This window comes from Miscanthus floridulus, chromosome 1 (genome assembly GCF_019320115.1).
Source record: "Miscanthus floridulus cultivar M001 chromosome 1, ASM1932011v1, whole genome shotgun sequence".
NCBI classification, from domain to species: Eukaryota; Viridiplantae; Streptophyta; class Magnoliopsida; order Poales; family Poaceae; genus Miscanthus; species Miscanthus floridulus.
Window position 1 is genome coordinate 43,406,327 of NC_089580.1, and position 70,620 is coordinate 43,476,946.

The 70,620-nt window shown below is 43.1% G+C and overlaps 5 protein-coding genes across 8 annotated transcripts; 3 read left to right on the forward strand and 2 right to left on the reverse strand.

Annotated features, from left to right (window-relative positions):
* Positions 1-7,221: 7,221 nt before the first annotated feature.
* On the forward strand, positions 7,222-10,270 carry LOC136481651 (electron transfer flavoprotein subunit alpha, mitochondrial-like). The gene is made up of 8 exons (XM_066478985.1): positions 7,222-7,436; positions 7,711-7,893; positions 8,074-8,285; positions 8,787-8,947; positions 9,223-9,372; positions 9,502-9,554; positions 9,788-9,928; positions 10,023-10,270. The coding sequence occupies exons 1-8, from the start codon at positions 7,350-7,352 to the stop codon at positions 10,098-10,100; spliced, it is 1,065 nt and encodes a 354-aa protein (XP_066335082.1). The 5' UTR covers positions 7,222-7,349; the 3' UTR covers positions 10,101-10,270.
* A 484-nt stretch (positions 10,271-10,754) lies between these two features.
* On the reverse strand, positions 10,755-17,311 carry LOC136502556 (acyl-CoA-binding domain-containing protein 6-like). Of its 2 annotated transcripts, XM_066497839.1 has the most exons (18): positions 16,935-17,311; positions 16,668-16,738; positions 16,009-16,072; positions 15,830-15,901; positions 15,470-15,670; positions 15,311-15,388; positions 14,602-14,712; positions 14,447-14,513; positions 14,286-14,347; positions 13,856-13,995; positions 12,948-13,074; positions 12,753-12,867; positions 12,426-12,514; positions 12,266-12,349; positions 12,034-12,192; positions 11,638-11,793; positions 11,186-11,245; positions 10,755-11,014 (listed from the first exon to the last, which is right to left on the reverse strand). In XM_066497839.1, the coding sequence occupies exons 1-18, from the start codon at positions 17,079-17,081 to the stop codon at positions 10,838-10,840; spliced, it is 1,980 nt and encodes a 659-aa protein (XP_066353936.1). In that variant the 5' UTR covers positions 17,082-17,311; the 3' UTR covers positions 10,755-10,837. The 2 variants fall into 2 exon arrangements, with proteins under 2 accessions (XP_066353936.1, XP_066353995.1); XM_066497898.1 differs by lacking the exons at positions 16,668-16,738; positions 16,935-17,311 and adding an exon at positions 16,560-16,618.
* Positions 17,312-18,947: 1,636 nt separating this feature from the next.
* LOC136502708 (protein GLUTELIN PRECURSOR ACCUMULATION 3-like) lies at positions 18,948-25,870 on the forward strand. 2 transcript variants are annotated; one of them, XM_066497987.1, is made up of 17 exons: positions 18,948-19,259; positions 19,367-19,464; positions 19,690-19,828; positions 19,922-19,950; positions 20,054-20,150; positions 20,229-20,284; positions 20,380-20,487; positions 20,763-20,819; positions 21,296-21,387; positions 22,084-22,168; positions 23,136-23,288; positions 23,907-24,001; positions 24,084-24,260; positions 24,347-24,450; positions 24,989-25,058; positions 25,194-25,286; positions 25,400-25,870. In XM_066497987.1, exons 1-16 carry the CDS (start codon positions 19,177-19,179, stop codon positions 25,251-25,253), a joined length of 1,503 nt encoding a protein of 500 aa, XP_066354084.1. In that variant the 5' UTR covers positions 18,948-19,176; the 3' UTR covers positions 25,254-25,286; positions 25,400-25,870. The 2 variants fall into 2 exon arrangements, with proteins under 2 accessions (XP_066354084.1, XP_066354135.1); XM_066498038.1 differs by lacking the exon at positions 18,948-19,259 and having other exon boundaries at positions 19,367-19,460.
* A 4,907-nt stretch (positions 25,871-30,777) lies between these two features.
* On the forward strand, positions 30,778-31,233 carry LOC136455702 (ferredoxin-3, chloroplastic). Its single transcript, XM_066455572.1, has one exon. The coding sequence runs from the start codon at positions 30,778-30,780 to the stop codon at positions 31,231-31,233; it is 456 nt and encodes a 151-aa protein (XP_066311669.1).
* An 865-nt stretch (positions 31,234-32,098) lies between these two features.
* On the reverse strand, positions 32,099-35,567 carry LOC136502849 (actin-3). Of its 2 annotated transcripts, none has more exons than XM_066498130.1 (5): positions 35,361-35,567; positions 33,943-34,006; positions 33,454-33,847; positions 32,727-33,340; positions 32,099-32,452 (listed from the first exon to the last, which is right to left on the reverse strand). In XM_066498130.1, the coding sequence occupies exons 2-5, from the start codon at positions 34,000-34,002 to the stop codon at positions 32,387-32,389; spliced, it is 1,134 nt and encodes a 377-aa protein (XP_066354227.1). In that variant the 5' UTR covers positions 34,003-34,006; positions 35,361-35,567; the 3' UTR covers positions 32,099-32,386. The 2 variants fall into 2 exon arrangements, with proteins under 2 accessions (XP_066354227.1, XP_066354277.1); XM_066498180.1 differs by having other exon boundaries at positions 33,943-34,019.
* Between the last annotated feature and the right edge of the window lie 35,053 nt (positions 35,568-70,620).

Below are 70,620 nucleotides of genomic sequence, written 5' to 3' on the forward strand. Positions count from 1 at the left end.
GCACTGCAAATCATACATATCATGCATCATCAAGCATTCTAATCATACATGCCTAATCATGTAAATAACAATTGAAACACTGTTTCGAAACATCTGAAACACGTTGTGAAACCTGAATGTTGCATACCTTTGTTAGACTTGTTTAGCCCTGATTTTGCTTGCTAGGTTAGTAAAACATGGTTGGCTACTATTGTAAATCATCTAGGATTGTTTAGTTCAAATTCTTGGAGCAAGGCTGTATTCAAATTAATTCGAAATTTGGCTTCAAAAATAAATTCCCAAAAATTAGGATTTTGAGTTAAACTTGAACTTTGAATTTACAATTCAAAATCTAGAAAGAATTTGGCTTTGGTCATAAAAGCAAAGTTGTAGAGAATTAAATTCTAAGCAACTTTCATTTTTGGTACATTTTCAAAAGATGTCATTTTCTTGCTCAAAATAATATTTGAAAGATGGCATTTAAAAATTTCATGAAAATATAAATGAAAAAGGGTTTTTCTCATTCGCGGGCTGCCGCCTCGCTTTCCGCCCAGCCGCACAGGCGGCCCGACCTGCCTCCGCGCCGCGCCTTTGCTCCCGCAGCGCTTCGCCCTGGCCCAGCAACCGCCTCGCCGGCCCAGGCCCACGCCGCGCCTCCCGCTCGCCCACACTCGCGCGCCTGCGTCCTGACGCCGGTAGAAGCCGACCGCCACGTGGCGCCACCCGTCGTCGGGCTCCTGACCGCGCGGCCACGCGCCGCGGCAACTCTGGCACTGCTGGCCATGACTTGAATCCCCATGCGCCCACCGCATTCCAGCGCTCCTCATTTCTCCTCTCCCGCGCTGCCTCTCTGCCTCTCACCGCGTGCCCGCCATAGCCACCGCGCGCCACGCCTCGCCGGAGCTCGCTTGCCCGGCCGTCCTAGCTCGCCATTGAACCCTCCATCTCGCCCGCATCTCTGACTCATCATCGCGCACCTCGTGCTCGCCTCGGTAAGCCGTGAGAAGCTCCCTCTCCCTGGGAATCTCTCGCCGGAGTTGTGGCCGAGCTCACCGGAGCGCTCCGCTCCATGGACCTCGCCCTCTGTCCTTCTTCTAGCTACCTTTTCGCGCTGCACGATCCACCGCACGAGCTCGGTGAAGCTCCCGCACCACCTTTCGCGCCCCTTCCCGGCCGGAGATGGCCGGCCGTCGGGAGCAGCGCCGCCGCTCCGCCATGCGCGCCGTCGAGCCCTATCCCGAGCTCCTCCTGTGCCTACTCTTGGTGCACCGTGTTTGCCTCATCGCGGGTGAGCTACTGGTGGTGACCACACCGCCGGCTAGCTCGCCGTCGGCGAGAGCTGGCCGGTCAGCGCCGCCCCTGTCTCGGTCTGACCGACAGGTGGGGGCCGTTGACCGTGGGGGCCCGCTCGTCAGCGCCCTGGATCGAATCTGGGTGCACAGCACCGGGTGCACCCAGTATTTTTGTCAGCTGATTTTTAAAAAGAGTTTAAGAAATGATTTTTCAGATTTCTATGAAATGCTTTGGAAAATGGTTGTATGCTCAAATTTGCTCCAAATTTGTTGAAACAAATTTTGCTAGGTTCCTTATCACCAGATCTACTTGGGAAAATTATTGCATGTCATTTTTGAGATACTTTTCTGTAGAACTTTATTTAATCATGTATATTGCTGATAACTTGAAAAATATGTAGAAAAATCTATAGGCTTCAGAAAAATATGATTCCAAGTTTGTTAATCTTCTTGTGTCATGTACTTCTTAGGAAAAATATGTGTCATGCATGTGCTGTGGGAAAATTTTGAGGTGTAGTTCAAGTACCTTTAATGGCTGATTTTTGTTATTTTTGCTAGAGAGCAAACTTTGTATAAAACATGCATGTGATAATTTTTGTACAGTCATTATATGCTATGAAGAACCTAGGAAAAATATTAATTCTGTTGTTTGACACTTTTCACTAGTTCAAAGTATTTTCATAGTACAAAATCATGCCATAGCTTGTTATTTTTGTGTACGCTAATCCACTCATTCAAACATCATAAAAATCTGTTAGTAAACTACTTAGGATAGTACTATGCTGTAGTAATTTTCTAAGATTTTTCTAAGCAAGAAAAATGGAGGTTGCTATTCAAACTTATTATTAATTAGGTTTTAATTAAGTGTTGCTTTTTATGGGATTTAAGAAATTAGTAAAGCTTTGGTGTATCTTTGAAGCATTTAATAAAATATGTTGACTTAACATATTAGTAGTAGAAGAGAATGCAGTAGATGACATGTGCTTGTAGTATATTTTCTTGGATGATGTTGACTACCTTGCATTTAAACATATCCATTGCATTCATCTCATTCGATGCACCGTTTGCATAAGCACTTACGCACATTGCATCATACAGGATCGCAAACCGAGAACCTAGTCGTCATACCCGAGGAGCCCGAGGAGCAGCTCGAGGTGCAGCAACAGGAAGTGCCCGAAGCCGACGAGGAGGACGTTGAGGAACTTCCGGAGTGCCCCGATCACCGCCCGAGCTCCTTCGAGAGAGGCAAGCCTTAGAGCATTTTTCTCCCGGTTTGTAATTATTTAATTAAATACTTTACTTTAAATTGATGCATTACGTTCAGGAGTTGTTTGCAACCGTTGCTGCATTATACCTTGTTTACCTTTGTTATACTATATCCTTGTCACCCTGGTATCCGCAGTCGAGTCAATGCTTAGCTGGCTTAGACCGGTAGAAGTCAGGGTGATTTCCTGTCACCTGCGAGCTATAGGTGGTTACCTGGATCTGCTTGGAAGACTATGAAGTCATGGTATAACTAAGTGTTAAATGAAGTTGAGACCGGACGGAGACTTGCAGAGTTTTGGACTGTAGTGCTTTCCGTCTGTGTCGATTAAGGACCGACCGTTGTTGGGCCTCGAGTCATGTTGAACGCATGCCTTACATTTAGCTGGACCGGATAAAGTACCTTCCGACCACGAAGCTGGGAGATTTTTCGGGCCGAGTAGATTGCCCGCAGCGCACTTGTGCCGGAGCAGGTGTGGTAGGACACGGGGGCGAGATGATAAGACCAAAGTGCAGTCGGTCGGCCCCCGGGTACATGTGGTTCCTGGCAAACTCGAGATTCCTGGAAAGTTGACTCGGTGATCAATATCTCACTTTAGCGGGTGAGTGAGGTTTGTGTAAGGAATAAATCACCAGCTGGTTAGGAATCGATTCGAATCGCCATCGCTCTTGGATAGTGAGCACTTGACTTGAGTTACTTGATCGTAGTAAATGTTATGGAACACTTGGACAGTTATAATGAATATGACAGTATGGAATTTGTTTAATGATCATTGGTTATCATTATCTGCTTAATCACATGTTTACTCTAGTATAGGTGCAAATCTAGTCGACAGGTTAATAATAATTAACTTGGCAATAATGCTTCTCGAAAAGTTCTTGAAAGGCTAAAAATGCTTCTTTTTACAAATGAGTCAGCTACCCTACTATAAAACCCTTCATAATCCTTGGTGTCACTTATTTTCGGTTATGTCGGGTAAGTCTAGCTGAGTACCTTCTCGTACTCAGGGTTTTATTCCCACTTGTTGCAGATGGGCAGATGTATTACGGCTACTGTATCAACTGCCTGTATCCTACGATGGGTGATGCTTAGGACCATGGGCATGGTCATTCCTTACGTCTCATCTGATGCTTTTGTTGGAGATGATCATTCACTGGCACTATATTTGAACTCCGCGTGTGTGTGGTTTGAACAAATGACTTCCGCTACTTTTATTCGAACTGGTTTTGTAATAACTATGTTGAAACTCTGATGTATCCGTGATGCAAACTTTTATGTAATATGTGATGGTGACCGCTAAACTTATTACGATCTTGGCTGGAATGGAAGTTGGTTTGAAATCCTTCGCGATTTCACGGACTACCGGGTTATACGGGCTTAAGTTTGCTAAATCGTCTGCTCTGGCGGATGATTTTTTTACTTAATTTCGTATAATTGGTCGGTTCTGTTACATGCGCGTGCCATGTACTTCTAAGCTGAAAATTGTAGCCTTTGCTGCTTTACAAGTTATCTGTGGGGGGTGCAGCCAGCACGCACAATACATGGGCAGCTATCAAGCATGAGGTAAGTAGCTCATACATGCACATTCCATGTCCTTATCTTACACTTAACATACCAGATAGACCTAACAAAATCAAATCCGTAACCAGATATGCAGCTTGATCTCCATGGACAATGGCCTTTCTGACTATGAACCAAAATACTAAGAAGCTCATCAGCGCCATCTCAATCCAGATGTTTAGTTACTCCTGCAACCACTTTGTGTAGAAAATATGTATAATTATGTCCAACCCAGCATTGCTACTAATCAAGTCGCCTAGTATACAAGGCCACTTTGTGCTATACACTGTCATGCAATGTATAAAGTACCATGAGATCAGAATATTGCTAGGATTATGTATTATGTAATAATAATATATAGCTATCCTGCTTGTAATACGCTATCAAATATGTGTCATGCATGTGCTCTAGGTAAAAAATACGAATATTTCAGGCTTCCTATATGACATACTTACATTTAACTCATTGCATGTATTTCTGCCTAAGTCCCATCGCGCGCAATGTACTAGTGTGCCTTCAAGCGAGTTTGAAGCCCGCGTGCGTGGGTTGGAGGGCGCGGGGGTGAGAAGCCTGGCATCGCACATCAAACATCCGTCGTCGGATACATTCTGATGTTTTATTAGCTCTTGATTTCAATAGAGACAAATTCCGGTGTGTATTTTTCTAGGTGCACAATAGTTGTAGGCTCTTAGCAGGGGATGTTTTTCTGGAGAAACCTAGTATAATTTTGATTGGTCCATTATAATAGGGATCTATAACCTATTATTTTCTATTATTTTTGTTTCTTTTTTTAATAGAAATATATTTTTTTTTGTTTCTTGTGCATGAGCTATATGTAATAAATATATCTTCCGTTTCTTTTTTTTTCTTCGCCTCTATATAGAATCTATCTATAATAACCCTTTTCTGTACTCGTATTTAAAAAAAAATCAGGCACTGATGCTGTGGTGCACTGCTGGCCTGCTGCCCCCTCCTGTTTTTGTCTTGTACCATAGCGGCAGGAATCATAGGAGTACTCGCTCGCAGCCATGTTCCCTTGTCGAGGCGAATTATTGGAGGCCCCGGCCCGCGTGCCGTGGCGGTGGTGTCCACCATGCAGGTGGCCAGCTGGCGAGTGACGTCCACACAGTCCAGCGCAGGCGCGGTTGTGCACGTCGCCGTCGTGGGCCCCGCACCCTGACTCGGCCACGCACTCACTCCCTTGCGCCTTGTGGGCCCCGCCAATCACTCTCGCACGGTCGCTGGCTCGCTGCTAGGCCCGCCACTGCTAGACCGTATCGACTACTCGTATCAACAAACAAAACAAGGCCGCGTTTAGATGGGCACCGAATCGGCGCCGCCGTTTTTCCTGTAGCCACAGTAGCTACAATGTTGTTTCGTTTTTATTTGGTAATAATTGTCCAAATGTTGACTAATTAGGCTCAAAACGTTCGTCTTGCAAAGTACAACCGAACTGTGCAATTAGTTTTTGATTTCGTCAACATTTAGTACTCCATACATATACCGCAAGTTTGATGTGACGGGGAATCTTCTTTTTGCATAGTGTCAAATTCAGGAGTTTGGGGCAACTAAACATGGCCCAAGTGCTTCTCAGAGAGAATATATATATATATATATATATATATATACTTCCCTCCGTTTGCGTTTATTTGTCAGCAGCCTTTTACTGTAGCAAATTTGACCATATATTTTTTCTTATAAAAAAATCTTAGATACTTCAATGTATATAATACTAATGAAGTATGTTCAATAAAGAATCATATATGTGAAAACTTGATGTATCTAAAAATCTTTTGCAGAAAAAAACGTATGGTCAAAATTGCTACAGTAAAAATTCGGTGACAAGTAAACGAAAACGGAGGTAGTATATATATATATATATATATATATATATATATATATATATATATATATATATATATATATACACACACACTTATTATTAGTAAATAAAAATATTTTTGTATAAAGAAATGTTTCTAGATAGTGGCTTTGTTTTTTCTAAATATATATTGCAGACATAATGCTAGATGCATACTGATATCTATTACTTGAGATACGAGAAAGCTAAAAGGATTTGGAATTAACAGATTCCTTGTAGAGAATGTTTCTGTTCCTGCTGAGCTAAGGTTGCGTTCCTTGTAGAGAATGTTTTGTTTGGTGTAGCCGTCGCATGCAGGTAACCGGTGAGCGAGCGATCACCTTCATCATAAACTGTAGGCTAAGCTGCTGAGGGTACGACACGGAAACGGATTCACGGTGGGATAAACCTCCTCCAATCATAAACACGATCATATATTCTCCCTGTTTCAAAATATAAAATGCATTCATTATACCATCATTAATCTTCTCTGACTTTAACCAGTTCTTTTTTTATATATATAGAAAAGTACCTTAGCTGTTGGAGTATATAAGAGCAACTCTAACCACCACCCTGTTCGTTTGGGCTTGTTTGGCTGATAAGTCATGGCTGAAAGTACTGTTGGCTGATTCGGTGTGAGAGAAAAATACTGTTTGTTGGCTGATAAGCCATGGCTTATAAGCCAAATACGATTAAGCGAATAGGTTAGAAGACCTTATTTGAGCCCTCACACATTTTGAGGATTTAAACACATGAAAAAGCTCTTTAATCGAGCTTCTATTTAGCCCCCAATAAATGAGGGGTTCTCATCATCTCTCATGAAATCCCAGAGAGCCATCTACTTCTCTTTGCTCTCTTCACACGAAGCTCACAACTGGAGCCGATTAGTAGAGCCTATGATAAAATAGTGTAAAGTAAAAAGACTAGGAGATTGGTTAGAATGCTGAGAAGTGGAGGCTGAAACATGGATGATGAGCTCCCATTTAAGAGAACGGGGAGGTGGGAAAAATTTTAGGGTTTAGTTTCGAGCAACCGAGATGGAACAGTAGTGGGCCTAGATTAGAGTATTTTTGTCCTTGGATTAACCAATTTGATCCACGAGGCCCACTAACCAATCCGGCCCATAGGGAGCGGAAGTAGGCCATCCGAGTCATCGACTCATCGTTCCTCGCCTCGAGGGCCTAGGCAAACTGCTGGGCTTTGTGATAAGCACAAGGACGTGGGCACACACGTGCAGCTGCCTCTCCCAAGTCCCAACCCAACGACCCATCCCAGTTCCGTGACGTCTCTTCCCTTCACATCCATCTCCGCAGGCGCAGAGCCGAGAGCCCTCCCGTTCTACTTCACTTCACTCCGCCGCCCGGATTCAGAGCAAGAGGAGGCAGAGGCAGGCATGGCGGCGATGCTTGTGGGCGCGCTGCGGAGGGGCAGTGGATGCCGCGGCGGCTCGCGCCTCCTCGCTCAGTCGCTTCGCAGATTCGTGAGTTCCCTCCCTCTCCTCGCATTCGGTTCAGTTCTCGCCCCACTCAGCCGGGAGGATGGTATGCGCTCGCGCCGCGCTAATCTATCGCACGAGCCTGCTTCTCATCGCGGTGTCGGAATCGGTTCCCCGGTGGTAGTTCCGGATCAAGCGACTTGAGGGCGGGCAGACCGCGAGGGCGAGTTCACAATTCACATCGGTTCAGGTTTTCGAGTTTGCTCTCTGTAGGTGGTTTTGTGCTTATCTATCAGCTGTGTCTGTGTCCGTCGTCTAGGTGAGCACGCTGATCGTAGCGGAGCACGAAGGTGGGTTCGTCAATCCGTCGTCGCTGAGCGCATTGGCCGCCGCGGAGGCCATTGCCAAGGACAATAAAGTTTCTGTCCTGTTGGGTGGTTCCGGGCCGGCGCTTCACAAGGCTGCCGACCATGCCGCGTCCAGCCATCCACTGGTGTCTGAGGTACTGTGCTGCCGTTTGGCCCCCCTGTTCACTCCACTGATCACGTGTTTGTGGCTTTGTGCCACAGTGCCAGTTTCCTGCCTTTCAGCTCAACCCGAAGGACGAGGTGAACCAAACTAGAAGACAGATCGTTCTTCGGGACGATTCTCTGCTTATCAAGTTGGTTTTGTATCACTGCAGGTGCTCGTGGCGGATTCGGAAGCCTTGGCGCATCCTCTGGCTGAACCGTGGGCTGAGCTGCTCCGTTCCGTTCAGCGGAAAGGAGGTTATTCTCATGTTATAGCTTCATCCACGTCGTTCGGGAAGAATTTGCTTCCACGTGCTGCGGCCCTTCTTGATGTCTCCCCTGTTACTGATGTCACTGCTGTAAAGGAGCCACACGTCTTTGTGAGGTCTGGTATTCTGCTGTTTGCTGCGATCTTTAGCATTTTATTTAGTATATATGGGCCCATTTTTTGTAACTTGGAAAACAGTCAATGCACCTCAATTTATAAGTTCCTATTTGTTCTGATCATCTGTTGTCACCTGAACAACTGCTAATATTAGGGATCTCCAGATCTCCCAGTATCAAAGTGTGGCAGAATATCAAATGCCCCTCTATTTGCTAGTTTATGCTTGACCTGAAGTGATAGCTTACTCTTACTGAGATCTGTTGCACTGTTTGTTGGTTTTATTAATTATCATCCTCCTTGCTCACTTCCCCGCCTAATGTGTATTAGTTTATGGGTGTTAAAATGCATGAGCCTAAAGACTGCATTCCATAGAATGGTCACATTTGGCCATTCACATAAGTCCATCACTGCCTTTTGTGATGTTTCCTTTTGTTGGGGATTCATGCTTTAGCGTAGAATTCACTGTTAAATGGCATCCAATTGATGTATGTATGACTTCAGGCCCATTTATGCTGGGAATGCACTTTGTACTGTGAAATATACCGGAGAGGAACCTTGCATGATGAGTATTAGATCAACTTCATTTTCCCCAACTACTGAGGCTCTGTCTGAAACAAAGGTTGCACCTATCACCCAGGTTGATCTCTCTTTCCTCAATGAAGGTTTGTTTAGTTCCTTCACCATATTCTTCTGTTAAGAATCAGCGATCTTTCTGAATTACTCTTATTTGTTTTGTGTTGCTCTAATAATGTTCTGACTTATACAAGTCTCGTACTAATTGAGGATCACTAGATTGATTTTCCTCTCCACATAACTTTAAAAAAGTTGAAACAGGCTGCAGGAAAAAAAATACCCCGCTTTTGATAACTTAGTCCTGTATACTTGATTTAATATATTTTTTTTCACATCTGAATAGTACCTTTTCTTTGAATCTTAGGGAAATCTTCATGGGTGAATCTGACATCCCAAGACACAGAGCGGCCTGATCTTGCAAATGCACATGTAGTAGTCACCGGAGGCAGAGGTTTAAAAAGTGCTGAAAATTTTAAATTGTTGGAGCAGCTTGCTGAGAAACTTGGTGCAGCAGGTTTGACCTTCTATCTGTTTTTTTTTTCTTCCGTGTCCATACAATTATTTTTATCTTGGTGCCCTGAAATCTTGCAAAATTCATTCCCTGCAGACTGTTTTTCTGATTGATTATTTCTCTTTTCTGTAGTGGGTGCGACTAGGGCTGCTGTTGATGCAGGTTATGTTCCAAATGACCTTCAGGTAAGACTGGTAGTCTACTGTGAGTTCTGTTTGATCCGGCTAATCTATAGTTGTAATGCCTTGTACTGCTATTAAGCTAGCCTTATTACCATCATGCTCAACATTTTTTCGCGATCGGGCCATTGCTCAACATCATGTCAGCTTCTCCAGTTCATTGCTGTTTTCTTCTTCTGAACAACTATAAAGTTCATTGCCGGCTCATTTTATTCATGCAATGTGTTTTCTGTCCGCAGGTTGGTCAGACAGGGAAAATTGTCGCACCAGAGCTTTATATGGCTTTTGGAGTATCTGGAGCAATACAACACTTGGCAGGAATGAGAGATTCGAAGGTTATTGTGGCTGTTAATAAAGATGCTGATGCCCCCATATTTCAGGTTCCTCCTCGCATTTAATAAGTTACGTATTGTCCACCAGTATTAGCTAGAAGTCCTCAAAATTCTAAGCCAACCGGCCATTGGTATTCTCCAGGTTGCAGATTACGGACTGGTTGCTGATCTGTTCGAGGTTCTGGATGAGTTATTGAAGAAGATCCCAGAGAAGAAATAAGGGGCCGTTATAGTTTAACTCTTGCGTTCATTTGCCCATGTGGCGCTAATAAGATGAAGTCATCTCACGATGTCAATCCCACAATATTAGGGATGTTCTATGTTCTGGCCAAGGCCTGAAGGGGTACACTCGCTGCCCTATTTCGAAGTAAAATGGCTGCTTACCAACTACTCCCACTTCTATTTTAAATTATAGAACTTTTTGTTTTTTCTAGATACATAATTTTTTATATGTACTTAAATATATACTATGTCTAGATACATAATAAAAGCAATGTAAAAAAGAACATCTTATAATTTAAAACAGAGAAAATAGGTTGGTATCACACCATCAAAATATCCTGATCTGCAGATACGAGGGAGAAATTTAGAAGCCGACGCAGTATGTTCTCGATATTTGCAGTTCGTACGTCAACAACAGTTTGACGAAAACAAGCCAACCATTATCATGAACAGCCCCTTCTGAAACAATCTATATTGACAACCATCACAACGTCAAATTGATGTCCATACATGATGTGTACACAGTAAATTGTTAAAACCTAATGATACATTTTGTGTGATTGTGAGGGGACAAGCTAACGAATTTCTATGAGAACACCATATAATGATCGCCAGAGCACCTTATTCTTTGTGTGGTCAAATTGAACACGAATACCATAAGTGACAAAAAATTGTAGAGAATGTCAATGATATATAATGTTACAAGTAAAATATATGAATCACGGCCTGTACGAACTAAACTGCTGGCGGTGGGCTTCCAGCGAGCCAACCCCACATGCCACCAGAACTTTGCCTCTGATTTGCGTCCAGTGCTGCTTGCTCTGAAGCGGCTTTCTGTCGCCGAAGCAGCTCGACCTCCTTTTCCAACGCATCCATACTCTGAAGCTTTTGTCGAAGTTCCGCAACATCAACCTGAGGAGGCGTTTTGGAAATTAAGTATGATCAGAAGTATAAGACAATGACGGCCAGGGCATAAGATATTTGTTGACGATCCACTGGAGAAATGTTGGCCTAATTTTGTGTTTGGAATAATGTACAACGTGTTATTTGTAATGACCGGTGAAATAAAATGCCAGCATGTACCTCAAGTTTGAAACATCTTGACTGCTCAGAAGCAAGTTGACCACGGACAGCTTGAAGTTCCTATACAAGGTAAATGGAAAAGGTATATAGATCAAATATCTGCTGAGAAATAATATTTGAATTTGAACAGTGCACAACAGTTTAGCTTCCAGATAACTTTGGTCAGATTGTGTTCAATATGCCAGTATGTCACAGTAAAATGGTATCGCACATGATGCTAACATCATTTAGCAATGAATAATCCATATAAACATTCAACAAAGCGAACGCTTGATCTAAACATTAGCAGAATGTAGTTTAAAAGTAGCATCAGACCTCAGTATAGTTCTAAAGATATATAGCGGGTGTAGTATTTTAAAGAGAAGGTTAATTAGAAGCTTAAATGAATGTGCATGATAAAAGAAAATAAGAAAAAAAAATAGTAAAAACAAGGTAAGCGAAAGATGACTCACCTTTGTCACCTCTGCATTTCTGGTCTCTGCTTGAGCAATGTCTTCTTTAAGTTGCACAGTTTGCAGCTGTTCCCTGCTAAGTGTTGCTTCTAGTTCCTCTTTCTGAGCTTTAAGATCTGCTAAAAGCTGTTCACCTGCTTCATCATTTCTGTTATTCTGGAATTCAGCACAGCACAAGGCAAAAGAAAGATCTTGTGAGTATCCTGCAACTTGGATCATCATCATTGGTAACAGCAACCACCATCATGAACTTTGTAACAGGCAAATTCTATTTGTTAATACTTGTAGCACCATTAGCTGCATTGCCTTCCTTGCAGAATTTCGATTGGTAACAAATATGGACACATGTCATATACTTCTAGTCAACAAGGAAAATTATCCTGGGTAGGAAATTACCAGGTCTGAATCGGCACTGTCCATGGCAATCTCCCGTATCTTCCCATCTTGAGAAATTTCAGCCTCAGGTTCTATGACCCTAGATGTAGTATCTGAGACAGTTTCTTCTTTTATGGTTGATTGCGAATCTGATTTGAGGCTGAGTTTAAGAGTGTAAACCTGTTCATTGTAGAGAAAAGATGTTGGTAGAAGTTAATTCCATGAATGAAAATAAGATTTGAATGCCAATTACCTCGTTGCTGTATCGCCCATTGTATCCTCCAAAAGAGATGAGATAATCATAACCATTGTAATTGCTATGCACTAAAGTCATGCCCTAGAAATGCAAAATTTCAAATATTAGCAGCCAAGGAAAATCATCTTAGCCACTGAATGCCGCTCAAGAGATATACCTCACTGGCAAGGGGAACACGTCCTTCCACGGTGCTAACAACTGACCATGTCAGAGTTGACATGTTAAGCACAAGTGTTTCAGAAACACCTGTACAGGCAAGTGTATGAGTTATGCTCGACATAAAAATGCACCGAAAAAGATCATGGGCCACTGTTTGGGTATGTTGAGATTGGGTGGAATCCCAAGACATCCATACAAGGTCTCCATGGTACAAGCTCTCAGGTGGCAAAATGTACTAGTAACATGTTCACACAAATTGAACTCCAGAATGACCACACAGTAGTTATCAGCAAGCATGTTAACATAATAAGTTAAGACATCTTACCACTTTTATTATTGCCACCCCCAACTATGTACCAGTTCTCACCAACAGTTGCACCTGCATGGCCAGCTCTTGGGCTTGGAGTCAGGCCTTGTTGTTTGGGTCTTGACCATTCCATCTGTAATTTCCAACAATAAAATTTAGTAGTCAAAGATAGCACAAAAAACCTTGGAGTTCCAGGAAGGAAAAAGTTTGTACCGTCTGCAAATCAAGGACATGTAGGTCATTGAAACATGTTGCATGAGACCCCCCACCAAAAATTAAAAGATAGCGGTCAGCATGGCAAGCAGCAGCATGATCTGACCTTGGAGAAGGAGGGGTGCCTCTAAAACACAAAACCAACATTGCGATGAGTTAAATTCAAAATATAAAGGGGCAGACCCAGTGCCGGAGGCTCCCACATGAGTGGGGTCTGGGGAAGGGAAAAAGCGAGGCAAGCCTTCCTCCCGCAAAATCTACGGAGAGACTGCTTCGAACCTGTGACCTGGTGACTCAGTGAGACAGCTCTCACCACTGCATCAGGCCTGCCCTTCAGTTAAATTCAAAATATAGTAATACAATGTTCAGCTTAAAAAACAATCACACCATGATTTCAGAACATGTGCATGAACTGATCTAATGAGATTATCCCACAATCCATGTATACATGTTACTCCAATAGAGTTCGATCAAATTTTTTACATGGGGAACACACATTACACCTCCGTAATGGAAGTTTAGAAACATTATGCTAGTAAAAGCTAGTTAATACTTCCATCGGTCAGGAATCGATTGAGTCAAACTGCAAAACTCTATAGCAGCATAGTGGTGGAAACTATGTTGAAGAGAAATTAATGAGAAGTGTTAACCTAAGATTTCCTAGTCCTAGATGGTCAGAAAAGCATCTCATTAACCAACGAAAGCCTCTTAACTCTACCATATATGTGTGACAGTTAACATGCATCCCAATTATGTTGGGGACCAGTGTGCCAATCAAATCCAGAAACTTTTGGAAGTCATATTTTAAGCACACATAGCAAAGATACATGAAGCTAACAGCATTTTTCTTTTTCTTCTCACTAGGTGAACAACTGTGCATTAAGGGCCATCAAGGTTGCTGTACTTACATTGCATCTACATCATCCCATGTCATGGTTTCAAGATCAAGGATGTGCAAGTCATTCAAGAGACACCGTTTTGCATCTTCACCACCAAACAAAACTAGAGTTGTTCCAACAAGAGTCACTGTTTGACCTCCACGAGAAAACTGCAGCAGATGAAACTTACATAAGCCAATGCACTTTCCTGCATATAACTGGGTAACTAATACCAAAGCAATTGAGCAATGTGGTACAATTTCTTTATTAGTCATTTCAAAATACAGACTCTAAGCTAAAATCAAGTACAGATAAAACTATAGAAGAAACCATCTGAACAAGTGCACCAAAACAAAGATGTACATGCTCAAACATAAGAATAGCGGAACAAAAGAAATCATAACTAGAACTGACCCTGTTGGTTCAGAGTTACAATAACCGATTGAAGAAAAATGATTACCGGTGGTTTCCCGTAAGTCTTGACAACCGACCAGGTACAAGTATGCGGATCAAATTCCTTCACTAGAATGAAACCACCAGAAACACCAGCAGAACAAATTAATGTATGACATAATAAATAGAAAAGGTACCAAAATAGATTAAAACTGATTTTTATCAAACCTGTAATGCCTTCAGATGGGTCTTTTGTATGCCCAGCAATAGATAAAAACTTGTTGCCCCATGAAATCTACAAATTGGTACAGAATAAAAAGGCAACTGTCATTAACTACTGGCTTCAAGATAAATGACTGTACAACAGTTGTGCGGAAGTTTACCAAAGAATGACCAGCACATGGAGCAATTTGTGTGGTTTTAGTGGAATCAGCAGATTCTGCTTGCAATTTGGCATCAACCTTGGACCAGGTCAAACTCTTCAGATCCAAAGCCTATTTTGGTATAAATTATGAAAAAGAAAATTCATTCATTAGATCAACAATACTTAATGCTGACCTGCTTTCAGATGATATTTGAATTGCCAGTGCATTTAAACGAATTTGTTTTCCCTCCCCTTGAAACTTCTCTTTCTCACTCCTAATATTATCTTAACAATTTTGGCTAAGAAAATGTTACCCTATTAGCTTGATAATTAAAATGCAGGAAATATCCAAAAATATATAGATTTGTTTGCAATATTCTGGGGAAATAGCAGTTCTCTCTTTGCATAGTGACAATACTCAGTTTCATAAGAGTCCAATAGCCCAAGTTTGGCATAAGGAAGCACATTGAAGACTCAAATTGTGGCAAGGAACACACTTTGACACCACACCAATATCAGGAAAAGGTCAAGGTTAGGGATCATGAACACAAATGGACGATTAACCCATACAGTGTATGCAATAAGGCAGTCTGTTCAAAGATGGTTTGATCAAAAGCAGTAGAACAGCATATGCTTACAGAGTCACATGCTTCCAAGTCATAGCTAACACTAACAACTTAGGATGCATACATATGGTGTTAGGGATTGTTTTATTCAACTTCACGTACCTGAAGGTCACTAAGGTAACGTCCATTATGGTTTCCACCAAATATATACATCTTATTTTGCAACACAGTTGCTCCATGCTACAGAAACCAAAATTCTCATTAGTACTACAAAAGTAAATAGAGAAAAATGATGGAAGACGAATGAAGTATCTGGTGCACCTCATAACGAGGCTTCGGACGGAGACCACTGACAGATAATGGAGTCCACTCATCATGAGAACTAACAGTACTAAGGCCTTCCAGAATAACATCTTTGTCCTGAGTCTCCACAGAACTTCCATTTTCAGAAATGATTTTTGGTTCTGGAATTGATGTTCCATTTGTTGAAGTCGGTACACTCTGTGGCTCGTCTTTTGGTTTCTAACAAAAAGAAACACAGATGGATAATTTGATAAACCTGCTAAGACAAAAACCTAGAGAACTAGAAATTGGGATGTTGCACTAAATGATAAGACCAATAGTATCAAGTTCTCTAGGTTTTTGTCCACAGAAAAAAGAAGGAAGAATAGCGTGACTTACATGCATCTGAATATCTACAACAGGCTCAGGGTTGAACTCAGGGACCCTAGAGTACCATCCAGGATCTTCTTCCTGCCAGAATACCAATACATCTATCAAATCCATTTGCACAGCCCCAACTTGCTTAGGACTAAAAGTTTTTATTGTTATTGCACACAATATCATGTAATCTTTCATACCTCTAAAATTTTGACAAAAAGACGCATCGCCTCCGCTGAAGGCATGCTTCCAAGCCCATGCCAGCTAAAAACACAAAATGATATAATCGATAAGTATCGTTTTCAGAACACGCACTTCAATGTACAGTATTTTCTGGGTATTTCCCACTATCAACTCTCCAGGCTGACTCTAAAAAAAAAGGGTGTACCGAGTGCAGAGAGCTCCCGCTCTGTGCGGGGTCTGGGGAAGGGTGTTAGTGGCAAGCCTTACCCTCGCCTGTGCAATGCGAGGAGACCGCGACTCGAACCCGGAACCTTCCGATCACAGGCGGTAAGACTCTACCACTTGCACCAGGCCCGCCCTTCAACTCTCCAGGCTGACTCTCCATAATCTAAATTACATGAGTATCGTGGTTATTGTAGCATAAGCATCTCATTTTCTAACTTCTGGCTGGGGACGAAATCACATTTCAAATTTGGGCTAATCAATAAAATAAGCCAACAGTACATGAGAATGAACTACTCAACTCTCTGGTAACATGTAGACACAATTCAAGTTTTAAGAGGATCACTGAGGTTTCACTTTTTCATCATTGATAAAGAAGAAACTGCACATAAGTTGGATTTGTACTGTCACTGTGGCAACGTGAAGTTTGAGTGCAGTTTCCAGTGGTACTAACCTCGTCCATTTGCTCTGCTCCACGGGGTTCCACGCTCTTGGCTTGGGCACATTGCATGGCCCAACCGTGGCCTGCATCAAAACGAAACCCAAAATCACCAACCGAATGATCGTCAACCAAAGCAACTCTCTCCCAGGGATGAAGAAGAGCAACCCAATTTAATCACAAATAACACAAATTCAGCCTATCTCACGCTAGATCCACGCAATTTCACCCCCACACCCGAATTAATCGCCAAAATGATCAAAACAACGTCCGACGCGTCACCTGCTGGTGCAGGCCGTAGAGGAGGAGGGCGACGTCGTTCTGGAAGCGAGAAATAGCTGCGGAGGAGGTGGCCCCGCCGGCTCCGAACCCAGCGTAGGCCGCGGCGGCGTAGAAGCGGTCGGGGTAGGCGAGTCCGGAGCTCGCCATGGCTGGCGCCGCGCCCTAGATCTCCGCCCGGATCTCGCCTGCGCACCGGGCAACCGGCGCGAGACGGCGGGTAGGGATTACTCCTCCGGACCGCAGCTCTTCTTCGCCGTCGTGTCGGAAATGGAAATCTGCAGGGTGAACTCGCGCCGAGATCTGGAGGGAGGGACGGGGACTCAGGGAGACGGCGAGCCGACGCTGGCTCGTCCCTTCGCGGGCGACGCTTTTAACGCCCCCGCCGAGGTGGCCGTAGAATGGAAGGGAGACACGGAGGCAGATGTTGGGAGCAGCCACGTGTCAGTGACAGGTGGGCCTGAGTGGGGCCCAGTGACGTGGTAATGGAGTCGCGCGTGTGTCTCCGGCCCGGTCGTGGTCGTTTTCTTTGCTCAAGAGGAATAAAAGATTGTAATTTTTTTTTAGTTAGTGAAAAAGTTTCACTTCAGGGTCACCGTTGTAATATTTACTGTCGTCAGACTATGCTCTAACGGTATTAGACTGAATATGTGAAAAGTTAAAAATATTTTTAAATCTAAATATATCATTAATTTTGTTTTCAGTATTTTAATGACTTTAAATGAAAAAAAACTCAAAATTAGAAAGTCGTAGATCTGGTCGAGATCTACAATTTTCATATAAAAATATCTTTAATAAATTTCAAAAAAAAAAGATATGATTTTGATATAATTAAAATAACTTTAAAAAATCATATCTTTTTTCAGTACTAAATGACGATAATTTTTATATGAAAATTATAGATCTCGTCGGATCTACAACTTTTTAGTTTTGAGTTTTTTCATTTGAAGTTGTTAAGATACTAAAAAAAATTAATGGCATTTTTAGATCTAAGAGTATTTTTAATTTTTCACATCTACAGATTTTTTTTATACCGTTAGGGTAGTCCCAATGAAAGAAACTAGTAGTTTCTATAACATAGGATACCGCACCAAAAAAGTACTGCTTTCCAACCTATGGTTTCTATGAGTAATAATTATTTTCTCTTTCTCTCTCCTAACTCTATCTTCTTCCTCCAATGGGAGTGCGGCACGAGCCCGTTAGAAACTGGTGGTTTCTCCCCAATGGCAATTTCATGGTTTTTTGGTGCACTGGGTCAAAAAAAGACCTGATTTCTTTATGAGGAAACCATTTCTATGATTTTTGCTCTCTTTCTTCATTAATTACGTTGACATGTCAACATTTTACATACATGACAAGTCATTTAATGAGAATAGAAACCATCATCGATACACCGTTGTAACTGCCCTTAGAGTCCAATCTAACGCCGGTGACACACAGGAGAAAAAAATTATAGCAATAGCATTTAAGTCCACCGAATTTTTTCGTGACCGAAACTGTGATGTTTTTTAATGGCTCACAGCAAGGGCATGTTTGGTTGGCAAATTTTTTGGCAAAATGCTACTGTAGTATTTTCGTTGTTATTTGGTAATTAGTGTCCAATCATAGTCTAATTAGGCTTAAAAGATTCGTCTCGTGGATTTCGTCTAAACTGTGTAATTAGTTTTATTTTTTATTTATATTTAATGCTTAATGTATGCGTCCAAAGATTCGATGTGATGGGGAATCTTGAAAAAATTTGGCAAAATGAAGTGGGGCCCTGTTTAGTTCCCCTCCAAAACGCCAAATTTTTCAAGATTCCCCGTCACATCGAATCTTTGGACGCATGCATGAAGTATTAAATATAAATAAAAAATAAAACTAATTACACAATTTAGACGAAATCCACTAATTGTTAAATAACAACGAAAACGCTACAGTAGCATTTTGCCAAAATTTTTAGCAACCAAACTGGCCCTGGAACTAAACTGGCTCTAAATTCTCTGTTTGGGCAAGGCCGTGGCCGTGGCCGTGGGTGTTTCCATCGTCCTGCTCTGACTTCTCTGCTTCGTCCGATCCCCTCCCCCACCTGCCAGACTCCCCGCCGTCCGTGCACCGCTCGCCGCCCCCGGCCGCCCATCCAGTCGTCGCCTCGTCGGTGCAGCCGTGCAGCACCCATCCTCCCGGTTGGAGCCGTGTCCAGTTCCTTTGCGAAACGAGGCGCGTATACTGGGAGCTGGAGCGAGGAGAGGAGACGAGGGAAAGGATGCAGCAGCTGCAACCGAAGCAGATGCACTGGGTGAGGGCCGACTCCTCCGACTTCGGGGGCGACCGCCCCGCCCCCCGCAGGTATCCATCCAGCACCTCCTCTTCCTCGCCGCCGCCGTCTCGATTCGCCCCCTGGAGTCTCACCCTACCCCTCTATAACAACCTCACGATTTTGCTATTTCGTGCAGCGGGCACACTGCGGTGAGCATTGGCAAGTCCAAGGTGGTCGTCTTCGGCGGTTTCGCCGACAAGCGCTTCCTCGCTGACGTATCCGTCTACGACGTCGGTAATCGAATCCCTCTCCAATTCTCCGACCGTTCGCTTGTTGTGCCAATTTACCTGCCCCACCTCTGTGGGCAATTTTGCACACGCTGCAACTCATCTTAAGGGTTATTAGATTGAGCGACGTAGATTGCATTTACATGCTTGCGATTTTTATGGATGGAGCATGTGCATTGGAAGGAAGGAAGAGCTTGGCCTTACAAACTTCTGAATGCAATTTATGTTGCAGAGAATGAGCTATGGTACACACCTGAGTGCACTGGTAATGGGTCGGATGGGCAGGCCGGCCCAAGCCCAAGGGCTTTTCACATAGCTGTTGTCATTGACTGCAACATGTTCATCATCGGTGGCCGTTCTGGGGGCAAGCGGTATGCAGTCCACATAGCTTGCCCAGCAGAATTTGGAAGCTTAGCATAAATAATTTCCTATATGTTACTAACGATGTGGTCTTTATCTTACAGTTTAGGTGATTTCTGGATGCTAGACACCGGTAAGCCTCTATGTTTCATCAATTGTCAAGATCCCCTTCTCTGGTTCTGTCTGCACTTATTCTAGAGGTTGCTGCTACATTCATGATACTGTTGTACATTTAGATTTATGGCAATGGTCGGAAATGACTGGCTTTGGTGATTTGCCGTCACCACGAGAGTTTGCTGCTGCTTCAGCCATAGGAAACAGAAAGATTGTTATGTAAGCATTATTTGATATGCACACCCCTGTCATACTTTCTGTACCATTACTTTTGAAGAACATTCTATTTTTATTCAGGTATGGTGGATGGGATGGCAAAAAGTGGCTTTCAGATGTATACATCATGGACACAAGTAGCAAACTGCTTCTTTATCCAATCACTGAATTTTTTCTTGAAGATGGCAAGGAAAACATAGAGTGCTGATTTCTTGCATTCTCTATTGTATAGTGTCACTTGAGTGGACAGAATTAGCTGTTAACGGATCTGTGCCACCTCCAAGATGTGGGCATTCCGCAACCATGATTGAGAAGAGGCTGCTTATATTTGGTGGCAGAGGTGATTGTTATTTCTTGATTTTATTTGTGGGTTCCTCAAAGAATGTGTTTTATGATTCATTTTGTGAAAGTAAATTTTGTTGATCATTTTATTTTTTTTGGAAATCTAAAAGCACTAACTAATTATTTTCATGACAATTGTCTTGTGGAAACCAAGCTATTTTCCTTATGAGAATATGTAGTGTGAATTACTTTCTAATGACCAGTCAGTTAATTTGTAATCTTTTGGCCATCAACAACCGCATTTCCAATTACTTCAAATCTTCTTTGCCACAGGTGGAGCAGGGCCAATAATGGGTGATTTATGGGCTTTAAAGGGTATTACTGAAGAAGGTATCTCCTATTTATTCATATAAAATCTGTTTGAGTTTAAGAAAGATACATCCTAAGCCCCATAGTGTTATGTGCAACATATGCTTGGTCAGTTGATAATGGCGCCAGTCGAACTAACAGTGCACGTTGAAATAGCCTGTTTGAATGATTGTGGATCATGAATTCATGATTAGATGTGGTTTGATGCCTTCTTTTTTTAAAAAAATATCGTAATACTTAGGAACAAATCCATGGTGCATACCCTGCATCTTTCTTGTCCTGTTTGATTGTTCATGCCTTATTGGAAGTCATGTAGTTTAAGATGGCCCATCAGTATTATTTAACCTCTGAGGACAGCTAAAATCACCCATTCTATTTGATATATGTTAATACTAGTTGAAAAGTATTATTGTCAACTTTCTTCTGATTTAACTATCTAATCATTCATTTGTATTTTAGTTCAGTTAGTCAGAACCTAATTTTGTCTACTTTGGAAGACAATGAGACGCCAGGTTGGACACAGTTGAAACTTCCAGGGCAATCTCCCTCACCACGATGCGGTCATTCAGTAACTTCTGGTGGACCTTATGTATGTAATTTGATCCCGCCATACTTGCATTTCCTTTTTTGGTCTCTCAGTGCACTAGTATGAAGTATTCAGTAGCTGGTATCTCATATAACATAGTATTTGTAAACTTGGGCCCCGTTGGATGTCCATACTAGATATTAACTAATTATCATTGCTATATTGTACAAATCATATGCGCCATTGATGTATATTTAGAACTCATTTATGCATTTTGATCTCCTATGGACCAGTAGGAACTTTGTTTGGGTTCCAATCCTCTTTCTGATGAGGCCAGGGGTCTATTTCCTGCTATGATTAAATATTAATGCAATAACAGATAGGCTCCTGGGTATGCCTTCGATGACTATGCTAAAAATATTTGTATTCTGCAGAGTTTCATCCTTAGTTTTAAGATCTGAGGTATCAGTATGTGCAACACATCATTTATTAACTTAGGTTGGTGATGGAAGTAAATTTTAGGCACAGCTTTAGCAGAGTTTCTTTGTCATTAACTACATAAATGAAAGGGTGTAATCATTTATTTAAAAAATAATTGTGTTTATTGTGTACTGGGAGTCTTTGCAACCTCAAATTGTTCACGATTCAGGTCTCGAGTTAATCAGCTAGATTATGTTGGACTTCTTCTAAAATTTTTCCATGTAAAGGGTCTTGATTGCATGATCGGTTAACTGAAGATGTATAGATCTTTCTTGTCAGCTCTTGCTGTTTGGAGGACATGGAACTGGCGGTTGGCTAAGTAGATATGACGTGTACTACAATGAATGCACTATTTTAGACAGGGGTAAGATGTGATTGTAATTCCCTTTTTTATTTGCATAGGGATTTACTGAACTGGAACGAGTGTCTTTCTTGTGGGTGTAACACTGCATCTTTTAAAAGGTTTTTGTTTAAGTCCAACAGTTTTTATTTCTTCAGTACAAAAAATGTTTCCCTGCTAACATAAGATGTGGTTCCACAAGTAAACTTGTATGACTAACCTTAAGAAGGAAATTGTGATGCTGGCTGATTCTGTGCTGCTTGGGGCATGTTTGTAGTTGCTTTACACTGAGTAGTGCAATATAATTAGTTGATAGAGTCTTTAGTGAACCAGTAAGATTCTTCCAAAAGTAACTGCTATATCCTATAAATTTAATCGCTTTTGAAAAGCCATGTCAGGCCTATGCAAACCCATTTTTCTCGTGATTAAGATAATGTAGTGTCAACTATGGATCACATACTAACATCAATCAAGAACACTACCAAAGTTACTGTGGTTTGGGTCTTAGCTTAATGCATCTTAAGTAAGTTTGATTACATCCTAACACTAACCAAGAAGACTAGAAAAGCTAGTCCTGTAAATATGGCTTAAGCAGTCATCATTGATCAAGATATAAAATCAATGTCAGATAAGTCTGTGCATTCATTGCTTGGGTTATTTTTGTAGGTAGTTGGAAGGTGTTAAATATGATTGTCAGCCACATCCATTATAACCAGCGTTGGAATTAGTTGATGATGCAGCTAGTAGGTGTTGATATTATACTTGCTGCACATAATATAGCCTCAGAAAGCCAATCTTGTAACTCCGACTGATCTTACCACTGTCAACTCAATGGTGACTAACTAGGTTATCGTGGATATACTGAACACAATGCTGACAGCTAGTACCATCTCCATGATTCATTGCTTTGTTTTAATGCTGACCTACCTTTCATGCCACTTGCTCAATCAGCACATGTATCTTTGTTGGCTGATACTTCAATCCTTCTCAGTGTCTGTTCAATGGAAGCACCTACCAACAAGCAATGAACCACCTCCTCCTCGGGCATATCATTCCATGACTTCCATAGGGTCTCGATTTCTTTTATTTGGTGGCTTTGATGGAAAGAATACATTTGGTGATTTGTGGTGGCTTGTTCCTGAAGGTACAGTCATCTCATGCTTATCTGAAAAGGAACACTTCATTCCTATATGCTTGGTATCTTGAGGGCTGTGTAGAGTGTACTGGGATATAAAACTCTGCACATAAATTCTTCAATTCATAGTCCTGCAGTCGTACCCTTTAAACTTCCATGCATGGTTCAGTAGTAACAAGTAAGGAGTTTTGTCGATTTCCAAGATCACAAGAAAAAGGAACTCATTTGACTAATTGCTTCTATAATTTGCTGCTTAACTGGATGTATATTAGGAAGGGCGGGCCTGGTGCAAGCGGTAGAGTCTTACCGCCTGTGACCGGAAGGTCTTGGGTTCGAGTCGCGGTCTCCTCACATTGCACAGGCGAGGGTAAGGCTTGCCACTGACACCCTTCCCCAGACCCCGCACAGATCGGGAGTTCTCTGCACTGGGTACGCCCTTTTAACTGGATGTATATTAGAAAACTGTACCACTGATGCAGGTTCATTTACCAAATAGTATGAAATGAGTTGTTTTTTTTTAAAGTAAACTTTCCCCTAATGCTCTTGATTTTTTTTTTCTTTCTCTGTGATGCTTGACGAAGAAAGATCATTTTTCCTTTTTTAAATTGCACCGTATTTTATGTACAGATGATCCTATTGCGAAACGAGACTTAGCTCCTAACATCGATTCAAACAGCAAACCTAGCGCTGTGACTGGTGATAACCAGCAATCCAACCTAAAGGTACATGCTTGCATGTGTGAGGTTTCACTTTGAAAATTTCAGGTGATAGAAAATTCTATAATTTATAAAATATGTTTTGCAGGAGTCACAAGCTCTGGAGAATCCAATAACAGAATTGGCCAAACGACTGGGAATTCCACTTTTTGAGGATGTTTCAGCAAGTTTTGTTGACGAAGTCAATGATAAAGAACTTGTGGAATTGTCATCTAGGCTTGCTGGTCAATTGCTTCCAGCTAGTGACCAGGTTGCATCAATTCAGGTGCTTACGCAGTAATGCCTCACTATTAATATAACTCACCTGTATTTGCTTCTGAGAGAATTTTGGAATTTTTGTATGATGTCAAGGTACTTCGTGATCATTGGAAAAGTTCTCCAGCAAGCTCACTACAACTGCAGGAACTAGGACCTTTGCTGAGGGACTATCAACGCCTCATCCTGCGACGCTATTCGTATGGTTTCACTCTTCAGTCTTCCCTCTGCATCTGTTATTTGCATACTTAATCATCCACTCTTTCTCAAATCTAGAAGTCGCCTGTTAAAAATCGAATGATTTGTAACAGTTTCTCTTCTGGTCCATGGATTATTCTCTTTTGCAATGGCCTCAATTGCTCGAAATGAATGCATATTTGATGTTTCGGAGGAATAGGAGTAATTGTGAATTTTTACACTACAAAATCTTGTGAGTTTGTCATGTCAATTATACTTTATCATGGCCATGGAACTTACATATCCATGGTTTTGGCCTGTTTGATATCAATAGGCACAGGACAGTTCAAAAATAAACTGTGGTATCTTCTGTCAGGTTCTTTGTGGTCGTTAGTTAGAAATTGAGCATGTGCAGATAACTTGGTCATGGCCAGAGGTTGATATGCCTAAAAATGACCATTCTTCATTATCCAATCATCAACTTCTCCATTAAAGCAAAGTATTTGTAAGCAATATTTCTGCGTCGATCGTGATTTCATTTTCTTTTTGCAACAAGTGCAGGGGAAATCCATTGCCAGCTTTTCATGAAATGGAAGCTCTCCGTTTTTTCCATTTGAAAAGTGCTTCACAGGTATGCATAGTAGCGCATACAATCTAGTGATCCACCACAAACGACCAGCAGTCGATTGAGTACACAATACAATCTCTTCTTTTTCATTCTCCTACTTATCAGTTATCGCTATGTTGTATCTGTGATATACCGCAGTTGCGCATGGATGACATTCCCGTCTTGTTGAGCGAGTATGGAAGGCTGCTTTCCACATGAGATGGCATCTTGCAAGTTGTGCCCTTTTGCTTGGTAGGTGCTTTTGAACATAACCGTTGTGTTAGACTGTTAGGACATCATTTTCTGTTTGCAGTGCCAAACTGTTTCAGCTTTTGGTCTCACATCAACTTTACTCTTTGCTTCAGGTTCTAACAGAACATTTGCTTCATGCAATTTGTGGAGAACTTGCGTGCCTGACAAAAGCACACCCGTGGAGCCATTCCTTTCCATCAGTTAGTCTGTTAGTGCAAGTCATAGTCGCATCAGTGATAGCGCACTGAACTGAATTCCTTTTTCTTTCGAGGACGAGGACTGGGATGCGCACATATTTCGTGCAGCCTGGCTGGGCGCTGAATGGCCATCAACACGTGGTTAGGCCTAGGCGAGGAGCTGAGGCGGCGTGGCAAGCCGCCCATGTCGCGTGGAATTCCAAGAAAACGGGGTTTGTGTGAAGCTGGAGTGTGGAGTCTGGAGGTCAGCTGCACATGTTTTCAGTTTTCATTCTCCTGCGCTCCATCTGACCAAAAGGACGCTGCATTGCATGTTACTATACTACCTTTGTTTAAAAATAATGCACATCTCGCTCTTCAGATGTCAATCAATTTCAACTTTAATTAGATTTATAAAAAAGTATGGTATCACAAAAATAGTTTTATTATAAAAATATATATTGTATGATTAATCTAATGATATTTTTAGTATCATAATAAATATTAATACTTCTTTGTATATATTTGATCACATTTAAGATTAGTTGACTTTTAAAAGAAAACGAGATGCATATATTTTTTTTAATAAAGAAAGAAAGAAACGAAGGGCGGCCACTGGCCGCTCCTGCTCAGCAAGTACAAGTAGAGCCGCCGGTCGCACATTTGAACGCATGTGCTCGTAGCCTTTGTCCTTGGCGTGTACAGAAAAAAAACGGCGGAAAACGCCGTCTTCAGCTTTCCAAACGACACTACTGGACTTTCGTACAAGAACAGCTAGATTCATGCAAGAATCCCGTAAGAAAGAAAGAAAGCATCATAGGGTGTCGCACGATCACGCGTTCCGGCTCTCCCCGTGCGTGCCTGGCATTTCTTATGCCTTTGGTAACATAATAAAAAATTCAGTTGAACTACCATAAATTACGTTCTTCCTAATATAGGTGGTGAATATAGATTCAGTTGAACTAGCTCGGCCGGACCAGGGACACGAGTACTGTTTCGTCAGGCCCAAGTGAGAGTGGCCCAGTCCTCCCTGTCCCAGGCCCAAGTGGAGCCGGAGTCCGTCCGGGCAGTTCCAGAACCTTCCTCCTCCTCCTCAGGGTCAGATGGGATCGTGAGTCGCGAGCCGAAACTGGAAACCACCACCAACCCCACCCGGCGGCGGCGGGCGGGCGGGGCGCGCACCCGGGATTTCCATTCCAGTCCAACCCGAGCCCGACCACGCCGCGCAGCCTGCCACCCAGCGGAGCGGCCCCCATTAAAAACGAGAGGCTTTTACCTGTATACCTTTAAAAAAGATGCCACACTTCTACGTACCCTTCAAAAGTTGGTCGTCACCTACGTGCCATCGCTCGAACTTTTCTTTTCCCTCATGCCATTCCGTCGGCATTTGCTCCTAACGGTGGGTAACGGCTCTGGAGAATGACTCAATTGCCCTTGGGCTTGTATGGGTGTCTGAACTTTTTCGTTTCCCCTGTGCCATTGCCAGGCCAATTTTTATTTCCTCTGTGCCATTACTGTTCATCGGAGCCCGGCCAAACTATACTGATACTGTTGACACGTTTGGTGTGGCTGGCCTCCACCTCGATCGATCGATCGTATTCGTCCGCACGCACGCGCACGGGTCGGCGGGAGACGCCGCATCGGGATCTATAGTTTGATTAATTATTTTTCTAGATATATGTACGGCATGGAGTACATACGTACTAATAATGTAGATTATACGGCCGGGAGTAATATTCTTACGACGTATAGTTTGAGACGGAGGAAGTATGTATCCTGTTGAGTTGTCTGCCTCCATCAGCGATGCAAAGACCGTACTCGATCCGAACAGTTGTCTCGTGGCAGATTTTACACACACACACACACACACACATATATATATATATATATATATATATATATATATATATATATATATATCTCCGCGTGCACGCCAGGGGGAGCGTCGACAGCGACGCCACGTAGTCCTCCAGTGCCTTGTCGGGGTCGGCCGTGATGGCGGCGCGGTCCAGGTCCGGGACGATGATGTGGTCGTCCAGGTTCACCGTCGTGCAGACCCACCGCGGCTCTGCCCCGTCCATCACCTGCATGTTCCAACGTGCATGTAAGTATTAGTTCTAATTCTAAAGTAACACCAACTTGTATATTGCAAAAGAAAAAAAAGAAAGAAAAACGTATATACTCGGATGCTGTAGAAGCGGGGGTGGCGCGCGAGGGTGACAGCCTGTGGGAGCTAGCCAGCTAGTAGTAGCACACAAACCGCCATGACAGCCTGTGGGCAGCCGCTGTACAGGATGTCGCAGTACTTGCCGTACCGCAGGAACGGGAGGCTTTTACCTGTGTACCCATACGTCAGTAAAACAGCTAGCATGCATGTCGTGCACTGTTGCACTTTGCACTGTCGAAATTAATTGAACATGTAAACAGACGAATCGACCTCGCAAAAAAAAGCATACACCGTACCAGTGCACCAACAGTATACAGGTTAATAAACAACAGTAGTACGTTCAATCAAAGTACTGTGCTCAGTAGTACGTGTACGTGCATGCATGGCCCCTGCAGTTCATTTCTTGAAAATATGTGTACGTGCGTCGGGCAATGATCCAGCGCCTATCCCCTCCAGTAGTCCTCATTGCAATGGCCCCTCCAGCGCACGTTCAATCAAAGGACCGACATGCTTGAAAATATGGCCCCTCCAGCGCTGGTGAGCTATTTTTGAAAATTTCACGTATCTGATGTGTATTTGTAATTTCCATGGTTATCAAGTGTATTTTATTATGTACTCCTACAAATAAAAATATATTATTGAAAGAAAAAGAATACAAAAAATTTTGTGGCCTGCGCCGGAAAAACAAGCCCTGCCCGCCGTAAAAACGAAACCCAAAACGACGTGCGCTGGCCCCAACTCCGTCCGCTGGCCCACAGGTCACAGGCCCCCCCGACCAAACCACCCGAGCCGGCGCCAGCCTAGCCCACGCTGTTGGCCTCCTCTCCCAGTCGCTGCAATGATCCAGGGGCAAGGATGGTATTTTTCTAGTCCGGTCCCACATGTCAGAGCCGCCAAACGGTCAACACATAACAGAATGCCGACGGAATGGCGTGAGGGAAAAGAAAAGTTCGAGCGAGGGCATATAGGTGACGACCAACTTTTAAGGGGTACGTAGAAGTGTGGCATCTTTTTTAAGGGTACACAGGTAAAAGCCTCTAAAAACGAGGGCCTGGCCGCCGCCTCGGCCGCCCACTCCCACGACGCCTCTCCTCTCCCCAGTCTCCACGCCGCGAGGGTGACGGAAAGCGACGCGGCGCGAGCGAGGGAGGAGGGCCAAGGGGAAGAGGGGAGGCACCGCACCACGACCCTCGCTAGCCGCCGTTTCCGATCTCCGCGAGGTACCTGCCTCTACCTCCTCGCTCTCCCCCGAACGCCTCGGGGGTTTTGTAGGGTGGTAGGGTCTCTCTCCGCTCTCCGGCGTCCCCCGTACGCCTCGGGGGTTTTGTAGGGAGGTAGGATCTCTCTCCGCTCTCCGGCGTCCCACCCTAGGTTGATGGGATCTCGCGTTCTGTTCTCCAACTTTTGGGTTTCGTTAATTCCTAAGAAGAAAAATTACTGCTACGGGGGGCTGTTCCGTGGGTCGCTTGAACCGCATCAGTTATTTCCGCATGTAATTCCTTCGCATCTTGAGAAGAAAGTAGATACTAGAGAACTTTGAGACTTTCTATCCTGGGGTGGATTTGGGGGTTTATGGGAGGGGGCCGTTAAGGGGCTGTGCATGTCCAGTGAACCTCTCCTGGTTTGGCAGTACTTGTCCTGGGAACTTTTTTTTTACAATAAATCATCGAGCGGATTGTTCTGTGAAGTTTCGGCAGAAGAAATAAATTTAAAATAACCGATGTGTGGTTTACTGATTCCCCTGGAGCTTCAAGTGAAGGGCGGGGAGCATTAGCGATGCCTGCCTTTTTCATACCGCTCCGTAGATCAACCTACCCCTTCTCATGGAGGGGATGGATTGCATGTGCCCATTCTCCTCCTTGGTAGCGATGCCACTGGGATACATCAGCAGGTGCCTGTTTGTGTGTCTGTGTTAGTAGTATTATTACCTATGCATATTGAACAAAGGGAAGAGTCGGCTTATGACGTGTTTGAGATTTTGTACCAGGAGATGGATTTGGTATTTATGGGTGCACGTTAATCTGTGCGCGTGTTCAGTGAACCTCTGGTAGTTCTTGTCCAGGGGATTTTTACAATAAATCATCTATTGGATTGTTCTGTGAAGTTTGGCAGAAATATATTAAAAGAACCTATGTGTGGCTTACTGATTTCCATGGAGCTTCAAGTGAAGGGCGGGGAGCACTAGCAATGCCTGCCTTTTTCATTCCGCTCCGCAGATTAAAGTTACCCCTTCTCATGGAGGGATGGATGGCATGTGCCCATTCTCCTCCTTGGTAAAGATACCATTGGGATATATCAGTATCCCCTGTGTGTGTCCATGAATTGTGTTAGTAGTATTACCTGTGCGTAGTGAAACAAAGGGAGCCGGCTTATGAGGTGTTGAGATTTTTGACCAAGAGCTAGATTTGGGATTTATGGGAGCCTTTCAATGAACCTCTTCTACTTTTGTACTTCTTGCCCAGGGAATTTTTACAATAAATCATCAAGCAAATTGTTCTATAAAGTTCCACAGAAAAATATAAAATAAAAAGAACCTATGTGAGCTTCAAGTGAAGGGCATGGAGCATTAGCTATGCCTGCCTTTTTCATACCGCTCCACAGATTAACCCTGCCCCTTTAAATGGAGGGAATGGATGGCATGTGCCCGTTCTCCTCCTTGGTAAAGATACCATTGGGATACATCAGCAGCCCCTGTGTGCCTCAATGAACTGGATTAGTAGTATTACTATGTGTAGTGAACAAAGGGATTGGCTTATGAAGCATGGCAGAGGAAGCATGACTTTATCTCATATCTTTGTGTGGATAATTAAACAGAAATTGGTCGTTGCTCTGTAAATCTAGGTAATTTTTGTGTCAATGTCTGAAATTTGTTTTAAAAAATGGTATTTTGGTTCTGATTATCTTGATTCAAGCATGGCCCTGTGTGACTTTCAGTGTCAATGATTTGTTACACCGCTGCAAGCTTTTACTGTTAGTGTCTGGCAAGATACTTTTTTATATGTAGATGCCTGAGAATATCTTCCTGGTCTCAATTGTTGCTTTGTGTTTGATAAGGAAAGTGTGCGATAGTTCCGTAGTTGCTTAAGTTAGGCCAAGGTGGCTTTGTTAACTGACTATGTTCCTCCCCTTGAATTTGAAGGCTGCCAAGATGTCGACCAGCACATTTGCTACTTCCTGCACGCTGTTGGGCAATGTTAGAACACAGGCCTCCCAAACAGCGGTGAAGAGCCCTTCATCTCTAAGCTTCTTCAGCCAAGTTATGAAGGTTCCAAGCCTGAAGACCTCCAAGAAACTCGATGTCTCTGCGATGGCTGTCTACAAGGTGAAGCTTGTCACGCCTGAAGGTCAAGAGCACGAGTTTGATGCTCCAGACGACACATACATCCTTGATGCGGCCGAGACTGCCGGTGTGGAGTTGCCATACTCATGCCGTGCTGGGGCTTGCTCCACCTGTGCTGGCAAAATCGAGTCTGGTGCGGTTGACCAGTCAGATGGATCCTTCCTTGATGACGGGCAGCAGGAGGAGGGCTATGTGCTGACATGTGTCTCCTACCCAAAGTCCGACTGTGTCATCCACACCCACAAGGAAGGTGACCTGTACTAGGGCTAGGGCTTTTCAATTTGGCAAGGGACCAATTGCTCTCAAGTGTGTTGTCAAGCAAGCTCCATCTGCCCAACCAGTTGTGCGAACTGTTTGGCATCAAACTTTTGTGGTTGCTGTCTTCTATGTTCTGCTAGTTTATGTTCGGGGTTGGTGCATTAAGATTGGGAACCCATGGGAATACTAGCTAATCAATAAAAAACTGATGTGATGCCATAATAGTATAATTTAATGGCCTTTTGTTATGTTTGGAAAAGTGTTGAAGTTATTGATTCTGAATGTCACTGCGGCATGCTGGCACACGTTTAGTTCCAAACACTTGTGTCATGTGATACCTGTTTGCCAGGTTCTAGTGTGTTGTTGCTTGGTCCGGATGCACGCGCAACTGCGTACGGATGAGAACAAAAATGCATGACATGCTGAACCACAACGACCGAAGTTCAGTTTTGCGTGAAGACATGCTTTCTGTGCCAAGAATCTTGAATTTCTCATTGAGCGGGGGATGCTGAAGGCAACAGCTCGCTCGTGTCATCTCTGATAGCGAATGCTTTGGTAGGTGGCTGATAGCAGTGGCAGATTTGAACTGGTGGACTGCTTGCGTTTGGCTCTTGTCCTGTCTAGCCCAGTTGTCCTGCCTTGGAGTTGCACTAACGACGACAATTCACATACCTAATTTTCCTTAACTCTCAAATTTGATTCATTTCATGTGCCGTTATATTTTCCCAGATTTGATTAATTTTCTGTGCCGTTATATTTGAAGATATCATAGTTATACGGCCACAAATAGGTAACTAGAATTTAAGAGAACATAAAAAACTGTGAACTTAATACCATATCGAGTCTTTTGCCCACAGGGAAAACAACCAAATAGCCAATAGTGTATGCAGATATTGATAGATACATAGGTAATGTTACGCACAGATGACAGAACAGCTGTAGCCAAAACCAACACATTGCTCGCACACTAGTATCGACATATCACTGGAAGCAGCACCATCTGGATCACTAAAGCAGGGCATCTGAAAGGCAAATGCTTAGTTGGATGTACTCTTTCCCTCATGCAATCATGCTCGCAGAAACTATATGTACTTCACAAAGACACTCAATAATGCAGATCTCAACAGCTTGACACACTACGAAAGGCGCGGCTGAAAGCTCAGAAGCATTTTCGGTGGACGATAGCAGGGCCAGATTCATCATACTCTTCCTTGGATATCCACATCTGCAACAGGAAAATGATTGGAGTAAGAAGCCTATACTGTGAGAAACAATACTTCAAAATTGAACGGAAATTAGTTCGTATTCATAACTATGGCGACAATCAAAATCACCGGAACATTGCCATTCACAATTTACTGATTTAGATCTGTTCACATGCACTTGTCAATTTGGTTGATTGTTGGTTTCACTTAAAAAAGGAAGATGATCAAAAGGCACCTAAGAAACCATCTCCATGAATGCTATGACAGCAAGGAAAGGGCCATGTTAGTAAGTACCTGCTGGAATGTGCTGAGCGAGGCAAGGATTGAACCACCAATCCAAACACTGTATTTTCTCTCTGGAGGCGCCACTACCTTGATTTTCATACTGCTCGGTGCAAGGGCAGTAATCTCCTTGCTCATCCTGTCAGCAATGCCAGGGAACATGGTTGTTCCTCCGCTGAGAACGATGTTGCCATACAGATCCTTCCTGATATCAACATCACATTTCATGATAGAGTTGTAGGTGGTCTCATGGATGCCAGGAGCTTCCATCCCAATCAGCGACGGCTGGAAAAGCACTTCTGGGCATCTGAACCTTTCCGCACCAATTGTGATGACCTGCCCATCAGGCAACTCGTAGCTCTTCTCGACAGAGGAGCTGCTCTTAGCAGTCTCGAGCTCCTGCTCGTAATCAAGGGCAACAAAGGCCAGCTTCTCCTTTATATCTCTTACAATTTCCCGTTCTGCTGTTGTAGTGAAGGAATAACCCCTTTCTGTGAGGATCTTCATTAGGCAGTCAGTCAGATCACGACCAGCAAGATCCAACCTAAGAATAGCATGAGGCAGCGCGTATCCCTCATAGATTGGCACAGTGTGGGTCACACCATCACCAGAATCAAGCACAATACCTGCACAAGAGTACAAGACATAGGTAGTAGAATGGGGTCAGATCGTCAATGACGAGAATCAAAGATGCAGTCCTAGAAAAACTCATCAGTTAAAGGTGAAAATGAACACGTGCCTGTTGTGCGACCGCTGGCATATAGGGAAAGAACAGCTTGGATAGCAACATACATTGCCGGTGCATTGAATGTCTCAAACATAATTTGGGTCATCTTCTCTCTGTTTGCCTTTGGGTTTAGTGGTGCTTCTGTCAGCAGAACTGGATGCTCTTCAGGAGCAACACGCAGTTCATTGTAGAAGGTGTGGTGCCAGATTTTCTCCATATCATCCCAGTTGTTCACAATACCATGCTCAATGGGGTACTTCAAGGTCAAGATACCTCTTTTTGACTGTGCCTCATCACCAACATAGGCATCCTTTTGGCCCATTCCAACCATCACACCCGTGTGGCGAGGGCGGCCAACTATACTAGGGAACACTGCTCTGGGCGCATCATCGCCAGCAAAGCCAGCCTGCAGAGAGGAGAAACATAGGCTGGTCATTCTGCAACAACTCCTTTTACAGGTTTCAGAGATTAATGAATGAACAGATAGAATGAGCATCGAACCTTGACCATTCCAGTGCCATTGTCACACACAAGTGGCTGGATATCCTCACCGTCAGCCATTGATCTGCACAGACAATCTGAATTCAGAGACCATCTCAAATATTCACTTGTGAAATGAAAGCACAAAATTTTGGACCTAGTTCATGCTAGATGGCTTGGAAATTTAAGTTAAGATTGATAAGGGAAAGACCATACAATTTTCCAGTACATGATGATAATTAAGAGCAATTTGTGATAGCCAAGTAAAAAGAATGCAAGGTTGTATTTAGCAGGCCTTAGGTCAAGTTGCAGCAAGATTATTACCATTAATGAATCTTTGAACAAGGACCAGCTGGTAAATAGGACTAACGACTTTGAAGGAAAAACATATCACACTGCGATCAATCATAAAGTGGATCAATTATGCTCAGTATACTAAAGAGAGCTATATAAGCTGGCATAAGCTGTCCTGTCAGGCAGAAACATGGTCACTTGCTCACCCATGTGCTACTGAGCCTAACAAAAATGAATAAAACTACAGCTGTACTGGATCGGAATTATTGCTGTTGCTGCGCATCCAGCCTATAGCTGGATAATTCATTTAGCCGTAGACGATGGGAGTCTAAAGTCCGTGTGCCAGCAAGAAGTCAGTAGTGGCGCCCATCATTCCGATTCCAGCTAGCAAAAAGTTATCAACTTGGATTGTTTATGCCAAAATGAAAGGGGGGAAAAAACAATAGCAAGGCTGTTTGACAGATTGAGCTGTTTAGACCAAGATAACCTGACAAAGATTCAGGTCAGGGTCAGCAGTATTTGACATGAAGATACATATTTTTATTAGTTAGGATTAGGAAAAGCTAAGTAAGGTTTGCCCAATAAAAGCTCAGTCAAAACCCAGTTAGGCCGCCAAGAAGATCACAAGTATGAAGCACTGGGTGGGATCTAAACCAACCCGGCCTCAAGATTTACAGAAACTATTGTAGGCTAACGGGGCCATCCACACGATTAGCAAAAACATCCAACTGAAAACATTTAAGTCAATTCATTTCCCACGAGTATCCTCCAAGTAACCGACTTGGCACACCAAAACCAGCACCATGATATGAGATCTAGGAGCATGCACCTCCACCGCATATCAAATCCATTTCTGTTCCCGAGGATCCGGGTATGACTTTTTTCCCTCTTAATCGAAGGGGGCGGAAAACACTAGCTAACACGTACTGCTTATTACAGGATCCGATCAAGCAAGCAAGATCACTGCTGCATATTCGGACATATACTGCATAAACTCTTCAAGAATTGTAGTTGCGCTGGCGCTAATAACGAAGACGGATCCATATACAGATGCAATCGCACGCTAGGACTGAGAAGCAACCAACTCTAATCTAATCTAAGACTAAGAGCAAAGGCACCTCTCAGGGCATGGTAGGATCGCTTACCAACAGAAGGATGGAACCGAACCAGACAACCAGTCGACGCACAAATCGACAGCACTTAGAGAGGAGCAGAGACTGTGGACGACAGGAGCGAGCAGAGGTGCGCTCGGTCGGTGGTGGATCCCGACGGGGAGAGCCGGAGAGGAGACGAGGGCGCTGCGGTGAGGTGTGCGGTGGGCCTGCTCTGCTCTGGAAGGGGAGAACGCCAGAACGGCGTCCATTTCATTTATATGCGCGGCGACAGTTAGCAGAAAAGGGAGATTTTGCCATTTCACTCATCTCAAAAACTGGTTTCGCATTTTTATCATCCCGCAAAGTGATTTTGCTCGTTTGCCATTATAAGACTAGTGTAACATGTTAAAATATATTTTGGGTAGTTTTAATTCGTGGAAAAAAGAAGAAGAAAACACACCCTTCCACTTCTACCCCTGCCTGTTACTCTTGAGATCGATGTTCATCATCTCGATCTCCCTAGTGCGTCGGCGGCACCCGGCCCCTCCCTCGACCTCTCACGCACAGGAGGCAGGTGGCGGTGCCCTCCCCTCCCTCCGGTAATGGCGCCGACGAGGGCCCCCCTGCATCCGGTGGCGGCAGCAGCGGTGGGCCTTTAACTCCAGAGGCGGAGGCGCCCCTCCTTCTAGGCGAAGATTCCGGTGGCGGCACCCTCTGTAACACTCCAGGTGTTTGCCACCAGTTAAGCAATGGGTTTGAGCTCAAACATGACATATTAAGTGATGATGAAGATGTCAAGGTCAACCTATGTAATTGAGCCCCAACCTAAACTTGGATATTGCACCTTTGCTCGCCTATAGACCCCTTTTCAAGATATATGCTTGGGTGGTGTGATTGGGATATCTTCATGTGTCTCACATCAATACCCATCTATATTGGACACTCGAAAAGTTTTATGAAGTTTGAAATCAAAAAGTCACATGAAATGATAAGTTATATCCTTGTTGGAATGATTTTTACTAAGTGCTTGAATTGCACTATTAAGTGAATGAGAACATGAGATGTCAACCAAACCTTGCAACCTTGCCAAAATGACTCTAGATGAACTCTACAACAAAAGTCATGAAAGGTTCATGTTGGGCAAATGCCAAGAAAATGCTCCAATGGATCAAAAAGGATAATTTAAGCTTCATCGTGATCCTACTTTGGTCAAAGTAGAACAGCAGGTTCTATACCAGTTTTGAGGTTGGACCTTAAATGAAAGTTGTAGTCCATATCATGTAGAACAAACTTTGTTTTTGGACTAAGAGCTAGATCAGCTTGGAAGTAAGTCAAATCAAGGTCACAAGATCGAATTTGCTGTTGTTTTCAGCACTTAGAAATATCTTAAGTCTGGAGTTTCGCTAAGCAACGACGTTGGCATTCCGCGTTCTCCAAAATTTGTTAAGCAACTTGAGTTGGTCCAAAAATAAAAGTTGAAGGTTATATTATGGAGAAGAGCATGCAAAAAGTTGCACTGAGTTTGACCGAGTTTTGACTTCCGAAAGTGAATTTCCGTGACCGTTATCAAGGCGCTGACACTGACAGTTTGTGGCTTAATTACCCGTTATTGAAGAGCTCTAATGACCTTGGTCTCTAAATGAAAAATGTAGAGCAGCTCGCGGGCTTCAAACTTTGTTTTGGGCCCGAGGTCTAAATCGGCCCAGATCTGGCCCAACCCGTGCTCCACGCCGGCCACTCCGTCGCCCGCCAAGTGTTCGCGGAAACGCCCCAGAGGACGCCGCGTGGCCTGTGCGTGGCGGCCATGCACGAGCAGCACGCCCCCGCCGCTGCCACGTGCCCTGCCTCTCTGTCGCGCCTCTGCTCCTTCAACCGAGCGCGTGGGCTGCCCCATTCCCCGCTCGCCTCTCCACTCTCCTTCCCTCTCGCTCTGCTGCTGCGTGCGGCCACGTCCGCCATGGCCGTCGCCGTCGAAGCTCCATGGCCAGCCGTCCTTGGGCCACCGCAAGCCGAGCTGTGGGCTCCTAGTTGTGCGTACGCTCTCGCTGGTGCTCCACGCCGCTGCCAGCCACCGCCCGCCAACGTCGGCCAGCTCCTCCGCCGTCGCCGCCGGAGCTGCACCCCTGCGCGCCGCGCACGCGCGTGGCCAGGCCATCGTGGGCCACCTTCGGCAAGTTCGAGTGCACACACGGGTGCGGGAGGACACTCTGGTGCTCACGCAATCCTCCCCCGCCGCCGACAAGCCTCCTCTGGCCGGCACCGCGAGCCTCCGATGGCCTCCTCTGCTTTGATCCACGTCAAGGACTTCGCGCAAGAATTTGAAGAAAGGGAGGGTCCTATCTGCAATGTCATAGACTCATGTGAATACTGCCGTAAGGACTGGTTTGTAATTATTTTGCAGAAACTTTGGAAATTCATAGTAAATCGTAGAAAATTCGTAAAATAGTAAATGAGGACTTTTTGGAATCCTTGTGAAATTGTCTATGCAGTGGATCTATAATATGGCATGCTTTAGTTTAAATATTTTGCGGTAAAAATAGATTTGTGCAGTAAGGTTGTAATGCTAGTTGAATTTGTTATTTTTCATAACTGTAGAACTAGGGCTCCAAATGAAGTGAAATTTTTGTGGCATGCTACTCATGTGATAGTTGATGTGTGGTAAAAATTTCATGAGTATTGGATGAAGTATGAGTGAGTTATTGGTTTATCTTGCTCTCACATGATTTCTTGCTTTAGCAACTTGTCTTTTTCATAGAGGTTGCTATACATATTCAAATGGAGTGAAATTTGTACAGTAGACTATTGAGAGGATATGTGAGCCACTGTAATTTTTGTAGAATTTATTGTATACTTTTGGTATATGTTCATTAAGTCACCTTGTTATCTAAAATAAATTAAGAAATGCATTAAAAGAATTTATTTGGTCATGGACACTAGGTTTTTTTATGTTCTTTAGTCATGTGTGAAATGTTGGAAAAGTTGGTTTTGCCCAATTATGTATTTGCAACATAAGTTAATAATTATTTTCTTGCCGATGTGGTTTATGGACAGATCTGGGAACTTAGCAAAGTTCTTCATGATAATGTGCTTTGTTATGAAACTTGTTTATACAAAAGTTGTAGATAATTCATGTATCTAGCTTCTATTAAAATTTGGTGTCATTTGGCCAAGTAGTTTAAGAGTTACAGCTGTTTAAAGTTGGGTTTCAGAAATGGCTGCTTTCTGTCAATTGTGGACCAGTTTCTATAAATGGATATATTTGACTTAATTAACTTGAGAATCATGCTAATATGATTAAATATGAATTGTAGAAAATTCCATAAGCTTTCCAGATTGTCTTGTTGCATGTTATTTGGATTTGTGTAACTCCAGTTATAGCTAAATCTTGTAGCTGCTGTTTGCATGTCCAAAAATTAGCAGATTCCAATTATAGTGTTTGCTTGTATATTGTTAAGTGTGACTTATGCCTTGAATGATGACTGAGTTAGAGCACCTGAGATCTTGGGAAACTTGTGCCATGCTTGATGTGCTTGCTCTCTATAGTTAGTGGTGTGAGGTTAGTTAAATAGCTATTGGTGTCTATGTCTTGCATAATCTTGTGTTTATCTTGAATGCTTATGTGATGCATCTTGTGTTACAATTCATCACATTCATACACATGCATCTTGCATCTCAGTTAGGTACGCTAGATGAACCTCATGAAGGACGGGATGTTGGAGCCGAACCTGAAGACGGTGCAAGCTAACTGAACTGACTCGTGTCGGATCCCAGGCAAGCCCCGGAGCATTCTAAATCTCCTACTTTATAAAAGCAATTCTTTCTATATATGAGTTATATATTGTTGCATTAAGTTGTAGGAGTTGATTGAAACCGTTGATGCATTTATTACTATCCTTGCCTACCTTATTACCTTTTTACCCTGTTAGGTCGGGATCGAATAACTGCTTAGCCTTGCTTAGACCGGTAGCGATCGGTGATATCCGGTCACCTACATTATAGGTGGTTACTGGAAGAATTTAGCTATGAAAAGAATGATATCCTGGAATTAACCATGTGTGATGGATAATTGGAGACCGGACGGAAAAAGTTGGAGGCAACCAGACAGGGTTCTGGGGTGCTGTTAGTTTCCGTCTGTGTCGATTAAGGACCGACCGTTGTTGGCCCTCGAGTCATGTTGAACGCATGCCTTACATTTAGCTAGCCGGATAAAGTACCTTCCGACCGTGAAGCTGGGAGATTATTCGGGCCGAGTAGATTGCCCGCAGCGCACTGTGCTAAAGCAGGTGTGGTAGGACACGGGGGCGAGATGATAAGACCAAAGTGCAGTCGGTCGGCCCCCGGGTACATGTGGTTCCTGGCAAACTCGAGATTCCTGGATAGTTGACTCAGTGATCAATATCTCACTTTAGCGGGTGAGTGAGGTTTGTGTAAGGAATAAATCACCAGCTGGTTAGGAATCGATTCGAATCGCCATCGCTCCTGGATAGTGAGCACTTGACTCGAGTTACGGTATCGTAGTAATTATTATGGAACAATGATGGTTATCTGGATGGTATGGGATATGCTAAATCTAAATTGGTAACTAGATGTTATTGGTTAATCAAGTGATTGCTATAGTACAGGTGCTTACCTAGATGGATAGGTCATAATAAAGATGATGCAAAGTACTTAAAATGGTTTCTTCATGATAGCTTATGCTTTTCGCAAACAAGTCAGCTAGCCCACTAAAGAAAGCCATGCATAATCCTTGGTATCGCTTTATTTTGGTTTAAGACGGGTAAGTCTGGCTGAGTACATTTGAGTACTCAGGGTTTATCCCACCTTGTTGCAGGTGATGTTCTCGACCTGTTGAAGATGGTGGCTAACCGCCTGTGGGCTCGGTGATTCTATACTTACTTCTCATCTATATGCTTTTGTCGGATGATGTCACTATGCTAGCAATATATTTGGAACTTATATTAATGTAATCATTTGAAAGCTATGTTGTTTTCACTAAGCGGTTTTGAAACCCAAACTTGTACTATTATTTGTTAACCCCTTTGTAATATTATGTCCGCTGCAACCCGATGTATGTGATGTGTATTTGCTTAATCACGCGATCTTGGTTGTGATGTTGATTTACCGAGGTCTTTCGGGACACTCAGCAGACTACCGGGTTTATATGAGTAAAAGTATGGGTGTGTCAACGTGTTAGCGGGGACAACCGTACTTGATCTTGTATAAATTGGGCGGTTCTGTCACAGCTGGTATCAGAGCGAGATTAAGCATAATACTGTCAGGTACATAGTTTTAAAAGTCAAGTTTTGGTTTTAAAAAGTCTATTTTAACTAAAACTTTAGCTACAGGCAAATTTGTCAAAACTTATTTGTAAAACTATGCTAGCGACATCTTCCTTTATGCCCAGTTAAGGACTATTAGGTGGCTATCTAAGTACTAACTTTAAGGGATGTACTTTATTGTAATTTTTCTTTCGTCGTCCATACGGCGTGCTATTGTATGGATGCCATTCGCTTGAATGGTAATGTATGGATCAATTGCCTCTACATCCAGGTAAGTATGAGTTGTGAGAGCATGACCGTCCAACTGTCGATCTAAGGGAGAGTTAGCTGTGGCTACTGGAATATTTACATGTTACACACATGTATATATGAAGGTACTTAATTGCGGGTATATTTATCGGGTAGCTATGGATATCGAAGTATATACATCTGGGGATGTATATATGGAGAGTATCTTAGTTCACTATTTTCATTGTGCGCTTATTTATCTCTTGTGGGGATGGGCTGCAATGAATTTGCCTGCAGGTACGCTAACCACGAATGCGTAGATTGAATGTAGCTGACGACTAGCTATATATCGAGAGAGTACGTGTTATGCCATCGACATAGAACGTGATTGCCACCTTAGGCTGGCAATTTTGTGAGGACGAACAGGACGAGCATGCATCATGATTATGCTTGTGCATAAATATGCTTCCCTTCCTTTATTCTAAGTACTAAGTAACTTGTGATCGATGTATTGCACTATCTTCCTTGTGTGGAGTTAAACAAGAATGCCTTGTTCCATGTTTCTTGAATAGGAAGTGCTTGAGAAAAGTGTGTGCTTAGCCTTGCTAGAAATAATTGTGGTTACATGCTTAACCTATAATGTCCTCTAGTTTAGCCAAGTGGTGGGTATGTATGCTTGTTATCTAATTAGTGCTATAGTTATCACCCATTTTGTCCTTGGTAAGCATACGAGTGTTGAAGAGCGCTATCCTAGAACCACGTCCAAGTTTTGGTAATCTCATGGTTGTCGTCTCCAATTAAGTTCTCTCTTAGGAGCCTAAGCTTATACATGTGGTTGCTAGCCTTGAACGTTGCGCTACGAAGACCTTTATCCATGCCTTTGCTTAACCTTAGGCCCAAGCTTGATTCCCTTGAATGCTTGCATGTATCGTGGTTGTCCTGCTCCTGTGTGGGAGGACCTTGCTCAAAAATCCTTGTTAGATCTCATTGCTCCTTCTTCTACTGAAGATTTGGTGCAACGCTAATCGCTATCTACTCTGCTTTGGAACCTTTTCCTCGCAGATCATGTCGTTGCCTTATCAACTGAATCCTTAGTCAGTGCCTTGGCTCTGTCCCTTGAATCTTGTTTATCTTGTCTCCAACCTTCTCATGTCTCGGGATGTCTATCAGTCTTGGTCTCATGTTGCTCAACATGACCGGATCTTATGATAATCTTTCATCTGGTAATCACCTTGGTAGACGCGAGGCGTGCGTGGAATTTAAACAAGAATCTCATACTTAGTTGTCTTTAGCAATTAAGCTATGCTCTCTTGCATTATGTTTTGATCTTCGGATCCCCTATTTGTTGACTCCTAACCTTGTGACTACCTTTGTTTGCTGTCCCTCCTTCGCATAGTGCTTGCTCCTATGCAACCCAATTTATGCCATGTGAGATTTCTTGTGGGCTGTATGTTCAGTAATGGTGCCACAATTAGCAATCTACGGTGCCGCGACGAAACCAAGAGCCCCCTGTGGGTGCACACACAAGGCTATGCTGCTCGGCACGCGCTGGTATCGAGGTTTCTAGTCATGATCCATTACAGAACTACACCGATATGTTATTCTCACTTGAGCTCTTCCTTGGTTATCTCTCCTTATCATGTCAAGAGATCTATATGTCGAACTAGATGCAATAGGACTTCCTTCTAGAGTAGTCCAACAGTTAACCTTTGAAGAACATGTCACTAACAGGAACATAAACAGACTGCAAGAGGGTAGACAAGTGACTCTACTCGACATGACTATCCCTGTAATGACGTCGATCATCTAGTGAGCAACTTATGTCATTTTCATTGGATCAGAAAGGTGCACCACACTTAAGGTTGAATAAGTTATCAGTCGGATGATAAATGGACCAGGAGATTATGTGCTGTAATAGATCACCTGATATATATGAGATTCCTATCCAAGTTCTCAATCTTTAGGTGCATAAGGATGACGTAGACGAACCAACCTTCTTTGGTGTGACCCCTTTCTGCTGACTTCAATGGCGACCATCTGTAGGCTTCGACCAAAATTTTTATTATCAAGAGTGAAGATTTAGAACCTTTTTAAGTGTTGAGGGACAACTGATTTGTTACCAGTAGGAAAGTTAGTCTTCAGTTAGGTAACGACTATTTGGTAACTATGAAGGCCAGATCTCACAGAACAATGTTGATCAAGGAAACAGCAAACCTGGCCCCACAATGCAAGTGCTACTTCTTTTCCAAATGTGCTATCAAGTCAATTCCATCTTGGACAATCACGTATATAGTACAAGACGTGGTATCGGCTAGGTAGGAGCTAGCGAAAGCACGTCCCTGGTTTTTAGTCAGCATCTTTGTGCCCCAAGGTGCCACTAACACATGTGTCTGGACTCTATTGGATGAAGTGCCGAAGGATATATAGGAATAGTTCCTTGTCAATGTAGAAATGCCCTACATGTGGAATAATGTTTTGTGCCCTGCGAAAACAGCCCACAAGTCCAATGCTTATGCATAGTCAAGTTGGTGTCTAGAACGATGGTTGAAGTGTTACCAGAGAAGCATGTAAGGAAAACTCTAGCCTCCATCCTCAGCTAGACAAAGACTGCTGCTGCTATGAGAAAAGTTAGAGAGTGCAAAACACACACCTCAACATGTGGAGCGAAGAAAAGGAAGAACAAGAAATCTGTCCAGCTTTTGTGACACAAAAATTGGTTATCTTCGAGCCAGCAATTAGTGACTCAAACATGGTTGGAATGGCCTCAAATTTTGGTGACCTCATTCCTCACTTAGGACAGGTCGATGCCTCAAGTTTGTTGAGTATTGGTTGAGTAAAACATCGGATTTGAGAGATATCTTGTTGGCTCGGTTTGCTGCCATTTCAGAACAGAGCAATTTTGGTAGATGAATTGTTTGGATAGTCAAACTGTGTCCGTTTGAGTTGAATTTTGGTGAGTATTTAGAAGACTCATGGATCTGTATGCCTACCAAAATTCATGCATAATGGAGCTGTAGATTGTGAGTTATGAACAGCAAACAAAAGGGTATAGAATCTACAATTTCTCTGTTGACTGTGATCATCCTTTACTTTAGAAAGTTGTGTTTGCAATTGACGTCAAGATTAGCAACGCAGTCAAGGTGTTCTAGAAGTCAAAATTGTGTCCTTGCAACTCGAAAGCAATTGAAAAGGTGTCTAACCATATATTTTTCTTGGATTATGGTTTTCGAGATATTGATTGGCCTAAGAATGGAAGCCTCGATGTCAAATATAGTTCAAGAAAGCTGGTTTTGCTACGATGCAAGTCAACCCAACTTGCTATGCAACTGCACCATGAAGGCAAATTGTACTCAACCTGCTTGGTAGTGAACTAGTCCCTAGTTTTGTGATTACTTGCAACTTGTATTGTCCTCCAAGCCTCGCTAACATCCTTCTGCGTCAATGGTTCTCCAATGCTGACATGCCTTTGGTACCTTATATGTGTTTTTACCCAAGAGGTTGCATCAGATTCAACCCAGATCACTGTTGCAACTTGGATAGAAGGCTCCCTAAGGAATGATCATCGAGAACGTTGAGCTGACAGAGTCAGCTATTACGTTTACCACTCACTCGGCAGACTCAGACCATACAATATTGTTATCAGAGAAAGAGAACTGCACACATGGAACCATTGCAACGAGTATCCTTCAGAAGATTATGATCTAGTGCAAAGCCCATATGGTATGTGCTGTATCCACTAGGGAAGTAGATGCTACAAGTATTTAGTCTACGTTTGTATCGCTCTTCGTACATCGAGGACGAAGTATGTAGGACATTGCTATCTTGGATTCCTCCTAAAGTAACAAAACTTCATGAAGGCCAACGAAGGAAATTCTTCAGACCAAACTTACTACAAAGGACAAGTATCAGAAAGTGTCTTGACCAAATTAGCCTCTCTTATGCTTGAAGCTATGTAGCCTAAAGCTCTGGCTGATCTTGGAAACTGGTAGCATGTCTCTCTTCCATAAAAGTCTTTCGTCCTGAATCTCGAGACGCGATTCTTTTAAGGGGGGAGGGCTGTAACACCCCAGGTGTTTGCCACCAGTTAAGCAATGGGTTTGAGCTCAAACATGGCATATTAAGTGATGATGAAGATGTCAAGGTCAACCTATGGAATTGAGCCCCAACCTAAACTTGGATATTGCACCTTTGCTCGCCTATAGACCCCTTTTCAAGATATATGCTTGGGTGGTGTGATTGGGATATCTTCATGTGTCTCACATCAATACCCATCTATATTGGACACTCAAAAAGTTTCATGAAGTTTGGAATCAAAAAGTCACATGAAATGATAAGTTATATCCTTGTTGGAATGATTTTTACTAAGTGCTTGAATTGCACTATTAAGTGAATGAGAACATGAGATGTCAACCAAACCTTGCAACCTTGCCAAAATGACTCTAGATGAACTCTACAACAAAAGTCATGAAAGGTTCATGTTGGGCAAATGCCAAGAAAATGCTCCAATAGATCAAAAAGGATAATTTAAGCTTCATCGTGATCCTACTTTGGTCAAAGTAGAACAGCAGGTTCTATACCAGTTTTGAGGTTGGACCTTAAATGAAAGTTGTAGTCCATATCATGTAGAACAAACTTTGTTTTTGGACTAAGAGCTAGATCAGCTTGGAAGTAAGTCAAATCAAGGTCACAAGATCGAATTTGCTGTTGTTTTCAGCACTTAGAAATATCTTAAGTCTGGAGTTTCGCTAAGCAACGACGTTGGCATTCCGCGTTCTCCAAAATTTGTTAAGCAACTTGAGTTGGTCCAAAAATAAAAGTTGAAGGTTATATTATGGAGAAGAGCATGCAAAAAGTTGCACTGAGTTTGACCGAGTTTTGACTTCCGAAAGTGAATTTCCGTGACCGTTATCAAGGCGCTGACACTGACAGTTTGTGGCTTAATTACCCGTTGTTGAAGAGCTCTAATGACCTTGGTCTCTAAATGAAAAATGTAGAGCAGCTCGCGGGCTTCAAACTTTGTTTTGGGCCCGAGGTCTAAATCAGCCCAGATCTGGCCCAACCCGTGCTCCACGCCGGCCACTCCGTCGCCCACCAAGTGTTCACGGAAACGCCCTAGAGGACGCCGCGTGGCCTGTGCGTGGCGGCCATGCACGAGCAGTGCGCCCTCGCCGCTGCCACGTGCCCTGCCTCTCTGTCGCGCCTCTGCTCCTTCAACCGAGCGCGTGGGATGCCCCATTCCCCGCTCGCCTCTCCACTCTCCTTCCCTCTCGCTCTGCTGCTGCGTGCAGCCACGTCCGCCATGGCCGTCGCCGTCGAAGCTCCATGGCCAGCCGTCCTTGGGCCACCGCAAGCCAAGCTGTGGGCTCCTAGTTGTGCGTACGCTCTCGCTGGTGCTCCACGCCGCTGCCAACCACCGCCCGCCAACGCCGGCCAGCTCCTCCGCCGTTGCCGCCGGAGCTGCGCCCCTGCGCGCCGTGCACGCGCGTGGCTAGGCCATCGTGGGCCACCTTCGGCAAGTTCGAGTGCACACACGGGTGCGGGAGGACACTCTGGTGCTCACGCAATCCTCCCCCGCCGCCGACAAGCCTCCTCTGGCCGGCACCGTGAGCCTCCGACGGCCTCCTCTGCTTTGATCCACGTCAAGGACTTCGCGCAAGAATTTGAAGAAAGGGAGGGTCCTATCTGCAATGTCATAGACTCATGTGAATACTACCGTAAGGACTGGTTTGTAATTATTTTGTAGGAACTTTGGAAATTCATAGTAAATCGTAGAAAATTCGTAAAATAGTAAATGAGGACTTTTTGGAATCCTTGTGAAATTGTCTATGCAGTGGATCTATAATATGGCATGTTTTAGTTTAAATATTTTGCGGTAAAAATAGATTTGTACAGTAAGGTTGTAATGCTAGTTGAATTTGTTATTTTTCATAACTATAGATCTAGGGCTCCAAATGAAGTGAAATTTTTGTGGCATGCTACTCATGTGATAGTTGATGTGTGGTAAAAATTTCATGAGTATTGGATGAAGTATGAGTGAGTTATTGGTTTATCTTGCTCTCACATGATTTCTTGCTTTAGCAACTTGTCTTTTTCATAGAGGTTGTATACATATTCAAATGGAGTGAAATTTGTACAGTAGACTATTGAGAGGATATGTGAGCCACTGTAAGTTTTGTAGAATTTATTGTATACTTTTGGTATATGTTCATTAAGTCACCTTGTTATCTAAAATAAATTAAGAAATGCATTAAAAGAATTTATTTGGTCATGGACACTAGGTTTTTTTGTGTTCTTTAGTCATGTGTAAAATGTTGGAAAAGTTGGTTTTGCCCAATTATGTATTTGCAACATAAGTTAATAATTATTTTCTTGCCGATGTGGTTTATGGACAGATCTGGGAACTTAGCAAAGTTCTTCATGATAATGTGCTTTGTTATGAAACTTGTTTATACAAAAGTTGTAGATAATTCATGTATCTAGCTTCTATTAAAATTTGGTGTCATTTGGCCAAGTAGTTTAAGAGTTACAGCTGTTTAAAGTTGGGTTTCAGAAATGGCTGCTTTCTATCAATTGTGGACCAGTTTCTGTAAATGGATATATTTGACTTAGTTAACTTGAGAATCATGCTAATATGATTAAATATGAATTGTAGAAAATTCCATAAGCTTTCTAGATTGTCTTATTGCATGTTATTTGGATTTGTGTAACTCCAGTTATAGCTAAATCTTGTAGCTGCTGTTTGCATGTCCAGAAATTGGCAGATTCCAATTATAGTGTTTGCTTGTATATTGTTAAGTGTGACTTATGCCTTGAATGATGACTGAGTTAGAGCACCTGAGATCTTGGGAAACTTGTGACATGCTTGATGTGCTTGCTCTCTATAGTTAGTGGTGTGAGGTTAGTTAAATAGCTATTGGTGTCTATGTCTTGCATAATCTTGTGTTTATCTTGAATGCTTATGTGATGCATCTTGTGTTACAATTCATCACATTCATACACATGCATCTTGCATCTCATTTAGGTACGCTAGATGAACCTCGTGAAGGACGGGATGTTGGTGCCGAACCTGAAGACGGTGCAAGCTAACTGAACTGACTCGTGTCGGATCCCAGGCAAGCCCCGGAGCATTCTAAGTCTCCTACTTTATAAAAGCAATTCTTTCTATATATGAGTTATATATTGTTGCATTAAGTTGTAGGAGTTGATTAAAACCGTTGATGCATTTATTACTATCCTTGCCTATCTTATTACCTTTTTACCCTGTTAGGTCGGGATCGAATAACTGTTTAGCCTTGCTTAGACCGGTAGCGATCGGTGATATCCGGTCACCTACATTATAGGTGGTTACTGGAAGAATTTAGCTATGAAAAGAATGATATCCTGGAATTAACCATGTGTGATGGATAATTGGAGACCGGACAGAAAAAGTTGGAGGCAACCAGATAGGGTTCTGGGGTGCTGTTAGTTTCCATCTGTGTCGATTAAGGACCGACCGTTGTTGGCCCTCGAGTCATGTTGAACGCATGCCTTACATTTAGCTGGCCGGATAAAGTACCTTCCGACCACGAAGCTGGGAGATTATTCGGGCCGAGTAGATTGCCCGCAGCGCACTGTGCCGGAGCAGGTGTGGTAGGACACGGGGGCGAGATGATAAGACTAAAGTGCAGTCGGTCGGCCCCTGAGTACATGTGGTTCCTGGCAAACTCGAGATTCCTGGATAGTTGACTCGGTGATCAATATCTCACTTTAGCGGGTGAGTGAGGTTTGTGTAAGGAATAAATCACTAGCTGGTTAGGAATCGATTCGAATCGCCATCGCTCCTGGATAATGAGCACTTGACTCGAGTTACGGCATCATAGTAATTATTATGGAACAATGATGGTTATCTGGATGGTATGGGATATGCTAAATCTAAATTGGTAACTGGATGTTATTGGTTAATCAAGTGATTGCTATAGTACAGGTGCTTAACTAGATGGATAGGTCATAATAAAGATGATGCAAAGTACTTAAAATGGTTTCTTCATGATAGCTTATGCTTTTCGCAAACAAGTCAGCTAGCCCACTAAAGAAAGCCATGCATAATCCTTGGTGTCGCTTTATTTTGGTTTAAGACGGGTAAGTCTGGCTGAGTACATTTGAGTACTCAGGATTTATCCCACCTTGTTGCAGGTGATGTTCTCGACCTGTTGAAGATGGTGGCTAACCGCCTGTGGGCTCGGTGATTCTATACTTACTTCTCATCTATATGCTTTTGTCGGATGATGTCACTATGCTAGCAATATATTTGGAACTTATATTAATGTAATCATTTGAAAGCTATGTTGTTTTCACTAAGCGGTTTTGAAACCTAAACTTGTACTATTATTTGTTAACCCCTTTGTAATATTATGTCCGCTGCAACCTGATGTATGTGATGTGTATTTGCTTAATCACGCGATCTTGGTTGTGATGTTGATTTACCGAGGTCTTTCGGGACACTCAGCAGACTACCGGGTTTATATGAGTGAAAGTATGGGTGTGTCAACGTGTTAGCGGGGACAACCGTACTTGATCTTGTATAAATTGGGTGGTTCTGTCACACCCTCCCCGTCCCTCCATCTGGTGATGGCGTCGACGGGATCGGGGGCCCTACATCCGGCGGCGTCCCCTTCTCCCTCCCCCACCGGCGGTGCCCCATGGGGGGCATGGAGGCCGCAGTAACCCTTCTTCCCCACCGGCGTCTAGATCTGGTGCCCCCTCCCACCCGGTGGCGCTCCCTCTCCACCGGCGGTGTCTCCGTCGACCCCTCCGGTGGCATCCTCGCACTTCCCTTCCGTGGATGTGGCTGAGATGCCCCTCCCTTTCCCCACTGGCTGCAAGAGCGGCGGGACTCCCCCTCCCGGCGGTAGAGGCTGCTTCTCCGTCCAACAACAGGCAGGGGTAGAAGTGGAAGGATGTGTCTTTTTTTCCACGAATAAAAACTATCCAAAATGTATTTCAGCGGGTTACACCAGTCTCATAATGACAAACGAGCGAAACCACTTTGCGGGATGGTAAAAATGCGAAACCAGTTTTTGATGATGGGTGAAATGCCAAAGTCTCCAGAAAAGGAATAGGCACGGGGGGCAAAGCCAAAATTCAGGCGAAAACCATCCAATTTGACCGCTGTTTTTGGCTTCAATAACTGCTTTCAAACAAATTGAGGCCGAAATTTCTACTCGTGTGGCCATGGAGATAACCCGTGTGGGCAAGATATAAGTTCCTGCTGTAGATTTGTGAAGCAAACACCTCACAAAGGCCTTTTTTCCATTATTATTCTACGTTCGCATCACGGACTTTGACACTTTGTTAACAGGCTGATCACCACGATTTTACCCCTGTGTACAAGTTACCTTGCGTGATCTCCTTTCCTGTGTACGAGTTACCTTGCCGTCCTTGCGTGATTTCTTTTTTCACTAGGGGGTGCTCGTCCACCTCACACTCTATCTCTCCCTCTTTCCCTTATTTTTTCTCTAGGAGCTCCATAGGTTTTACGCTAGTAGAAGGGGCTCTATGAGTTTTTCTAGTGCCTGGAGATTCACACATGCTTCAAGTTATGTTGATTTGTAGTTTATTTTTTTGCTTGTACTATTGTATATTTGGTTTACCATCCTACCATCACATACAATTAGGCCTTGTTTGGATGTTATCGTATTCTCCTCAATCCATATGTGTTGGGGGTGGATTGAGGGATTGAGATGAAATTTAGTTTAAATTCCACTCCGACACATGTGAATTGATACGAATCTGACAACATCAAAACACAAGGCCTTAGTGTTTCATTGTCCTGTAGAACTACCTATTGCCAATCAGTATAGCACCTAAACTGGTGCATGAAACTTTTTAACAAAATTACAGATGGAGAATGCAATCATTTATGTCCAAGTAGTCTAAGCTCGAACAAAAACTTGTACAAGGAGAAATGATAAAGAGAAAAATTGCATCTTTTTTAATAAGAAATTAACACTTGAATAGCTGTGAGTGCTTGTGTTTGATCCACAGCAAACAACTACCCATATAGTATACTCTGTTCTTCTTTCTTGCACAAGTTTCTTTTTATTCAAATTTAAATTTTGCATGCACACATAGATAGTTGCACCTTTCATGGCTCTATCCATCCTCTTTTTCTGTTGCAATTTTTCATAAACCAAATTAGATGCTACCATGTTTGATAATACGGTAACACACATCTCAATCTACAACAAAAAGCAAGCTTTTGCGTGTGCTTCAAATAAGTACTTCCCACGAAGAAATAGCCACCACGACTATCTATCGGCAATGACTTGCCGATATAGGTGATGATCATTATATTTCTTGTGCTAAGTATTTTAAACACTCACTATTTTATTAGGAAATATAAACGCCTCGATCGACCAGATCGATGTTGAGAACTAGAAGGATTTCATGGAGGCGAGCCGAGACGCGAGGTCCACTTCGTACGGGATGCCCGTCTCTCTTGTCAAACTCGTCTGAGACATTGTCCCTCCATGTTGAGCACAAAGAAGACACCATCAATCTGCAAGAACACCGCGCCGCTCCTCTGATCGCTGAAGCTCTCCAGCTCGAGCCGATGATCCATCCATGGCTTCAGCCCCAGCAACAGCCCCCACTCTGCCATCATGTCGATCTCCATGTGCCGCGCCCAGGAGCCTCCTGACGACAAAATCCAGACGGGCACCGTGCACTGGTCATCCATGGCAACGAAGAGCCCAGCTTCCCGTCTGGCGACGACGCCAGCTGGGACGACGTCATCAGTAGGTTGGCGCGCTGGCGGTCCTTGGGGATGTCGACTGAGCCCATAGCGGCCGCGTCCACGTCGTAGGTCAGGATGTACTCGCCGACGTCGTCCTCGCTCAGCAAGCAGGCACCGGGGGCGTGTATGAGCCAGTGGACGACGACGCCGACGACGACCGCGGCTTCTTCGTGGCTGTCCCAGCTGATGCACCACCAAGGGCATGGGTGGTCGTCGGTAGTCTTGACGGGGCTCCATTGGGCGCCGCTGCCGGTGTCCGAGTCCGATGAGGACACGGTCTGCACCCTGACGCGTGCTGACGACCTACAGTCCAGGCTCCTGGCCATGTCCGCGGCGACCAGCATGAAGGAGCTGTTAAGACCACTATTATCTCTAGGTCTAGGATCTAGTGGAGACACTTCGTTTTTCGGGATGAACAAGTAGATCCGAGAGAGAGACGATTTACCGATCATCTGAGGGATTGGAAAAGGAGCTGGCGGCCATCACAGGTTGGGCGGTGAAGTCTGCGCACGGGTAGCGACGGTCGGAGTGTTGGCGTAGTGCAGTGGCGGCGGCGGTGCTTCCCGTCACTGGCTGCGCCCCTCTATTGATCGGGTTTAGGGTTAGTAGGTGGGGCGTACGGCTCAGGCGAACCTTGTGCTGAGAGCCGCCGGCCCCCACCTCTATTTAATACGCAGTGTGATGGGGGCCGCCAGCCATAGATGGACTGGGCGCCCCCGATCAAGGCGCGAGGTCAAGGCCCAAGTTGTCGTTGGGCCACTGTGGTTGGGAGATCAAACCAACATTATCCCCCTTGATCTCAACTCATACTTTAACTTTAAACTTTGACTTTAATCCCTTTCACTTTTATTTGTTTCATCACAGATTAGTGCATGAAGCATCGTCACGGTCAATCGCCGATAGACTAAACAGCTACAATACACATCTCTGTTCTGAAATAGATTCTTTAACTTTTGGGCCCTTTATTGTCTGAAAATCATAGGCTATACCATAAACCCATGTCGACTGTGTGTTCTCTAGATACACTGGGTGGTAAGCCTTTTGTACGTGGATCCGCAAGCACTTGCTTGTTACTTTAATACTTTTAGTATGATTCCAGACTTTCTCCTTCACAACGTATAACTTTAACGTCAATGTGTTTGGCACCACATTTGACCCGTTGTTATAGGAGCGAACTACTTAAATAGTTATTGTTGTTATATATCATTATCAATTTCGGTTGTAAGTTCTTTTAACCATTTCGCCTGTCCTTAAGCCTCATAACAAGCTATACTGTGGGTATGCATCTTTGATGACACCACAACTGTTTCTTTGGAGCTTTTCCATAATAAAACTCCGACTGCGAGTGTTAGCTACTATGTGGGTTTCACTAAACATCTCGCCAAAAATTTAACATTTGTTCCCACAACTATTTGAGAGTACTTATTCTTTCTTACTCACCATGAGACATAAATCTTTGCACAATTGCAAAACATTCTTAACTCCATTCCAGTGATCTATATCTGGACTAGACTTCTGCCAAAACATCCCGGATACATGAACTATGTTAGGGTAAGTTTTTACTTATAAGCACTCATTAAGCTTCCAACAGCTGAAGCATATAGGACGTCCTTTCGATCTCACATTGGTTCTTGGAACACTGAAAGTTCCCAAAACTATTTTCCTTTACTATAGGAACGGGCGTAGGTTTACTCACATATATATACTTTATTTCTTTAGAATCTTCTCTAAGTATACACTTGAGATAGTTCTAATACCCCTTTTCCTTTTGTCTCGGTAAGTTTCAATTTTTGGAACGAATGACGTTTTACCAAGATCATTCTCATTGAAACTTGAGGACAAGAATTGCTTCTCCTCCAACCATAGATTAACACCACTACTAGCGAGCAAGGTGCTATTCATGTGCAAGATTAGGAAAATTAATTTTCCATGTTTAAACTTTGCATAAATACAATTGTCCTCTACATTCTCTTTAAACCCAAACTTTCTTATTGTACTGTCAAACTTTAAGTACCAATGTCTTGAAGCTTGCTTTAATCCATAAATGGATTTCTTCAGGCAACATCCCTTACGTTCTTTTCCTTCCACGACAAAACCTTTTAAGTTATGCCATGTAAACTTTTCCATACAAATCCCTGTTGAGGAATGTATCTTTACATCTTTCTGATGTAACTATAAATCATAGTGTGCCATTAACGCCATTATGATTCTTAAAGAATCATTGCATTCTCATTATATTCTATTCATTCTCTTTGTGTAAATCATTTCACCACAAGTGGCGTTTTATAGCTTTCTATATTCCCTTTGGAGTCACATTTGTCTTGCAGGCCCATTACAACCTACTGTTTTGGCTCCATTGAGAATTTCTTCTAAGTCCCAAACATCATTGGTATTTATCGATTTCATTTCATCTTCCTTTGCTTTTTGCCATTTAGACGAGTGAACGCCTCTCATGGCTTTTTCAAATGAGGTGGAATGACCCTCTATTTGAATTTCTTTCTTAACATTGACTCCTTAGTCACCAGAAATATCTGTTTTTCTTATTCTTTGAGACCTTTTGGGGCCTCATGGCACTTCTTTCATATGGGGCTATTGTTACTCTTTATTGCCAAAAGGCAATTGTTCTATAGCCTCCTGTATTACAAGATCCTTATTTACTTATTCATCTTCTTTAAGAGCTAACATTAGGTGTTGTATATGTCATACAACATCAACATGTATTAAGCAATTTGTTGATCTAAAACACTGTAGTGGATATGTAATCCCACTTCTATTCAAGCTTTAGGTATCTATATACCATGCTCCCCTAGATTACTCCATCTTCTGTAAAGATGGTGTATCTTCAAATTTCTTATTTTGGGTTTAATCTGCTATCTTCCTATCGGAACTATAAAAGGTCCAAAAATTTAGCTATTTCTTTACTTTAGGGGTATCGTTATTATGACCGTCTTACTCCCTCAATGACCACGTTCATCTTTTATAGATCACTTTTACCTTCAATGCATAGTATGCATTGCATTATCTGAAGTATGGGGAAGTATCTTTCTTAATTGTCTTTCTTAATTAATCTCATATTTCTCCCCCTCGAAATGTATGAACTTTTCTACCACAATTTCAAAAAACATTCAGAACTCTTGTGAATGAGGAAACTTTAATTACTTACTTCATCCACATGATTACATCATGCAAACAAAGTTATTTCTTAATTCGTATGGGAGTACATTTTCCTCATTTCACTTCAAAACTCAACATAGTCTATTATTATCAATACTTCTGCAAGTCACGCTTACATATCATTCTTATCTTTTGGTTCACATGCAACTTTCTTTTGTTCTTAAACTCATTGAGTACTTAATGACTATGACATAATTAAAGTGTACGGTCAATACTAGGATAGCATAAGAGCTACCCCAAACTTCTCTCCATGTGTGGGATACACTTAGAGCACATGAGTCATTACATCCTTCTCCCGCCATGCGGGATGAGTACTATGCCAAAACTCTCCCGCCATGCAGGATTTGTTAACATAAGTACTATGCCAACTTTACTCCGCCATGCGGGTATTTTCTCAAACTTTTCCCGCCATGCGGGTACTACCACAAACTTTTCCCGTCATGCAAGATAATTTCCTTGAACGAACATAATTGCTAGGATTGGCTTGTGTTCAATCATCAAATTCAGAAATAAATCCGAATATTCTTTTAACACACATGTGTAATCCAATGTTAGTCAAATTAAACATGTATATGACTTTTACAACTCTCATAAGTGAAACTAAAAATAAATTCTTCTTCACAGAGAGTACATAAAAGACATTTCTCAATGAAGACTCTCATTAATCTATCTCTTTTCTTGGATCAATATCCTATAATTCTTTTCTTTTGAAACCATTCTTTAAAGAGAACATAGTCCCTTAAGCAATGGCATTCTTTCATACATAACTTGTCCTTAGGCAATTCATCATCTAAGTCACAAGTACCCAGCTCATTTCTCTTACTGCCTTCAAGAATGAAAGCATGGAAGTCTTTTGTCTGAAAAAATATTCAACAATAATGCTCATTAAACTTTAAAATCTTTATGTTCTATTCTATATTACCGTTGGGCAGGAATAGAATAAAATATCATTCTTCTACATTAATTCCACATCACCGTTGGGCAGAAATGGAATTAACGTATAGAAATTCAATAATCTTGAAAATATAGAACTGCTCCTCAAAATTAAATTCTCCTGTTGGTTCAAATTTAATTAGAAGACAATCAATTTCATTGTAGCGGAAACATGAAAATACATTGCTCTAGTTTAAGAGCATTCCTTGATCTTTGTCTTTTCTCTGAAAAATTGGTCACTTTGATGCAAAATTCATCAGAGATTTAAACTTTAAACATAAAACTCATAGAATTATAATATTATTATCATCAACGTTGGTCAGAAAATAACAATACCATAATTTAATTTTAAGCTTAAACTCATAAATGAACTTATAATATTGTTATCATCAACGTTGGTCAGAAAATAACAATATTATAATTCATCTTATCTATAAACCGACTATTCCTCTAATTAAAAAAAATTCCCTGTCGCAGAACCGACCAATTTATAAGAATACAAGTACAATGGCAATCCGCAAGCGGTCGCACTATCATACTTGAACCCATATAAACCTGGTAGTCCGTCGAGTACCGCGACGGGTCTCAATAAACGATTTACAACAACCAAGATCGTACAGGATTCAACATACATGCCACATATTACATAAAGTTCACAGATACTTTTCATCATTAGAGTACGAATAAAAAAAAGTTATTACAAACCGAGTTTGATAATTAAAGCGGAAGCAAATAAGTTCGAAGATAAGTTTCCAACGTAGTTGATACAGTGCCAAACCAGATCACGGTCCACAAAAGCAAAGATAGGAATTACTAAGGAAGCCTGCCCAAGGCTTACTCCTCATCCACAGCGGGATAGAAGCAACTCTTGCAATAACCATGATACACAGTGCCATCTGCAACAATGGGAAAATAAACCCTAAGTACGAGAAGATACTCAGCTAGACTTACCCGTCATGAACCAGAAATAAAATGACTCCAAGGATCATGCAAGGCTGTATAAGTGGACGTAACTTGACAACATTTTGCGTAAAAGGCAATTACCAGTTGTACAATTATGATTCCTTTATCAAGTTAATTATAACTATCCATTTCTATGTTTGCAACTATCCTGTGCCAAACATGTGGTATATCATTTAGAAGCATACAGTAGTAACCATAGCAGGTATTGTAATTCCATATTCCTCTGAACCATTATGTTTCATAATATAGCTGCTACGATGTTGGGACTAGCCAAGTTTCTCACTATCCGGGAGAGACGGCGATTCGAATCGATTTTCACCAGCTGGGAATTTATTCCTAACACAAACCCAGGTCTACCAGCCACGATAGCCTTAGGTCACCTTTGATACAACTCAGGTACACATTTCGCAGGTCCGTACCACGCCGCACAATCTGGAACACCAGATGCCAGGATGCTCAGGCCAAACCTGCCCTTGGGCTCAGTCTGATCGTTCCCCGGAAGGAGCGCACAATAGAACGGTTCCCGGCCTGAGTTGAATTACTCGGCTTTGCGGTCGGAACGAGTTATCTGGCCAGCTAAGTGAGAGGCATGCGTTCAATCTTGTCAGAAGCGCCAACAACGGTACGGTCCTTAATCGACACAGACGGGGATAAGTCCACACCCAAGACCTCCATGCCTTGTTGCTTCCCTATCGACCTCCCGTCCGGTCTCAATTTACTTTTACCTCATGGTTCTGTTCCACGATAGCAGGTATAGCCAACCGTGCTTCGGTATCCACCTATATCTCGCAGGTGACAGGACATCACCCGACTCCTACCGGTCTAAGCATGGCTAAGCATATATATTCGATCCTGGACCTATACCGGTTAAAGGTGTAATATCTGGACAAGGAATGTACATGCATCAAGTGGTTTCATTCAACTCTTATAACCTAATGCATCAATCATAAATACGTAAGTAAACATTTGTAAATTACTGGGAGACTTATAATGCTCCGGGGCTTGCCTCACAGAAAAGAAGTAGGACGGTGGTCAGGGCACTCCGGAAGCTCTTCAGGGTTCTGCTCCATGCCTTCGGGAGCTGCGGCTTGCGGATCCTCCTGCGGGTTCCCTTCCTCCGCTTCTTCGAATTCCAGCAACGTGATCTCTTCCTCCGATCCTAGATGCATGAGTATGGTATGAGTATCACGAATGCATATATGTTAACAAGTGCATCACATTGTTTGAGTAGGTGCATATCTGTTCTTGATTACTACTTAACTACTTTTACAATGCATCGACTATGCCATACAGTAGCTACTTGTTGCACTCATAACTGGAGTTCTACAAATCCAAAAACAGTGATCCTAGACTTTCTGGAAAGCTTATCAAATTCTCTACAACTTTGTTATTAACCATTTTTACAGTCTACATCAGTTTCAACATGTAACTCCTCACACTCTAGAATCAGTCCGGAAATGACTTAACATGCAATATAAAGTAATAACACTTCTACTTTATGTAATCATTCAACATTTGACAACTAGAACCTACCAACAGTGTAAGCATACCAAATACAGTTAAGATGATATAATGGTGAAGCCCAAACTATTTATTAAATTGCCTTTATTATTTTATTTAGATATCTAGGTTAAATAATAAATATATACCAGATGTGCTTAATAAATTCTCAAAAATTTACAGAGCCTTACTAATGCTATCAAAGGACTACTATAAAAATTTCATGTCATTTTACTAAGTAGAACATTCTATACAAAAATGATAAGGAAGCAAGGCTGGAAATAGCATAAATGGAAAATCCTATTAAAAAGTGTCAAGCAACAGATTTTCTATTTTTCTTAACATCCATAGGGGACTAGTATCACCTCCAACAAATTTCATGAATTTTGGACTCATAATTAATTTATAAAAATTCATGCAAGGATTAACTATTTATAAAAGAAAAATCTATAACTATAGATCTACACATGCACTGGTCTTCAAATTTTTACCCAAGCTCATATATGACAAGAATAGCCTACCACAAAAATTTCATAATTTTTGGAGCACAGGAACTCTAGATATAAAATAAACAAATTTAAATACATTCAAAAGCATATTTCAAATCCTGATTTAAATCTCCATAAATTTCTACTGTTGAAGCCAAGAACATATTTTTCCTAAATACTACATTTCCTAAGGAACACTCACAAATTTATGTCACAATTTTTGGAGCTATCAAACTAAAGATACAAAAATAACAAAACATACTTGAATCTGGAATTTTTGAACTATCCCTAAAACCTAGAGTCGCTGACAGCAGGGACCCACTCGTCAGATGGACCCACCGGTCAGCGAGACCAAAACAGAGCCGGCGGCGCAGAGCCAACACTCGCGACCACAGCTCATCGACGGCGAATCCGCCGGCGGTGACGTCATCATGGTATGACCTACGTGACCTGGCGAACCTACTAAGCCACTTGGCTGGTCTTATTGCCGACCCTAAAGCTGACGGCGGCGGCCATGGCGGAACGGCGGAGCTGGACTACGGTGGTACGCTGGTGTGGGCTACGGTGGCGCAAGGTCAAGCTCGGACGAGCGCATACTACCTAAGACAAACTCAACGTGCTAGCTAACGCCTGGAGAGGTGGACGGTGGCGCTCCGGCCACGGTGACGAGGCTCGCGGGGATGCTCCGGCGAGGTCGTACACGGCACGGTGGCTTACCGGGCGCTGTTGGTGAGCACAGGCGGGTGCGGTGAGACTCGGTGATGTCAGTGGAGTGGCTGCGGTGGCGAATGGCGAGGTGGAGCGAGACGGTGCCGGTAATGGCGACGACGGGTGCTCGGCGCTGCGGTGGCCGCTTGCGGGCGAAGAAGGAGGCCGAGGCGAAGCGAAAATGGAGCGCGGGGCGACTCGGGCGGATGCTGGCGGGGTTAAGGCCACGCCCAGGCGCGGCGTGGCCTGCGCGGACAGAGCGCTGGCGACGCGCGGCCGTCGCCGGGGACACGCGGCGTGCGAAGCCTGAAACCGGTCGGCCATTGAACGTCACGATTCAGTTCGTCAGTGACCCGATGTTATGCCTGACAGCGAGTTTACACGGCGAATTATCGGCTAAACCAAAGCTCCAACGTGCAAGCGATCTTCACGACTTGTGTAGTCCTATGTACCAGCTACAACTTTGGTTCAAGTACCTCGTTCTAATTCGCAACAGAGACGAAGTAATATCATCACTAAGATAGGGCTGTCAGGCTATTAGTCGAGCAAACACTTAGAAAATTTTTGAAGTGCTGAAAACAGTGAAAAGCTGATTTTTGTGAGTCCAATTCAAACATGTTAGAAGCTAAGTCAGTCCATGACATAAAAATAAAAGTTGTTCCTTATGTCAAACACTACAACTTTGCTTTAGTGAACTCCTCCATGCAAGGTCTCTAACACCTAGTTCAACTTTAGTCAAACATGTCACATTGAAATCATGATCCATACTCAAACCCTAGCTAAATGACCAAACTAGCCTTAGCACTAAATACCAAAGTTGTTCATGATGATATCCTAAGCATGTTTAAGAAATTCCCAAGGTCATCCTATCATTTTATGCAGTGGTCACTCATAGAGCTATTGAAAGTAATCACATGAAATATCACTTAAGTGCTTGGTCATGAAATGTGGCCTTCATGAACAAGGTTCCTTTTGTTAACCTAAGTATAGCTAAGGTGTTTTAGTGACCAACATTACCCACTTGCATTCATTTGCACATGATCATATGCACATGTTACAAGAAACACGAGATAACAAGCAATGTTTCATATGTTTTGATCAAATGTTTCAATTATAAATGATGATTTATGAATGCTTGATGCTCATGCTCATGTTATGCAAGTCAAGTTATGCAAGGCTAACACCCGAGGTGTTACAGCCCCTCCCCCTTATAAAAATCTCGTCCCGAGATTTGCAAGACCTACCATTCTTAGAAAAAGGCGGGATAAACTTCTTGTAGATAATCTTCTCTTTCCCATGTAGCATCTTGTTCACTATGATTGTTCCACACCACCTTATAGAACTTAATAATCTTACTCCTTGTCACTCTCTCCATCTCTTCTAATACTCAAATTGGCTTTTCTTCATAGGTCAAATCCGATTGAAGCGGCACGTTGGTGGGTGCAATAGCTTCTTCCGGTACTCGAAGACATTTCTTTAGCTGAGAAACATGGAACACATCAAAGATTGCACTCATCTCTGTTGGTAGTTGTAGCTTATATGCAACATTTCCCTTTCGTTCCAAAATTTGGTATGGCCCTACATATCTTGGTGAAAGCTTCTTTTTCATCCCAAATCTCTTCACACCTTTCATGGGTGATACTCTCAAGTACACATAGTCACCTACTTCAAAAGTTAGTGGTCTTCTTCTTCTATCGGCATAACTCTTCTGTCTTGATTGAGCTGCCTTCATGTGTCGTTGGATGATATGTACTTGTTCTTCGGCTTCATTGACAAAATCAATACCAAAATATCTCTTTTCACCGGGCTCAATCCAATTCAATGGAGTTCTGCACTTTCTGCCATACAAGGCTTCAAATGGAGCCATTTTGATACTCGCTTGATAACTGTTGTTATAGGAGAATTCAGCTAAAGGTAGCCATTTCTCCCATGAACCTTTTGAAGATATAACACAAGCCCTAAGTAAATCTTCTAGAATTTGGTTCACTCGCTCTGTCTGTCCTAAAGTTTGCGGATGATAAGCTGAGCTTTTGATTAGCTTGGTTCCCAAAGCTTGGTGTAAGTGCTCCTAGAAACGAGCTATGAACTGTGGTCCTCTATCTGAGATTATAGTCCTGGGTACTCCATGCAATTTCACGATTTGGGCAACATATATTTCAGCATATTTCCCAACTATATACCACGTGTTCACGGGTATAAAGTGTGCTGACTTGGTGAGACGATCAACAATGACCCAGATTGAATCGTGACCTTGTGTCGTTGTTGGAAGGCCTGTAATAAAGTTCATACTGATCTCTTCCCATTTCCATCCTGGAATAGGCAATGGCTGAAGTAATCCAGCGGTTTTCATATGGACGGCTTTCACTCTACTGCAGTTATCACACCTAGCAACATAGGCTGCGATCTCTTTCTTCATCTTAGTCCACCAAAAATGGGTTCTTAGATCTTGATACATTTTACTACTACCCGAGTGGATAGACAATTTGGACGAGTGAGCTTCTTCTAAAATTTGATTCCTTAGCTCACGGTCTTTTGGTACCACTAGCCGGTCCTCAAACCATAATACACCTCTTTCGTCCAATCTAAAATGTTTGGTTTCTTGCTCTTGCATTTTTCTCTTAATGTGACTTATTCCAACATCTGTCTGCTGTAGCTCTATGATTTTGCCCTCAAGCGAACAACTGATTGTGATATTGTGTAGTACAGCAGGATGTAGCAAGTTGAATCCATCTTCCAACAGTGCTTCCATAGTGTTGCAATGGGACTTTCGACTAAGTGCATCGGCTACTACATTAGCTTTGCCCGGATGGTAATGTACTTCCAAATTATAGTCCTTAATCAATTCCAACCATCTACGTTGTCTCATGTTCAGTTCTGGCTGGGTAAAGATATACTTGAGGCTTTTGTGGTCAGTATAGATATGACATACATTGCCCAACAAGTAACGTCTCCATATCTTTAATGCATGGACAACGGCTGCAAGTTCCAAATCATGTGTAGGGTAGTTGACTTCATGTTTTCTTAGTTGCCAAGAGGCATATGCAATTACTCTCCCTTCTTGTATAAGTACACATCCCAAACCTATTCCTGATGCATCACAAAATACATCAAAAGGCTTCTCAATGTCGGGTTGTGCTAGCACTGGTGCTGTAGTCAACAAAGTTCTGAGGGTGTGAAAAGATGTTTCACATTCTGGTGTCCATTTGTATTTCTCATCTTTCTGAAGTAGTCTGGTCATAGGCTTAGCTATCTTTGAGAAATCTAGAATAAACCAGCGATAGTATCCTGCTAACCCTAGAAAACTCTGAACTTCATGCACTGAAGTTGGGGCTTTCCAATCCATGACCTCTTGTACTTTTGATGGGTCTACTGAGATTCCATCTCTTGATAATATGTGACCTAAGAAAGGTACTTTGCTCATCCAAAATTCACATTTGCTAAACTTGGCATATAGCTTATGCTCCCTTAGTCTGGATAGGACAATCCTCAGATGCTCTTCATGATCTGACTCATTTTCTGAATAAATCAATATGTCATCAATAAACACAACCACGAACTTGTCAAGTTCGAGCATAAATACCGAGTTCATTAGGTACATGAAATAGGCTAGAGCATTCGTTAGTCCAAAAGACATAACCAAATACTCATATAAGCCGTACCTAGTAGAGAAAGCAATTTTGGGTATATCCTCCGGTCTGATCTTTATCTGATGGTAACCTGATCTCAAGTCAATTTTGGAGAATACCTTTGCCTTCGCTAGCTGATCGAACAAGATGTCGATGTGGGTAATGGATATTTGTTCTTGATGGTCACAGCATTGAGTGGTCTGTAATCTACACACATCCTCAGTGACTTATCCTTCTTTTTCACAAATAATGCTAGGCATCCCCACGGAGATGAGCTAGGTTGGATAAGACCTTTGTCCAATAGATCTTGCAATTGAACCTTAAGTTCTGCTAACTCATTGGGTGGCATTCTATATGGCCTTCTAGATATGGGTGCGGTACCTGGCACTAATTCGATCTTAAATTCCACGTCCCTATCCGGTGGTAGACCTGGTAATTCCTCTGGAAATACATCCGGAAACTCACAAACCACTGGAATATCACACATGGTGGTGGCTTGGATAGCATAGGCTAAATGTTGGGGTTCGAATTCGCGGGAGAGTGGAACTAGAAAAGCATTCCCTCCCGTGGGTTCTCTCAACATAATGGTACGGGTGCTAGTGTCAATAAGAACACCATGATCCTTCATCCAATTCATGCCTAAGATTACACTTATCGACAATCCCGGCAATATTATCAAATCTATTGTGTACTCCCTCCCTTGTATCAAGATGAGTACATTTTTTACTATCTTTTTGGTAGTAACAGTTCCTCCTGTTGAACTTATATTAAAACCCCCTTTACTTACTTCTATTATTTCTTGATCATGTCTAGATGCAAATGCTTGACTCATAAATGAATGAGAAGCTCCCGAATCAAATAAAACAACAGTGGGATGCTTGTTGACAAGAAACATACCAGCCGTGACAACTTCTCCGGCGGGCACTTCCTCTATAGCGGTATAATGCACTTGTCCCTGACGTGCCCTAGCATTCACCTGCCTCTGATTGTTCTGATTTGGGTTGCCATTCCTCTTGGGGTGGGGGCACTCCTTGGACCAATGACCCAGTTGGTTGTAGTTGAAACATGGTCGATTACTTCTGAATCCTGTGGAGCTGTCCTGATTGCCATTTCCTTTTAGTAAGGCAATAGTGAACGCCTTACGAAAGGGTTTCTGTGGCCTATTATTCTGAGCTTTTGGTGGTGGAAGCCTGAACTTGGGTGCAGGTGGACGGAATTGTGGCCTAGCTGTGATAGGCGCTTTCGACTGGAAAGATCCGGATGCACCGGCCTCATATGCCCTCTTACGACCTTTAGCAACTGCATGCATGTTGTTGTGGTTTTCTTGGGTCAAGGCATCACTAATAAACTCATTGTACGTGGCACATCGAGAATTTGCCATAGTCTTCATCAGTTTGGTACCCAAACCTCGCTTGAAACTCTCAATCTTTTTCTCTTCCGTATCCACAAAACTTGGAGCATATCTTGACAAGTTGTTGAATGCGTGCATATATATTGTGAGTGACTTGGTTCCCTGAGTGAGCCTCATAAATTCTGCTGCTTTCATGCGCATCAGGCCCGGCGGAATATGGTGTCCCCTAAAAGCCAGCTTGAATTGATCCCAGGTCACTCTCGCATTAGCAGGCAGAGACGACAGAAAGTGCGTCCACCAGATTCCTGCTGGTCCTTGCAATTGATGAGAAGCATATTCTGCTTTCAGGTGCTCTGTGACCCTTAGCAGACGAAATTTCTGCTCGATGGTATTCAGCCACTCATCGGCCTGCAGTGGTTCCTCAGCCACCTTGAAGATCGGCGGCTTTGTGTCCAGAAATTCCTTGAATGAACTGTGCTGATTTGGCTTGGCCCCTGGTTGCTGTGGGTGGCCACGAGCAGTGTTTTGCGCGATAAGGCGCAAGGCTTCTTCCATTGTCCTCTGGCTACCCAGGAACTGGGCAAAGAACTCCTGAGCAGACGGTGGCGGTGGGGGTGGCAAGTCATCATGGTTGCCATCCTGGCTGCTACTAGCTCCTGCACGGGTGCGCGTCATCTGCGAATTTACAACAATAAGCGATTATTGGTTGAGGTCAAGAGATTGCAGAGGAATTTTGTACTCATGCCAAACTAAAATTACTGGAGAAAATTCTCAAAATCACAATAAAAACAGAGGCATAATAATTCATTCTCGCAACATGACATCACCAATTTGACCACTTATCGTGCTCATAACGCATGCAATTTTAAAGCGTGATTACCGACAAAGAACTGGAATTGCATTGACGTTCGTCCAAACATGCGATTAACATTACATGATAGTCTGGTTACTAATGCCAACTTCAAACTACATGTCCATTACATAAATAGAGGTGATACATTAGTCCTTCCACTAAATGCGAAGCGATCTAATCCTCATCATGATCACTATCGAGGTCAGACGCAGAATCATTTCCTTCCTTAGGTTCTACTTCTTCAGGTGCCACTTCTTCTTCTTCCTCGTACCCTTCTAGATCCATTTCTGCGGCTCCAGGTGGGACATAAGGGTGGAGCTAATTGTGTAGTAGATGAACCTCTTCATGCAGATTATCGTTGTATTCTTCCGCATTGGCCAGCTGCTGTCCCAGCTCAAACTGCCGAGCTCTCAGGACATCTTCCCTGGACCAAGCTGCATTCCGCTGGTGAGTTAACCGAGTCATCTCTTCAGTGAGCCTCTCAATCTCGGCGTCGTGCTCCCTCTGAAGCTGACGTCGATCTTCGCGGGCATGACCAAGAGCACCAGACACACGTCTGAGGCTACCTTCAACTCCATCTAACACTCTCATCATTGCGAACATGGCGCTCATTGCAGGGTTATCACTGTTCTGCCCTTCTACTGCACCAATCTCTAGGGATCTTCCTCTTGCCTGCTGCCATGAGTCAGTGGAGGGGTTACCTCTTGGAAAGACTCCAACCAAAGCGGCTGCCAGCTCTTGAGGAAAACGATCCATGATATTCCTCAAGATCCCAAAGGCTGCCCTACCAGCTGCTTCTTTAGCAGTCCTGCCAGTTGACTCATAACACCAGCCGGTCCACTCAGAATCGTCACCTCGGGGACGAACAATAGCCTCCACAGTAACTAAGAGCCCTTCTCCCAACCGCTCATTCGCCCAGAAGTAGCGGGGTTCCATTCCATCAGGATAACCTACATAGCTGAGCACTCTCCATAAGAGTGTAGGCATCCCAAACTCTCCAAGGAACGTGTGACGTTGACGGGTACGTGGAGCAAGCTGACGGCTAGGAGCTCTGCCTCCGGTGGACTTGCGAGCAGTCTGCTTGGTGCGTGCCATCTACACCATTAACATGTACCCCTTGGTGAGACAATGCCATAATGGATAAGAGTTACATAACCAAGTAAGAATTTTATAAGGGGAGGAACAATGTAATTATGTGAATGGTAATTTAACATGATGCATGCTCGTTCCGTATGTCCTCACAAACTTAGGAAAAATTTGCTTCTAACGGTAGACACGGTGGCATACATACGTTCTCTCATAAATAGCGTAACTAATCGAGCTACTCGTTTCATTGTTAGTATACCTGCATAAAATTTCATTTCAGCCCTAAACTCATAATGAAATATGCAGAATGGAATTGTAAATACTTTCATATATGCATACCCATACATATACTTCCGTATCAATCTACCCGTTAAGAATTTAAACCCACAATTAAATACGTACCATATACACATGCAAGCATGCATACACAGCCGTACCAAAGCTAACTCTTCCCGACCGCACGCTCACATCTTGCGGTCATACACTCATCTTACCTTGGCGTAGAGGCATTTGATCCATACATTACCACTCAAGCGAATGGCATCCATACTATAGCACGCCGTATGGACGACGAAGTAAAAACCCCCATGTTAGTACTTAAATAGCCACCTAATAGTCCTTAATTTGGGCATAAGGAAAGTGATCATTGGCACACTTTAGATTTCAAATACCTATTATATAACTAATAGTTGCTAGAGAAGGGTTTTTGGAAAACAAAAACTTTTGTTTTAAATACACTTGTGACAATTAACGTTGAATCTTGCTCTGATGCCAGCTGTCGTAGAACCGACCAATTTATAAGAATACAAGTACAATGGCAATCCGCAAGCGGTCGCACTGTCATACTTGAACCCATATAAACCCGGTAGTCCGTCGAGTACCGCGACGGGTCTCGATAAACGATTTACAACAACCAAGATCGTACAGGATTCAACATACATGCCACATATTACATAAAGTTCACAGATACTTTTCATCATCAGAGTACGAATAAAAAAAAAGTTATTACAAACCGAGTTTGATAATTAAAGCGGAAGCAAATAAGTTCGAAGATAAGTTTCCAACGTAGTTGATACAGTGCCAAACCAGATCACGGTCCACAAAAGCAAAGATAGGAATAACTAAGGAAGCCTGCCCAAGGCTTACTCCTCATCCACAGCGGGATAGAAGCAACTCTTGCAATAACCATGATACACAGTGCCATCTGCAACAATGGGAAAATAAACCCTAAGTACGAGAAGGTACTCAGCTAGACTTACCCGTCATGAACCAGAAATAAAATGACTCCAAGGATCATGCAAGGCTGTATAAGTGGACGTAACTTGACAACATTTTGCGTAAAAGGCAATTACCAGTTGTACAATTATGATTCCTTTATCAAGTTAATTATAACTATCCATTTCTAGGTTTGCAACTATCCTGTGCCAAACATGTGGTATATCATTTAGAAGCATACAGTAGTAACCATAGCAGGTATTGTAATTCCATATTCCTCTGAACCATCATGTTTCATAATATAGCTGCTACGATGTTGGGACTAGCCAAGTTTCTCACTATCCGGGAGAGACGGCGATTCGAATCGATTTTCACCAGCTGGGAATTTATTCCTAACACAAACCCAGGTCTACCAGCCACGATAGCCTTAGGTCACCTTTGATACAACTCAGGTACACATTTCGCAGGTCCGTACCACGCCGCACAATCTGGAACACCAGATGCCAGGATGCTCAGGCCAAACCTGCCCTTGGGCTCAGTCTGATCGTTCCCCAGAAGGAGCGCACAACAGAACGGTTCCCGGCCTGAGTTGAATTACTCGGCTTCGCGGTCGGAACGAGTTATCTGGCCAGCTAAGTGAGAGGCATGCGTTCAATCTTGTCAGAAGCGCCAACAACGGTACGGTCCTTAATCGACACCCAAGACCTCCATGCCTTGTTGCTTCCCTATCGACCTCCCGTCCGGTCTCAATTAACTTTTACCTCATGGTTCTGTTCCACGATAGCAGGTATAGCCAACCGTGCTTCGGTATCCACCTATATCTCGCAGGTGACAGGACATCACCCGACTCCTACCGGTCTAAGCATGGCTAAGCATATATATTTGATCCTGGACCTATACCGGTTAAAGGTGTAATATCTGGACAAGGAATGTACATGCATCAAGTGGTTTCATTCAACTCTTATAACCTAATGCATCAATCATAAATACGTAAGTAAACATTTGTAAATTACTGGGAGACTTATAATGCTCCGGGGCTTGCCTCGCAGAAAAGAAGTAGGACGGTGGTCAGGGCACTCCGGAAGCTCTTCAGGGTTCTGCTCCATGCCTTCGGGAGCTGCGGCTTGCGGATCCTCCTGCGGGTTCCCTTCCTCCGCTTCTTCGAATTCCAGCGACGTGATCTCTTCCTCCGATCCTAGATGCATGAGTATGGTATGAGTATCACGAATGCATATATGTTAACAAGTGCATCACATTGTTTGAGTAGGTGCATATCTGTTCTTGATTACTACTTAACTACTTTTACAATGCATCGACTATGCCATACAGTAGCTACTTGTTGCACTCATAACTGGAGTTCTACAAATCCAAAAACAGTGATCCTAGACTTTCTGGAAAGCTTATCAAATTCTCTACAACTTTGTTATTAACCATTTTTACAGTCTACATCAGTTTCAACATGTAACTCCTCACACTCTAGAATCAGTCCGGAAATGACTTAACATGCAATATAAAGTAATAACACTTCTACTTTATGTAATCATTCAACATTTGACAACTAGAACCTACCAACAGTGTAAGCATACCAAATACAGTTAAGATGATATAATGGTGAAGCCCAAACTATTTATTAAATTGCCTTTATTATTTTATTTAGATATCTAGGTTAAATAATAAATATATACCAGATGTGCTTAATAAATTCTCAAAAATTTACAGAGCCTTACTAATGCTATCAAAGGACTACTATAAAAATTTCATGTCATTTTACTAAGTAGAACATTCTATACAAAAATGATAAGGAAGCAAGGCTGGAAATAGCATAAATGGAAAATCCTATTAAAAAGTGTCAAGCAACAGATTTTCTATTTTTCTTAACATCCATAGGGGACTAGTATCACCTCCAACAAATTTCATGAATTTTGGACTCATAATTAATTTATAAAAATTCATGCAAGGATTAACTATTTATAAAAGAAAAATCTATAACTATAGATCTACACATGCACTGGTCTTCAAATTTTTACCCAAGCTCATATATGACAAGAATAGCCTACCACAAAAATTTCATAATTTTTGGAGCACAGGAACTCTAGATATAAAATAAACAAATTTAAATACATTCAAAAGCACATTTCAAATCCTGATTTAAATCTCCATAAATTTCTACTGTTGAAGCCAAGAACATATTTTTCCTAAATACTACATTTCCTAAGGAACACTCACAAATTTATGTCACAATTTTTGGAGCTATCAAACTAAAGATACAAAAATAACAAAACATACTTGAATCTGGAATTTTTGAACTATCCCTAAAACCTAGAGTCGCTGACAGCAGGGACCCACTCGTCAGATGGACCCATCGGTTAGCGAGACCAAAACAGAGCCGGCGGCGCAGAGCCAACACTCGCGGCCACAGCTCGTCGACAGCGAATCCGCCGGCGGTGACGTCATCATGGTATGACCTACGTGACCTGGCGAACCTACTGAGCCACTTGGCCGGTCTTATTGCCGACCCTAAAGCTGACGGCGGCGGCCATGGCGGAACGGCGGAGCTGGACCACGGCGGTACGCCGGTGTGGGCTACGGTGGCGCAAGGTCAAGCTCGGACGAGCGCATACTACCTAAGACAAACTCAATGTGCTAGCTAACGCCTGGAGAGGTGGACGGTGGCGCTCCGGCCACGGTGACGAGGCTCGCGGGGATGCTCCGGCGAGGTCGTACGCGGCACGGTGGCTTACCGGGCGCTGTTGGTGAGCACAGGCGGGTGCGGTGAGACTCGGTGATGTCAGTGGAGTGGCTACGGTGGCGAATGGCGAGGTGGAGCGAGCCAGTGCCGGTAATGGCGACGACGGGTGCTCGGCGCTGCGGTGGCCGCTTGCGGGCGAAGAAGGAGGCCGAGGCGAAGCGAAAATGGAGCGCGGGGCGACTCGGGCAGACGCTGGCGGGGTTAAGGCCGCGCCCAGGCACGGCGTGGCCTGCGCGGACAGAGCGCTGGCGACGCGCGGCCGTCGCCGGGGACACGCGGCGTGCGAAGCCTGAAACCGGTCGGCCATTGAACGTCGCGATTCAGTTCGTCAGTGACCCGATGTTATGCCTGACAGCGAGTTTACACGGTGAATTATCGGCTAAA

Excerpts from the sequence above, each read along its gene's own strand:
- LOC136481651 (XM_066478985.1), top strand. The coding sequence starts at position 7,350 with ATGGCGGCGATGCTTGTGGGCGCGCTGCGGAGGGGCAGTGGATGCCGC. Across the intron at positions 7,437-7,710 it reads CTCAGTCGCTTCGCAGATTC|GTGAGCACGCTGATCGTAGC; the intron begins GTGAGTTCCCTC and ends TCCGTCGTCTAG. Across the intron at positions 8,948-9,222 it reads TCTCTCTTTCCTCAATGAAG|GGAAATCTTCATGGGTGAAT; the intron begins GTTTGTTTAGTT and ends TTTGAATCTTAG.
- LOC136502556 (XM_066497839.1), bottom strand. The coding sequence starts at position 17,081 with ATGGCGAGCTCCGGACTCGCCTACCCCGACCGCTTCTACGCCGCCGCG. Across the intron at positions 12,350-12,425 it reads GTGTTCCCCTTGCCAGTGAG|GGCATGACTTTAGTGCATAG; the intron begins GTATATCTCTTG and ends TTGCATTTCTAG. Across the intron at positions 12,193-12,265 it reads ATGGGCGATACAGCAACGAG|GTTTACACTCTTAAACTCAG; the intron begins GTAATTGGCATT and ends TACAATGAACAG.
- LOC136502708 (XM_066497987.1), top strand. The coding sequence starts at position 19,177 with ATGCAGCAGCTGCAACCGAAGCAGATGCACTGGGTGAGGGCCGACTCC. Across the intron at positions 19,829-19,921 it reads GGCCGTTCTGGGGGCAAGCG|TTTAGGTGATTTCTGGATGC; the intron begins GTATGCAGTCCA and ends TTTATCTTACAG. Across the intron at positions 20,820-21,295 it reads AAAGGGTATTACTGAAGAAG|ACAATGAGACGCCAGGTTGG; the intron begins GTATCTCCTATT and ends CTACTTTGGAAG.
- LOC136455702 (XM_066455572.1), top strand. The coding sequence starts at position 30,778 with ATGTCGACCAGCACATTTGCTACTTCCTGCACGCTGTTGGGCAATGTT.
- LOC136502849 (XM_066498130.1), bottom strand. The coding sequence starts at position 34,002 with ATGGCTGACGGTGAGGATATCCAGCCACTTGTGTGTGACAATGGCACT. Across the intron at positions 33,848-33,942 it reads ATGGCACTGGAATGGTCAAG|GCTGGCTTTGCTGGCGATGA; the intron begins GTTCGATGCTCA and ends TCCTCTCTGCAG. Across the intron at positions 32,453-32,726 it reads CGCTCAGCACATTCCAGCAG|ATGTGGATATCCAAGGAAGA; the intron begins GTACTTACTAAC and ends TTCCTGTTGCAG.